The sequence below is a fragment of the Sturnus vulgaris genome, chromosome 16 (genome assembly GCF_052056855.1).
Source record: "Sturnus vulgaris isolate bStuVul1 chromosome 16, bStuVul1.hap1, whole genome shotgun sequence".
In the NCBI taxonomy this organism is placed as follows: domain Eukaryota; kingdom Metazoa; phylum Chordata; class Aves; order Passeriformes; family Sturnidae; genus Sturnus; species Sturnus vulgaris.
Genome location: NC_142258.1, coordinates 237,311 through 309,399, shown reverse-complemented (window position 1 = coordinate 309,399; position 72,089 = coordinate 237,311).

Genomic DNA, 72,089 nt, shown 5'->3' with positions numbered 1-72,089 from the left:
GTGTCAGACAATTTGTACAGCACAGGAATGTGTCTGAACACTTGTCACTGCAGACTTGTTCAGGGAGCCGTGGCCACACACCAGGCATGCCCTGACTCTGTTCCAGGGCATCCATCACCCTGCACAGGCACTGATGGAATTCCCTGGGTGCCCAAGAGCTGTGCTGCTGTCACCTGCACGGGTGGCACCTGCTCTCCGTGCCCTGGGTGCATTCCTGCCCCTGCACTGCCCTGCTCCAGATGGGCTCTGGCTGCTGGCCAGGAACAAAACCACAGCTCTGGATGCAAGGTTTCTGTCTCCAGGCAAAGCAGAGGGAGCAACTGGAAATGCAGGTGCCTGTGCAGATGGGAGGAAAGCAAAAACTGCCTGTGCTGAGCCAGGGCTCTCACAGCACACAAAATCGTGATCTGGGGTGAGTTCTGGTGGACACTTGGACACTCAGTGCTGCTTCAGGGCTGTTCTGTGCCCAGGCTGGGGGTGTGAGTGTCAGGAGAGGCAGGCACCCCTGATGTGCCAGCCAGGACTCGAGAGAGCTGCAGCCCCCCTGGGCATCTCTCCAGACGGATCCTGGAGGAGCAGCAGGTCCAGCTCCACCACGAGCAGGCTCAGGCACACACTTGGTGTTTGGGGCTGAGCCTCTCCCAAGGGCATTGTGCACTCCTGTGTCATTTCCCCCACAGCACTGAACTCCTCCTCACCAGGTGTCTGCCAGAGCCTCCAGCCATGACATCGTGGCTCCACCTTGACCTTAGATTTTCCACAGTGGCGTCTCCTGCAGCCTGGGGGCGTTTCTCTGAATCAGCCAACAAAAATCTCAGCCTCAAGACGTGGATCTCTGCTCATTCAGGAGCTCCTGCAGGGCTCCTCTCCTGCCCTCAGCACCTCAGGCTCAGGGGATGCTGCACACATCATGCTGAGCACGCCCTTGGCCCCGGAGGGCTCCAGTAAAGGCTGATCCCAGAGCTGCACTTGCTCCCAGTTCACACCAGCATCCCTCCAGCTACGTGTGTCTCTTCCTCCCCCTGTGCCTGCAGAAACAGGCACCACCTACAAGGATCCAAACACTTTTATTTCCCCAACTTCTCCCAGAGGATTTAAGAGATATTCATCTCAAAACTATAAAAATCCCTGACGTGGTGTGCTGCAGGGCAGGAGGCAGAGAGGAGCCCCAGTCCTGGGCTCAGCAGGGCTGGCACAAAGCTCCCAGCAAACTGCATCCCACAGGATGTGTGTGCCACAAAAATGACACCCTTCCACCACCCAGGGGGAGAGGAGAGCCCAGACAGACCCCTGAGACCCCACCCAGGCAGGGGAGTCTTAAAAGCAATGCCCTGCTCCCTGTTTCCCTGATTCCCTGACTCCCTTCCTTTCCCCACCACTCTCAGGTTGCTCCAGCAATCGAGAAGCATCTGATCTTCCAGAAGCCTGATCGAGTGAGAATGCCAGTGTCATTACCGAGTTAATTAGAAAAACTCAAATGGAGCTTTAAACATTTTTATAATACATTTGGGTCTTTTTGGCAAGATTATTGCAATCTTTTGGGTTTCCATTTCCCATTAAAGCACTCTCAGTAGTGCACATATAAAAGCCATGTGATCTTGGCTCCTTGCTGCTTTTTTCCCTCCCCCCCCCCCCCCCCCCCTTTTTCGGGGTAAGATTTATTAAATATTTTAATCAGTTAAATTCTGGCAGCTTAAACATTTTCTTTAATAGCCTTGTTAAATGTGGATTAGATTTAAAATCCCTGCCTCTGAACTCTGAAGCAGCAGTATTTATATGCAATGTTAAAAAAAATTAAAAGCTTTACAAAGCAGTAATTACTCCTTTGCTGCAGGAGGAGGAGAGATTGACTTTCTCAGTAATTTTTAGGCAAGTTTTCCAGCCTCACCGTTCCCAGACAATACTACACAAGCATCATTGACCCTTCCTGAAGGATTCCCTTCAAGGGATGTCAAGGTGTGGCATCCTCAGATGCAGAGTCCACAGCACCAGCCTTGGTTTGTGTGGTGGCAGCAGCAGCAGCCCTGGCAGGGCCCTGCTCCCCTGGGCACCCACAGCAGCTCTCTGCCACCTCTGGGTGCCTTAAGTTTGAAGTTTTTCTGTTCTGCTTGGATGTGCTTTTCTGTTGTGCTTGGGTGGTGAAGACAAAACAGTTCTAATCCAGCTGGGGACCCAAGGACAATCTCCTCAAACTTCAGGCCCTAAGCATGAACAATGTGAAAAGAGGAAGGTGGGTAAGCAAGCAAGAAGGATGAAACTTCATGATTTGAGGCCATTAATTGGACAGTTCTGTATGCAAATGGACTAAAACCATAAAAAGGTGACATCTCCTGACCAAGCTCTCTTTTGATTCCATCCTGGAGCCATCCAGGCAGGGCCATGACTGTGCCCCTGGCACTGCCAGGGTGTGCTCTGTGAAGGCCTCTCAATAAATATCCATTTTATTCCCCCTAACTCTCTCTGGGCATCACCTTCACCTCCCCTTTATCAGCCGAGCCCAGCAGCCCCTGCAGCCCCAGCCCAGGTGCCAGGGGCCAGAGCTGCAGCCCTGCCTGGGGCAGCCCCTGCTCCTCATCCCATTAATGATATTAATGATATTAATGACATTAATGGCAGTCCCAGTGCTGTGCCCTGACCATCACCAGGGCCCCACAGCCTCTGCTGTGCTGGCACAGCACACACAGACCTGGTTGGGCTTTATTGAAGTCCAGGCAAAGCTTCGTGTGCCATTCAGAAAAGCCACAGCAGCAGGGAGGTTCCTGTCCCCTGTTGTCCCCTGTTGTCCCCACCCCAGCAGCAATTGCCCCCGGGCTGGGAGCTCCCACAGACACAGAACTCTGCACACTCAGGTGGGCAGGCACAGCGTCCCTGTCTGTCACACACCCGTGAAGGGCTGGGAAGGGCAGGGAGGGGAAGCAGGGATGTACAGAACAGCTCAGGCAGGGGCAGCAGCCACCGGCCAGGGCACACCTGGGCACCAGGGAGGCAAAGCCACGCAGGGAGGGTGGCCTGACCACCCCTCACAGCCCCTGGAGGAGCTGCCCCGGCTCTGGGGGGGGGTTCAGGGCAGTGTGTCCTGCTGGCTCAGGGCAGGGTGAGCCCCACAGGGACACGGTGTGCCCCAGGTGTGCCCCAGGTGTGCCCCAGGTGTGCCCCAGGCAGCAAGGCTCTCTGGGGAGAAGCTGGGATTGCTCCTTGCCCCTCTGGGTGGTCTGGAAGGCAACTGGAGGGTCCAGGGGATCCGGGGAGTGCCCAGAGGAAAGTGCCAGGCTTGCAGGCAGCACCTGAACTCTGGGGCAGCCAAACCCCTGGGAGGGAGGGAGAGCTCCCCAGGCAGCCCAAACTCCCCTCAGCCACGGCTGTGGGAGCACAGGGCACCTCACACCTGCCTGGGCAGCTCTGAAACCCCTCTGCACGTGCTGCTGGAAGGATGAGCTTGGCTGAACATTTCTGAGGAACAGAAGGTACCTTTGGGAGCCTTGCCTGGGTTTTAATGAAGCTTTTTGCCATTGAATGTAAGTCAATTTTCTTGGAGTGATTACCCTATCTCTGGAGGGTATTGTAGGAATAGGTAAGAACTAGAGAGGGACAGGAGTAATATCAAGGACTTGAACAATTCTCAAATAAGAAGAGACAGAAAAACAAGGCAGAAACAGAATGAATAAATAATAAATGGTCTTCAAGAGACAGTCTGGGAGCTCCTCTTATCCCACTCTCATAAAACAGAGGAAATGTGATGTTGAATAAAAGGTGGAATGAAAAGGTAAACACTTTCCTGGTGTGAGCTGTAACGAGTGCATGGCAAGGCCCCAGACACTCCCCAGGGACTCAGCTCTGCCTCTCAAGCTTTGGCCCAGGAGGCAGAGGGAGAGCCTGGGGTGTGCTGGTGGCTGTGGCCCAGGAGGTAAACTGGCTCTCCCCTGCAGCTGAGGCATCTCCTGAGCTGCTGAGAAACCAGAGCTGGGGTTTTGGGCCCGAGGTCCCTGCAGCTGGGTGACGATGGCAGGATGCTCTGGCAATGCCTTTACCTGCTGTGTCCCACCCTGGGGTGCCAGCCCCCAGATCTGCACTGCTCCTGCAGGGACTGCCATGCAGCCACAGGTAAAACACAGCAGCAAACAGATTTAAGAAGTGCTAATGCAGGAAGAGGCCATGAGCAGACTCTTCCTGCCTCAGCCAGCCCTCTGAAGCTGGGATGGGATTCCAGGGAGCAGAAACTCCTCTCGGTTCTGCACCAGAGAATGAAGACATTCTCCTTTTAAAATTCATAAAATAACCCAGACTGTAAGTTCCAAACTGCAGAGCTCCTATTTACATATATCACTGCAAGAGCCACAGTGCTCGTTATGAATTATTTAGCATGATGCACTCTCACACCAGCCCTGCTCGCTCTGTGGCCTCCTCTCAATTAGGCCTTTGTGGCAGAGGGGTCAGCAATAACAGGTCACTTAACTGTAAATAAAAGTGACACTGGGAGATATGCTGGAGTATTTATTTGTACTGTTGTATTACTGTAAAACCGTGTTTATGGAGATCAGCTCCTCACATGTTTACTTGTCATGCAAAAAATGTGTTCAGCAAAACAGAGTTTAACCCAGCAGATGTGGCTGCTCCTCACTGCCCTGGCTGGGCACTGGGTGCTGTGTCCTGGGAATGGGGACAGTTCAGGGATGGGGACAGTTCAGGGATGGGGACAGTTCAGGGATGGGGACAGTTCAGGGGTGCTGTGCCCCTGGAGCTGCTCGCCCTTCCCAGCCCAGCCCAGCCCAGCCCAGCCCAGCCCAGCCCAGCATTTCATCCAGGCTCAGGACAGGCACCCTGCAGGCATGGGAGAGCTGCCAGGAGCAGTTCCTAACATGAAATATTTTGTGGCAAAGAAGCAAATTTGCTGACAGTGAGTTTGGTTTGACAATTTATTTGGCTTTCAAAAGGACAGTGTTTTAAGGAGAAGTTTTGGTGCTTTTCCACCTGACGCCTTTAATGTTGTTGAAAAGAACAAATTCAGTAAGGATGTTAAGTTCCTCATTCTGGACCAAATTAAGCACTTCCCCATACAAAAAGGCTTCCCTTTGTTCTGTGTTTTATGGTACTCTTTTGTAGAAGTTTTTGAGAAGTTTTTTAATGCCAAGCCAATGTTTCTGTGCTTTTTGAGCTGGAAGCAAATAGAAAAATCAGGTTTTTACCCCACTCCCCAGGAAGCTCTGTCCCAGCTGGCAGCTGCATCCATCCCATCATCACACACAGCACAGCTGCACTGCAGCTGGCTCCTGCCTCCTGAGCAGGGCCATGGGACCCTGGGGACCCTGGGGACCCTGGGGACCCTGCAGCCAGGCAAGGATCACGCTGGCCTTGATCTGCAGCAGCCACAAATTCATTTGGGATGAACCCGCACCACAAACGGAAGCGGTGCCTGGCACAGCCCCACGGCCAGCAGGAGATGCTGCTGGGACCACCCTCGGAGCAAGGGGATGGAGAGGAGCAGGGGATGAGGATCCCAGCACGGCCCTGGAGAGAGGTTCCCCTGCTCCTGTGTCCCCTGAGGATGCAGCCAGCCCAGCCTCACTTCCCTCTGTGCCTTTGCAAGAGGCTCTTAATCCCAAATCCCATGGAGGGACGGTAGCAGCCCCTCCCTCCAGAATGCCAGGGCTGGCTGCTGCCTCCTCCCTGCCTGGCAGGACAGGGCTGGGGCTGGGACCCACTGTGGGACAGGGCTGGGACCCACTGGGGGACAGGGCTGGGATCCACTGGGGGACAGGGCTGGGATCCACTGGGGGACAGGGCTGGGGGCTGGGACACACTGGGGGACAGGGCTGGGATCCACTGTGAGACAGGGCTGGGATCCACTGGGGGACAGGGCTGGGACCCACTGGGGGACAGGGCTGGGATCCCTCCCATCCAGCAGCAGCCCCTCCCCAGTGCTCAGTATGGCTCTTCCCAGGAGCTGCTATTAGCTCAGTATGGGAGGTGATAATAACAAGCCATTAATGGGAATCTGTTTGAGTGCCACTGTGTGGCAAGATCGTAAATTAATGGTCGTTTCATTTATTGTCATTTTATCCATAACAAGACGCTGATTTTCCTCCCGGGATAATGAAATTGATCTGTAAGAACCATAAATCCTCCCCCGTGGTGTGGCTGGAGCAAGGTGCTGGATTAACAGGCTAATGGCACAGATGTGAAGGCTCATGAATCTCGGGGCAGCAGAGCTGGGGGAGCCCTGCTGGCACCACACTGCTCCTGTGCCAGGGCCCTGCAGCCTGACAGCGAGGAGGGAGGTTCCAAATATCCCTCGGTGCCTTGTATTTCCTGCTAATGGAAAATAATTTTTTAAAGGCAAACCAAAATGGTCCAGGACATTTGGTCACCTCCACCCCATCAAGGGTGTCCCAGAGATGCTGCCCGGCCCAGCAGCTCAGGATCAGCCAGGAAAAGGATTGATGGCTTCTGTAGCCTTCACCTGGAGCATAAAACAAAAACGTATTGAAAATTTATAGCACATTCAGCTGGAATGCTTCCTTTGCTTCGTGTTTCCTGCTGTTCCAGGACCCCCAGCCAAGAGCCTTTACTCACTGGCCGAGTCTGGCTTCACAATAGTGAGCGCCTGGAGATAAAAATTAGGAAGAGAAAGATTCTCATAGTGAAATCTTTAAATGGGAAAAGGCATTAGAGCTCTCAGGGTGACGAGCACCCTCCTCATCCCCCCAGAAGCACAGCAGAGACACAAACCTGCCTGAGACACAGAGCTCTGCTGAGCTGGCTCACTGACCCACTGTCACTGTCCTGTCACTGTCACTGTCACTGTCACTGACCCACTGTCACTGTCACTGACCCACTGTCACTGTCACTGTCACTGTCACTGTGACTGTCCCACTGTCCCAGTGTCACTGTCCCACTGTCACTGTCACTGTCACTGACCCACTGTCACTGTCACTGTCACTGACCCACTGTCACTGTCCCACTGTCACTGTCCCATTGTCACTGTCCTGTCACTGTCACTATCACTGTCACTGTCTCTGACCCACTGTCACTGTCACTGTCACTGTCACTGTCCTGGCACTGTCACTGTCCCAGTGTCACAGTCACTGTCACTATCACTGTCACAGTCACTGTCACTGTCACTGTCACTGTCACTGTCACTATCACTGTCACTGTCACTGTCCTGTCACTGTCACTGTCACTGTCACACGGGTGGGACCCCGCTTTTTGGAGCCCTCAGTCCTTTCCCTTTCCTCTTCCCTCTCCCATCCTGCTCTCCCCCCCAGATGAGAACCTTTGCCAGGCTCAGGGCAGGATGTGCAGCAGGGCACAGGGTTCTGTTCCAGAGTTCCCTTCAGCACAGAGGGAGTGGGGAGGAGGCCCCGGGAGCCTCTGCTGCTCCAGGAGCCCTCTGCAAACCAGCCCCTCCTGAGGCAAAGTGCTCTGAAGGCCTTACAGCTGTCTGGGCTTTCTCCTTGTGTAATTCAGCTGAGATATAATTTTAAATATAGCTATTTTTCTCACTCAGATATGAGAAATATTAACTGGCCAAACTTTGCTGTGGCTGTCACCATCCTTTTAGCAGTGTGATTGCCAGCAGGGATTTATTGTCCTCCCCGCATCTGGGTTATTTGAGTTTTGCTTTGCTGCAGGGCCAGGGCAACAATAAATTTCCTTCTGCTCTGGAACATGCTCTAACCTCTCATTTTCTAATAAAGTGTTAAACCTTGGAGCAAGCACACTGGCCTGGTGCTGGAGAGGAGTTCCAGCTAAGCCAGGGAAGTGCCTGTTGTGGGCAGGAGGGCACCCCAGGGGACCAGGACATCCCTTCCCACCGTGGCTGTCGTGAAGTCTGGCTTCCTTTTCCAGGGACACCCCCACCCCACAAACGGGGTGTCCCCAGCACAGCCCCCTGCCCAGTGCAGCCCACCCTCCCTCAGCACAGCAGGACCCTGGCCAGGGCTGGAGGGACACAGGAGCTGCTGGCAGCACTGAGCTCCTCACCAGCACAGGGTTCTCCTGTTAGAAGGGTCCCAGCCAGCAGCCCCCACGCCTCAGCACTCCAGCCCTTGGTGCTCCCACAGGCCTCCAGGAGGGATGGGGGGTCCGTGTTTGGGTGGGTAGGATGGTGGGTGGCTGTTTGGCACCTTGGGTGGGTGGTCCATCTGCTGCTGGTCCATGACAGAGCCAGAGGTGGCTGCAGCACCAGGCTCCACTGCCTGAGCTGGCTGGGCAGTTGTGCCAAGGGGCCGTGTTGGGATCTGGTTTTTAGGGATATGGTTTTTGGGGATATGGTTTTTGGGGATATGGTTTTTAGGGATATGGTTTTTAGGGATATGGTTTTTGGGGATATGGTTTTTGGGGATATGGTTTTTCCAATATATTCTGTTTGGATTGGCAAGTTGGTCTCACTCTTTCTCAACTGACTGATAAAGCACTAGACAGGGGATTAGTCCTCTTGGAAGCTAAAGAAAGAGGTAATTTGGGTTGTTTATAGCCTGCAGGGGTAGAATCAAAATGTACAATACCGAGAGAGTCAAACTTTTACAGCGTATGGCAGAGCCATAACTCAGAGCAAGTATCACACATTACAGTCCTGTGAAATGCATTCCCGTGACAAAAGGCTGGAAAGGCAGAAGGAATGGGAGGAATTAATCTGTTCTTGGGACAAATATTGTAATGAAGACAGGAAATGCCAGGGAAACTCACCCCTGCCTGGTTCAGTGCTGGAATTGGAGTGTTTAGCCCAGAAGTGCCAGCTCTGAGCTTTGGGCAGCGTTGGGAGCAGCCCCAGGATCTCTGTGGTGTGGGCAGAGGGGATCCCCAGCCTGACCTTGGCTTTTCTGCACTAAAGGAGCAACAGCTTTCCCTCAACTGGGTTTTTCTGGATTTCCACAGCTATTAAATCTAATTGCTGAGATAGAGTTATAAAATTATAATTTTAACCATGCCATTTAGATGGAGTAACCGGTCGCCTATTTCTGTGATTATCCCTGATTATTAAATGAACAGCTGCCTCCAAATATGTTTGCAACAAACTAATTCAATGAGTGCATGTGCCTGAATATTCATGGCCCTTATTCGCAGCACAGACTTTTTCACTGTGACTTTAAAAGTTAATTTATCCTGGCAATTTAAATAAATCCACTTCCATCAGGCTTGGTTGAAGCTCCAGACTCTGACAGTGAGTTTGGCAGCAGGGAAGGTGTCCCAGCCTCTGCCTCAGCGCCAGTGTCACTCCCAGGCTTCTCCCATGTCTTGTTTGTGGGTTTGACAACTCTTCTCTGCACAGACCTAACACGGTGTGACACCCCACAGTCTGTTGGGTTTAGCTTTTCCACTAAAATTGGCAGCCATGCCAAGCAGTGAGGCAATCACCTGCCCTCCCCAAGCCCTGAAATACAGGTACAGCTGGCCACACAGCCAGCCACAGGCTGCCCCTCTGCTGGGGCTGAGGAAGGGCTCCCCACAGCCAGCAGTCATCCTGCAAAATTCCTGGAGTCAGGAATTGAATTTTCCTCCTTGCAAAGGAGGTGCCCTGCATTGCCAGCAGCCAGAGTGGGGCAGAGGGGCCAGGAGCATCCCCAGCAGCAGGAAATGTGTGCAGCCTGCAGAGTGCCAGGGGTGGCTGTGGAGCAGCCCCGGGGGAGGCACCTCAGCTCTGAGGGGCAGCAGAAGGCAGGGGGACACCCTGCAGTGCCCTTTGGCACCCGGCTGCTCTGGCCACCTCCTGTGGCCCAGGGCAGGGGCAGGGCACAGCCCGGGGCAGAGCTGTGCCAGGGATAAATGCTCCTGTCCCCAGCCTGGCCTGCCAGAACATTCAATGGATTTCTTGGACTTAAATCTCTGTGCACTCCTCAGAGCAAGCTGCACTGCCACTGACCACAGGAGCATTTTAATAACAGCCACAGCATGGAACAGACTGCTTAGAAACCTGAAAGTACTGCCTGGGTGAGTGCCCAGGAATAGTCCTTTCATCTGATGCTCTTTGGATCATGAAGCTCTGGAACTTCCCCTGGGCTCTTCCAGCCACAGTGGCAGCCTCTGGACCCCGCAGAAACCTCCTGACCTGGGGATGTGCTGGGCCTTAGACCGTTACTGGAGAGAAACAGCAGCTGCTCAGGAGGCAGGTTCAGCTCCCAGGACACATCTGTGAGCTGCTGTTAGCAAATGCTGGCAGCACATGCCTGGGTTCTCCAGGCAATCCATCCATCCATCATCCATCATCCATCCATCATCCATCCATCATCCATCATCCATCATCCATCCATCATCCATCATCCATCCATCCATCATCCATCATCCATCCATCCATCATCCATCCATCCATCCATCATCCATCATCCATCCATCCATCCATCCATCATCCATCATCCATCCATCATCCATCCATCCATCCATCCATCATCCATCCATCCATCATCCATCCATCCATCCATCCATCCATCCATCCATCCATCCATCATCCATCCATCCATCATCCATCATCCATCCATCATCCATCCATCATCCATCATCCATCCATCCATCATCCATCATCCATCCATCATCCATCATCCATCCATCATCCATCATCCATCATCCATCATCCATCCATCCATCATCCATCATCCATCATCCATCCATCCATCATCCATCATCCATCCATCCATCATCCATCATCCATCCATCCATCATCCATCATCCATCATCCATCATCCATCATCCATCCATCATCCATCCATCATCCATCCATCATCCATCCATCATCCATCATCCATCATCCATCATCCATCCATCATCCATCCATCATCCATCATCCATCATCCATCATCCATCCATCATCCATCATCCATCATCCATCCATCCATCATCCATCATCCATCATCCATCCATCATCCATCCATCATCCATCATCCATCATCCATCATCCATCATCCATCATCCATCATCCATCCATCATCCATCATCCATCCATCATCCATCATCCATCCATCCTGCCCCTGTGGAGGATCTGCAGCTGCTCCACTGGAACAGCCATGGACCAGCCTGGAGCACCAAGCCTAGCTGGGGCAGTGACTTGTGCAACCCCTGAGTACAACAGCTTCCTCACATCCCCACTGACATGTCCTTTGGCAAGAAACCACCATTAAAAAAATAATAATAAAAAAAAAGGTCTTTTTAAAGCTTTTATTAAAAATCCAAGGAAAAAAAAAGAAAAAAAAAAAAAAAGAAAAGAAAAATCTGTTAAAGCATTTGAAATGTAAAGTAGAGCTTTCATTTCAACAGCATCCCTGCTGCCTTTTGTCTCTTCCTGTACAGAGGTTCCACAAAAAGATCCACAGTTTGACAGATGTTCAGATAATATGAAAGAGGGCAATATCTGATTGTGGGGGAAAAGAAACAGCTCAGCTGAGCCAGGCCAGAGCTGTTGGGCTGTGACCAGCTGTTCTGCAGAACCAAAACCAAACACCAGTGGGAGGGAGGGCTCAGAGGGGCCTGGCAGCCCCTGCTGGAGTGAGGAGCCCATTCCTCAGCTTTTCCTGCCCCTGAGCCCAGCATGGCTGCCAGGGAACATTCCTCCATCCGTGTGTCCTGGCCCCAGGTGCAGGGCTCTGGCTCTGCCTGGGGGTCCATGGCTCTCTCTGGGGTCCCATGGCTCTGTCTGGGGGTCCCATGGCTCTGTCTGGGGGTCCCACGGCTCACACCAAGGCTCCCCAGCTGTTCTGTCCCTGGCTGCTGAGGCTGCAGCCTCTGGGCTCTTTGTGGTGGGTGGGCACAGGGCCAGGCACCTGCTCCAAGAGATTCCCCTGCTGCTGGGCTCTGCCTGTCCCAGGCACCACCCAAGGAAACTTCCAAGGATCCCCATGGAAACTCATCCCTGTGTACCAGTCCCTCTGGGAGAAACCAAACGTGTCCTCAGCCCCCGTGGCTGCTCTCAGCCCTGTGTCCCTGCTCTGAGGGGCTGTCCCCATGGGCAGGGCTCTGCCCTGGGACAGGGGCTTTGGCTGCCTGCCCTGGGAATGAGCTTTGGCACTCTCTTTACAGCTGGGAAAGCAGAAACAGGCACCAAGGAATGCTCCTGCTGTTCTAACAAGGAACAATAGATTAAAAAGCTAGTTAAAAATTCATCCAGGAGAGGCAGAGTTTCCCAAGCATATCAGAGTTAATATTTATAAAGGGGATTGTTGCTCAGTCTCAATTATCCTAAAAGCTTGGTACAACTGATGCATTGGAGAAACCACGAACACAGACATGTCAAGAGAAAACCATTCCCTGTGACCGCTAACAAAACGCAATCAGATCTGCAGCATGTGGAGCCAATTGATTTTCAACAACTCCTACAATGTAAACAAATGATTGATTTTCAGTGCTTTCATTTCTGAGCAAGCAGGCAGACATTTCTCCGTCTCCTGGTGCAGGTGAGGCTGGAGGTAAACACGACTGCAGTGGGGCAGCTGCAGCCCTTTCATCCCCAGACAACAGCAGAGCTTTGATTCTTGTTTCCCCAGCCCCTTAAGCAGGCACTAAATAATGAACAATTCCCCATGAAAGCAGCACCTGATCATGTGAAATCCTTCTGCTGCCAGTGGTCATGTCAGACCACATTGTGCCTTCAATGGCAGTCAGGAGTTTTTTATTTATTGCTTTTGCATTTTGCGTCCTCTGATGTTTGCAGCTTTGCTCTGATTTACCCGAGACAGATGAGACGGGAATATCTCCAGGAGCTTTATTAGTGCTTTGTCAGTGGCTGCAGCAGTGCTCTGGAGTGTGTCTGTGCCAGCACACTGCCTGCTCAGATCACTCCCCTCTCCCTGTGAAACCAATAATCCATCCTCCACTGCACCAGTGCCTGCTGGGCCGTGCCCCTGGCTGTGTCAAATTAAACCTCAGCCCAGCACGGGCACACTGCCAATCCCCGGGCCGGGGGAGGGCACCTGGGGCTGGGGGTGCAGCTGCCAGGGCAGCCCCCAGCCCCAGCCGTGGAGCCACCAGGGTGACAGCCACGGGCACATCTCGTTGTCCCCATATTCACACCCCTGTGTGCCCCGTCCAGCGCAGGCAGTCTGTGCTCCCCCCAGCCCCGCTGGAATGCTGTTAGGATTACTGATGGAGTAACGGAGGGGAAAAGTCTCATTTCCATGACCCGTGATAATTATTGCAGCAATAGGAATAAAACCGCATTTCCAGGGCTGCAGCGCCTGCCTGATGCCGCCCCTGTGCAGTGGTGAGCTGTCTGCAGGGCAGGGTCCCCAGGGACGAGCAGCCCCTGCCCCGTTCCCAGAGCCCCTGGCACCAAGGTGCTCTCCTCTCCCAAGGTGCCAGGCTCCTTACAGCGGAGCAGGGCGCTGCCCTCGGGCCGGGGCACAGCCAGGCACGTCTGGGGTGCAGCCCCTTCCCTGCACAGCAGGAACTGCGAGGGGCACAGAGCCGAGTCCTGCCCGGGAGCAGCCCCCCCCTCTCCAGAGCTGCCCTGGGCACTCGGAGGGGGGGTCCCAGAGCTGTGGGGTCCCCTGGGCACCCCGGAGATGTGTGGGGGCCGTGGGGAGGGCTGGGGGTGCCTGTGCCATGCCAGGGCCAGGCACGGTGCCCGCTGCTGGCGCCAGGGCTGGCACCATTCCCCGCGAGTGGGTGCGAACTCTTCCCCAAACACAAACAAAGGAGGAGGCTCGCGTGGGCACTGACAGATTCCTGCGCACACAGGGACTCCACCAGGGCCAGGACTGTTTCTGTTTAAAATTAAAATGGTCTTTTCAAAGCAAATTAAAACTCGTGAAAGCAACCACGAACATCTGTGATCTCCTCACAAAGGCTTTCCTGGCTATTTTAGAAATTACCCTGTGCCCATTATAGTATCAGCATAATTCTGCCTCTTTATTTCAAGCTTGCAAGATATTTGTATTTCAAATAATTTTTACACAGTTCAAATGTGAATCACAAGCTGGTTTTTCTGCTTATGTATTAATTGCATGTGTGTGTCCAGTGCTAAACCTTATTGCCATGTAATTTGTACAACGTAATTAACCATGTAGAAACCATATTACGTTGTGTTTGGAAGTGTTACATCCAGTTAATCTAATTGACTAATAACATGTTTTCATTTAGCAGCACGTACTGTATTTCCAGTGATTGAATTAATGTCATGTTAACGGCTGCTTTTTGCAACAACATTTGGCATAAATTGCATTAAAAATTGATGTTCGTACAAATGTATTTTGAATACAGCTCAGCATGTGGCCTGGGAAAACACTGGTGCTGTTTATGGAATCAGCTGCACTCGGGTGCACCGTGAGGCACAGCAGGGCTGCCCTGCCGTGTGCTGGCACCCCCGGCACGGCCCCGTCCTGCCCAGCCGGCACCCACATTCCTGCCTTCCTCCCTGGCCGCCAGTGCCCAGGGTTACAGCTCTACTGCCCGGCATTCGGGGGGGCTTTGCAAAGGGCTCTGTGCTGGGTGAGCTGCAGGTGTGTGCTGGGGGGGAGAGCCAGAGCATCCCAGAGACCCCCAGAGCATCCCAGAGACCCCCTGAGACCCCCAGAGCATCCCAGAGACCCCAGAGCACCCCACAGACAGCACAGGCAGGAGCCCCCCAGCACCTCCCTCCCTCCTGTCCGTGCCCTCGGGTGGTCCCCAGGGAGGTGGATCCATGCCCCTGTATCCAGGAGGCTCTGGCTCACCTGGATCTGCTGTGGGGAACACGGGGAAGGCAATGGCCAGAGCACAGGGCGGCACGGAACTGCAATGGGGAATTGCAGCAGGGAATTGCAATAGGGAACTGCAATGGGGAACTGCAATAGGGAATTGCAATAGGGAACTGCAATAGGGAACTGCAATAGGGAACTGCAATAGGGAACTGCAGCAGGGAATTGCAATGGGGAATTGCAATAGGGAATTGCAATAGGGAACTGCAGCAGGGAACTGCAATAGGGAACTGCAATAGGGAATTGCAGCAGGGAATTGCAGCAGGAAATTGCAGCAGGGAATTGCAATGGGGAATTGCAATAGGGAACTGCAGCAGGGAATTGCAGCAGGGAACAGCCCTCGCCTCCCTGCACGGGGCAGCTGTGGGCTGGAGCTCTGCACTCAGCCAGGGTCGCTGCTCTCAGGAACCATCCCTGTGGGTTTCAAAGCCAAAAGATGGACTCAAGCTCCACCCCAGAAAGAGCAGAAGGAGGAGTGAGAGCCCTGACTGCTGGCTGTGTACCTCACTGCACCCCAGAGTGTTATTGCATCCCACCGAAGGTCTCTGGGAAACAAAACCATAACCAGAAAAAAGCTTAAATCACAGAACCTCAGAGCAATTAAAAGTCATGTTCATACAGACCCATTAGTGCTGATTCTCACACTCTTTACATAGGAACAGAACATAATAATCATTTCCAATTAAATTATGCTTCTCCAAGGTGCATTAACCACTTTTATCCATCCGATTAATTGGATGCATCTCTGCTGCATGGAGCAGTTTCCCCACTCCAGAGGGAAAGCAGACAGTTAATAGCACCTGCTGCTGTGGTGCAGGAGCACTCTGCTGCCAAACCCAGGGACATTCACTGCAAACTGACCCCAAGCCCAGCTCTGGGGCTCTCTGGTCCTGTCCTGTGCTCTGCTCACTCTTGCAGTGGGACAAGGGGATGCACCAGCCCCTGGGTGTCACAGCAGCACGTGGATCCTGTGTTCCCTTCCTCCAGGACATGGCACCTGGCACTTCTGTGAAAGTAGTGCAGTGTTGGGGTGGCAGAGGTGTTGGGGTGGCAGAGGTTTTGAGGTGGCAGAGGTTTTGGGTCGGCAGAGGTTTTGGGGTGGCAGAGGTGTTGGGGTGGCAGAGGTGTTGGGGTGGCAGAGGTGTTGGGGTGGCAGAGGTTTTGGGGTAGCAGAGGTTTTGGGGTGGCAGAGGTTTTGAGGTGGCAGAGGGCTGTGTGTGCCTGCTCCCATGTGCCCACGCTGTAGGGAGAGCACATTCCCACTCCTTCTCTCTGCAGGCACGGATAGCACACCCTCAGGAGCATGCAGTTATCAAAATGTTATAAATTGCTGCCTTTTAAATGGGGTGGTAATTTGCTAGTCCATTAGAGGAGGAGCTGTAGGATTCAAGGAGCACGCTATGAAAAATGAAGCGTTCTGCGTCACTGCTGACCCCGGAGCTGAGGCGCTCTCGGAGCTGCTCCATCCTGTCAGCCTGCCCTGAGCAATCAGCCACCCCCAGCACCGGCAGCGTGTCACCGTGCCCGGAGAGCCCGAGCCCTTCTCTGCAGGTCCCAGCGCCGGCAGGACCCTCCCCTGCTGCTGTCATTGTCGTCTTTGTGCAGCCAGCCCTGGGAAAGCCCCGCCTCAGCTCAGCCCAGCAGTGTCATTCTCTCAGTTCCTGACTCGGGAGCAATGGTTCCTTGTGGGAATGAGCGTTCCCAGCAGTGCCCTGCAGTGTTCCCAGCAGTATTCCCTGCAGTGTTCCCAGCAATGTTCCCTGCACTGTTCCCTGCACTGTTCCCTGCAGTGTTCCCAGCAATGTTCCCTGCACTGTTCCCAGCAATGTTCCCTGCAATGTTCCCTGCACTGTTCCCTGCACTGTTCCCAGCGCTGCTGCTGCCTGCTCTCGGTGCCAAAGGCAGCCTGCATTTCCCTCCAGCCCTGGGACAGCTCTGCTCCCCACTCAGTGTCTGGCTGCAAATCCAGCTGGACATTCAGCTCACGCCAGGAGAATGATGATCATTATCCCAACTTTGTGCAAGGCAAAGGGATATTTCTCCTAACCCATGTTTAATTTCTCAGCATAAATCCCTCTGAAGCTAAACTTCCTCTTCATTTTATGTGCTTAGATATTTTCTCAGAGGTTGCAGGTGAAATCCATGTCCTGGCACACACATAAAAGCAAATGCAGGAGGGAGATAAATATTTTCTTGCTAGGGAGGAAATGCACAAACACCAGCTACTATTTTTTCTCTCTCTCTATATATATATACACCTTCCAGGACAAAAATAAACATGTGAACACAGGACATGCTACTCCCAGGCTTTCTGCCCAGAGCCAAAGTGACAACCAGCAGTTCAGAGGAAACTTGCACATAAGTTACGCTCAGCCAGCTCATTAAAAACACATCAGGGAACCTCCAGTATCCTGGGAACCCCAGAAGCAATTTCTGATCCTATCACACACACGGAACACAAGGGCTGCTGCCATTCTGCTCTAGCAAAACCCCTTAGAACGGGAAATGCAGGAATGGGTGGCAACAGCACGGGGACAGAGGATGGCACAGCCTGGCAGGGACCCCTCAGCCCCCACCCCCTGGCTGGGCACAGCCTGGCACTCTGCTCTGCTCCCCAGGACGAGCCAACGCCTCCTCCCTGCGTGGCTGTCCCGGCCCCTGCCGGTGCAGGACAGCTGAGAGCCAGGGCAGGATCCTCCACATCACATTCCTCACAGGAACGCCATCAGGGAGCTTTGTGGGATGGTGAATATGAATTGCTTTGACCTCACTTAGTCTGATATGGTAGAGTATTAAATCTCTATTTTTCAAGCATTAAGCCTGTGTAATAGAAGGATGCTGTGAGCAATTTGCAGTAAGATGAAGGGATATTACTGTCCTGGGAGACAGACAATCCAACCACATCCACAAATTGATAACAGAGATAGTGGCTTAGGTTCATGCTAGCTATTAATTAAGGGCATGTTTTATGTGGAAGACAATAGCAGCTTACACTGGCAAGTGCTCGCAGCCTCCTCCTCCCTGCGGTGAGCGGCGCTCCCGGAGCTGGAGCGCAGCCAGGGGGGCTCGTACCTTGCTGAACGGAGCTTCACACGCGGGCACTGCGAGCCCTGACAGGCGAAATTCATTCCTGCAGCCCGCAGCACTCACAGCTCCACCCGCGGCTGCTGCAGCTGTGCCACCAGGGGTGGTGTGCTAGCCCTCCCTCCAGCTGTGCTAGCCCTCCCTCCAGCTGTGCCAGCCCTCCCTCCAGCTGTGCCAGCCCTCCTTCTATGTGTGCCAGCCCTCCTTCTATGTGTGCTAGCCCTCCTTCCAGGTCACGCACACCTCTCTGTGCTGTCACACACACCTGTACAGGTCACACACACCTGTGCAGGTCACACACCCCTTTCTGTGCAGGTCACACACACCTGTACAGGTCACACACATCTGTGCAGGTCACACACACCTGTACAGGTCACACACACCTGTGCAGGTCACACACACCTGTACAGGTCACACACATCTGTGCAGGTCACACACACCTGTACAGGTCACACACACCTGTGCAGGTCACACACACCTTGCTGGAAAACCGTTCAGAGATGGGGGAGCTCTTGGCAGGGAGCCACCCCTACAAACCATGGCAGCTCCCTTCAGCCCCTCTGCTGAGGTGTCCCCTGGTCCCCAGGGACATCTGCCAGAGCCGGGGTGTGTCCAGACCTGCCCACACATCCCCAGCTGAGCCGAGCAGGGACAGGCAGGCAGGGACACCTGGGCAGGGGCTGACGGAGAGGGATGTGCTGGTCAGCGGTGAGAGATGGAAAAATGGAGAAAGCAAAGGGAAAGAAGGAGAAGCTGGAAGTCAGGCGGCTGGGGATGGAAGGGACAGTCCCCGCAGTGGGCAGCTCACAGCTGCAGTGGCCACAGGTCCACCCTGTCTGCAGGGTCTCCTTTAAAGCTCTCTGCAAATGTCCTTATGGATCCCAAACCTGTCCTGGCTGTTGTGACCCCGTGCCTTCCACACCTGGCACCTGCAGCCACACCCCAGCACTCTGCAGCCAGGGCCGGCCCCATCCCAGCAGCTGCAAGTCTGATCTTGGGTGAGAAATTTCTCTTTATACCAGGCTGTCTATTCAAGCCATAAAAATAGGGTTTTTTTCCTTCTGTAAGTGCAACACTTTTCATATTTTTACTTCCAGCTGTCTAGATAGTATTTCACTTTTTTCATTTCTAGTACTCGCTCTCAGTTATTTAATGTGAATTTCTAGGGCATGGTGCCCTTAGCAGACATCAGAGCAATATAACACAAGAAATCAGATATACACTGTTCTAGGAGAAGGCAGGAACAAAAAGACAAACTAGGCTCTTAATACATATGGTGCTTTTGATTCATGGAATATAGAAAATTGTATTTGATTATATCTGTAATGGATCCTCATAACTTTAGATTAGGGTTATGCTGATGGCCCAACTAATGGACAGTTTATTGCAGGAATAGATTTCATCCTATCATATTTTTTCCTGGTATCAATTACTCGGAATGTTTAAATGTCTCATTTCTGGGGATGTTTATTGCTTAATTTTCCTTTCTAAGAAAAGCCCACATGCACACAATGTCCTGGTGCTCCTCTTCTAAGGGGCAAGGAGCTCCAGGGCAGTGCTGCTGGAGCCAGGAACTCCTGAGGCCAGAAATTCCTGGAGCCAGAAATTCCTGGAGACAGAAACTCCTGGAGCCAGAAATTCCTGGAGCCAGAAATTCCTGGAGCCAGAAATTCCTGGAGACAGAAACTCCTGGAGCCAGAAATTCCTGGAGACAGAAACTCCTGGAGCCAGAAATTCCTGGAGACAGAAATTCCTGGAGCCAGGAACTCCCAGCACCTCTGGCTGCACAGCCCAGAGATCCACAGCTGGCACCACTGGGACACAGCTGTGAGGGAACACAGGCAAAGTTCCCTTAGCTGACGTGATTCTGGTGGGAAAAAAATTTAAAAATTAAAAAACTTATTAAATTAACCTGTCTCAAATGCCAAAGGACTGTGTGGGATTGCTGCCACAAAGTCAACAGCAGAGCTGATGAGAAGAGAGGTTGGAAGTAAAGGTGGTCTGGTGGAGAGAATCTCATTTATAGTCAACTGAAATGGTAATATTATTAATAACAACTGTAATAATAATAATAATGTTAATAATGTTAATCTTTATTTTTATTATTATTACAACAGTTATTAAATAATAATATTATGAAACCAAGAAGAGACATGCTTGTTTCCCAATAAAGAGTTTAGGAGGCTGTTGAGGCACCAGAGATGTTACCTATTGATCCCAGAGCCAGAAGGCAAAGATACTAGTGGATTTTTAATTTTATTTTTTTACTTTGCCTAGCTGTAACCACACCTGAAATCCTACCAAAAAAACCAAAAAAACCCCAAAACCCCCAAACCAACAAACAAGAAAACCCACAAAAAACCAAAGAAGCCTCAAACAAAAAACACCAAAGACATACAACCCCCCCCAAAACATAAAAAACTTCTAAGCAAAGAGCAGCAGAAAGATTCCAAACTACAAAAAACCCCCCCAACGAACTAAATAACAACAATGAAAATACAAACAAATAAACAATCTTCCCCCCAGAAAACCCAAACTCCAACAAACCAAACTTGCAGAGAAACAAACCACCCTTGTCCCACTTTAAATGCAGCTGTTTGACACCGGGATTTCAGGATTATTTCTGCTATTTCCTTTACACGAGCCTGCCCTGCTTCACTCCAGCCTTGACAGCCAAAGGGGGCCTGGGGCTGATTTCCCTGGGGAGCAGCAATCCCGGGATATCCCTGGGGAGCAGCAATCCCGGGATATCCCCGAGGAGCAGCAATCCCGGGATATCCCCGAGGAGCAGCAATCCCGGGATATCCCCGGGGAGCAGCAATCCCGGGATATCCCCGAGGAGCAGCAATCCCGGGATATCCCCGGGGAGCAGCAATCCCGGGATATCCCCGGGGAGCAGCAATCCCGGGATATCCCCGAGGAGCAGCAATCCCGGGATATCCCTGAGGAGCAGCAATCCCGGGATATCCCTGAGGAGCAGCAATCCCGGGATATCCCTGGGGAGCAGCAATCCCGGGATATCCCCGAGGAGCAGCAATCCCGGGATATCCCCGAGGAGCAGCAATCCCGGGATATCCCCGGGGAGCAGCAATCCCGGGATATCCCCGAGGAGCAGCAATCCCGGGATATCCCTGAGGAGCAGCAATCCCGGGATATCCCCGAGGAGCAGCAATCCCAGGTCAGGAACAGCCTCTGAGCATCGCGGGCACTGCCAGGACCATTGGCAGGGACTCGAGTGCACATCCCAAAGGTGCCCAGCAATGGGATTTTTACTTTTGTGACCTTTAGCTGAACACCTCCGTTTGCCCTGCACGCTGAGGGGACGCTGCTGGGGCTGTCCTGTCCCCTGCATTGCGCTGTCACAGCCCCGTTTCTTGGGGAAATGCTGTCCCTGGCAGCAGGGACACACGGTGGCCACAGCAAGAGGCATCTCCTGTGGGGAGCTGGGATCACTGCTCCTGCTCCTGCCTTTTCCTGCGGCCCCCACACAGAGCCAGCCTGGGCTGCTCCAGGACACGGGGACATTCGTGGGGACAGTCCCCCCCAGGGCTGGCAGCCAGGGAGTGCTGAGCCACCTCAGCACACTCATCCTCACTCAGGTGCCACGTTATCCCCACTTCAGGAGGAGAGCCGGCTCCACTTATTTTTTTTCATTAAAATGCAAATTAATTTAATAAAAAGTGGAATTGTAAATTAATGAAGCGCTTTAAAATTCTACATAATACAAGGCTAATACTTACTCTGTAGTATTTCCTCCAGTTAATACCAATGCTACCTCCCCCGAGCAGCACCAGCCCCACCAATCTCACTGACCACGATGGGGTCAGGGCTTGCAGAAATGGTCTCGGTGCCTTCAGACACGGGCCCAGCTTCTGAATTCACCCTGCAGTGCCCGAATCTCACCCTGCAGTGCCCAAATCTCACCCTGCAGTGCCCAAATCTCACCCTGCAGTGCCCCAATCTCACCCTGCAGTGCCCCAATTCACCCTGCAATGTCCGAATCTCACCCTGCAGTGCCCAAATCTCACCCTGCAGTGCCTAAATCTCACCCTGCAGTGCCCGAATTCACCCTGCAGTGCCCAAATCTCACCCTGCAGTGCCCGAATCTCACCCTGCAGTGCCTGAATCTCACCCTGCAGTGCTGCTCCTGTGAGCGCACAGGGACCCAGGGGCTCCGTGCCGCTCTTCATCCCCCACCACGCTCCCTCAGTGCCCTGTGCACGCCACACATTATCCCTTAACTAAAGCTCGCCCACCCTATTATTGCAATGTCAGCCCCGAAGCTGAGATAAGCCCTACAGACAATTTATAATTCCGCAGCCACGGCTCCGGGCGGCGCACGGAGGGGCCATGGAGGAGGCTCCGGTGTGTCCCGGAGCAGCGTCTGAGCGCTCTGTGCTCTTACTGCACCCGGGCACTCCGCGGCTCCCGGCACGCTCGGGCTCCGGTGCGCGGTCGCAGGTGGAGAGAGCGATTATTCTTTACTCGGTAACTCCGCTTGGCAGGGCAGTGATGGACACCGGGACTGGAATATTCCCTTTCATCGCCCGTAGCACCCAGAGTGAACTGGTGCTTAATTCAAAGGCTGAAATGTATAAAAAAAAAATAAGACGAAACCCATCATTAAATTTCTCTTAGTGGCTATGTGCATAATTCATCCAAACACCATCAAATATGAATGGCCTCGTGTCAGGCTGAGCAGCGCAGGCACAGCACATCCCCCTGCTGCAGCAGACAGACCGACCGACAGACAGACCGACAGACCGACAGACCGACAGACCGACAGACAGCTCTGCCAGGCAGCCGCGCCTGGATGGGCACGGGGGAAACTGGGAGAACTGGGGGAACTTCAGTGAACGCTTGCAACAAGTTTTCCAGAAAGTTTTTTTTCCGATTATTTGAAAAACACCAAGTTATTTAATAAATCACAGAAAGTTGTTTTGCAAAAGTATCCTTTGAACCATTAGATATTATTTTGAATACCAATTTTTCTTCCCACCTTATGGCAGGATAAAGATACCCCACTCAATTTTCATCAAAAGCACATGAAAGCAATTAAGGCTCCTGTAGTTTCTATGGAAATAAGGGATGCAAATTGGGATTGTGTGGTGCCTTTTTTCTTGAATTTATCCATAAAAATGCAAATATTCTTCAAGAGATACTGAAATATTTGCCTTGTTTTAAGGGAGCAGAATACACAGACGAGGCTCTTTTTCCACAGGCTGTCCTGGCAGAGGTTTGCCAGCCTGTGCAGCACAAGCCTGCAAAAGCCAAACGAGCCCTGCAGAGCAGGGATGGCTCCAGAAGTGTGCCCAGCCCAGAGCACCGGGCTCCCCTCGCAGCTCCTTCCATCCCCAGCATTAACAAATGGCTTCCCCTGCCCCTTCCCACGAGGGGACCCTCCTCACCCTCAGTGCCAGGTCCCCAGCCCTGTGGCACTGTCAGGACAGTCATGTCACCTCCTTGGTGTGGGAAGCATAGGCTGAGGGACCAGCACAAACAAATCACATTTGATTTGATTTGATTTGATTTGATGCATCTGCTTTACTTTCCTGCCAGACATTTCAGAGCAGAGCATTCAGCACAGAGCATCCTACTCTGTTGCTGGGACTCGTCCTGCAGCACAAGGTTTCATTAATTCCCTTTCAGACTGAAGGGTACACAAGAGTTAACACTAGCGAAAGTCTGTGGATTGTTCCCCGTCCAGCTCTCCTGTCTCTCAGGCTGGGTGCAGTGAACACCACCCAGCATTCAGCAGTAAATAACCCAGCAGGCAGAGCAGCTGCCAGGCTGCAGGTGCTCAGTGCTCCCATGCAGGAGCCTGGGGCACTCTGCCCGTGGGCTTACCAGCCCTGAAAAGGTCAACAAATGCTATTTCAGATCACTCTTATTTGCCAGAATTGATGACAAACCCTGGCAACTCAACTAGTAAAACTCAAAGCATGAACTAGAGCATGCTGCAGCTGCACAATTATCAGCCTGCAATTAATTAATTGTGCTGTCACTATATGCACCTGAGAACAACAGTAAGATCAAAGAACTGAACAGAGATCAAAATGATTTGTAGATCACCTTACTTACAGCTGAAAGTGCCAATTAGATACAGCAAAGACAGAGTCTGGCTTAGCTGCTTAACAGCTCTGCAAAAGGAAAGTCACTCAATTGCCTGTAGGAAAAACGCCATGAAAGCTGGATTGGCAGAGGGGAGCTGTGCTGGACTGTCCATTGTCCTCTCCAAGGTGCAGGACATCCCTCTGTGCCTTTACACCCTCCAGCACTCCCCCCTGGGCTGGGACTCCCAGCTCCCACCGACTGCAGCTCTGGCACCCAAAGGCTCTTCCAGCAGGTCCAGGAGCCCCAGCAGAGCCTGGAGCAGAGCCCAGCTCTGGGCACACCCTGGGGGTGGCTGCCTGTGACCCCTCCCCTGCCCACCAGGACCCTCAGTGAGGCTGAGCCGTGCAGGCAGGTTCTGGAAGTGACTCTGGTGACAATGCCCGAGGTCTCAGGGTGCCAGTGACATCTCCCAAGGGCTGACCCACAGCACCATTCTCTGCCACCTCCGTGAGCTGCTCCACACTGACTGACAGGCATGGCTGTAGTTATGGTGTTGAGTTCCCATTTTCTGTAAAGTGATTTGGAAAACACATTTCCTGGTCTCCAGGAGGGACTTGTCCTGCCCGTAGACATCCTCTGCCCTCTGCCAGCACAGCGAGGGCAGCAGGGAGGAACCCTGTAAATTCTGTCTTTCATCGAGCAACACTAGCTCACCCAAACATACAAACTGCCTGGAGGAACTCAGAATTCATTTCTGGCACGTGTTAAGCTGGATGCCACGTTTGTGACCACAGAGAGCAGCTCTGAATATGGGGCTGGTCTGGCTCATCTCTGAGCTCCAGGCTGAGAGGATGCACTGGGCTGAGCTCAGGGGTGCTGCCCCTCCAGAGCTGGCTCTGGGAATCCTTGCAAGTCCCAATGCTCCCCAGGCACCCTGGGGCCAGAAAACATCTGCCCAAATGCCCAGAGGAAAGGGATTTGCTGGACTCTGCTGCTAGAACAGGAGAGAAAGTGCCAGGAGGAGAGGGCAGAGCCAGGAGATATCCCCTAAGAGCAGCCTCAGGTGGCAGCCCCCCAGTTCAGGTGGCAGCCCCCAGTTCAGGTGGCAGCCCTGGGAAGGCTCTGCTGCACTCACACACTGCTGGACATGTGGCTGCTGTACTGGGTGTCCTTCCTTACATGTGCCAGCTTTGTCTCCACTGTCTCCTGTTTATCACATTGTTTAATTTCTCTTTTTAATTGACTCAGGCATTTTTTAATTTCTCTGTTTAATTGGTGCAGACTGAGAGGCTGCAGGCAATGTCATCTTCACATCATCTCTCAGAACCCTCTCCAGTGTGAGGGTGACATCACTGGCCACACACAGCAAGTTGTGCAGAGCCCACAGAGCTTCCCAGCCAGGGCCAAGGAGCAGGAGCAGGGAGCAGATTTCAGTCACGGGTGTGTGCAGGAAAAGGTGATTAGCACGGAGCTGACCTGGGCTGTAGAGGAGCTGCTTTCATTTAACACACGGGTGGGATGGCAGGCAGACAACTCAGCCTCGAACAGAGATGACACAAGGATTTACATCATTCAAATCCAGAAGTTCCTGGAGAGAGCTTCTGAGGCATCTCACAATGAGGTGAGACCAGGTAAAGACAGTGAGCAACAAAATCCTGCCAAGACTGCAAGGTCTATTTAAGCCACATTTTTCTTAAGCAATACAGATTCAACAGATACCTGAAAACCTATTGAACAAATGTTCCTTTATATTTTAAAATGCCTTGCATCTCAGGTCTTGTATTTTTCCAGTCACATGAATTACTTGAACAGATGTGTTTATCTCCCTGGGTTCAACAGGGAGGGGCCAATGGCTGCTTCACCTGCCTGGTTTGACAAACCCAGGGCCTTCAGGAGGTGATTTTCCACACAGGTTTCTTTCAGTGGGTGCTGGACAGGACTAGAAGAGCTGGAGGTGAAAAATGCAAGTTCAGACTTTCCCTGGAGAGCTGTGAGTGTTTGGAGATATGCAGCACTGCTCACTGAAAAGATTTTTAATAGCTTTGACCTTTGTGGGGTCTGTACAGTCTCCTTTTGTCAAAAAGTGTATGTGGAAGAATTGTGGGAAAGAGCTGAAGATAATACACATGTTCTGCAGCCTGCCAGGGGATTACAGAGCACTCCTTACTTGCTTGGATTATTGTTCCCAAGCTGAGACCATCAGCATCAGCTGCTGCAGGTGTATGGGGATTTATCATCAGAAAGGGCAAACCACTGCTGGTCGTGAAGGAATATAAATATTAGTTATTGCAGATGACTTATAAATAAATCATTTGAAATTACAAAATTAATCAGACAATTCATCTGACAAGTAAGTATTTGATCAGCTCTGAGCCACTGTGGCCAGCACTCTGTAGAGAATCCCTGGGATTTATGGGAAGCAATATCCCTGCAGCTCAGGAGGCTCAGGCACAGAGAGCAATGGCCTGAACATAAACTGTGGGACTTGGGCACTCCAGACAAGGCAGGTTCCAGAAGGTTCCTGGGGGCAGGGGCCAGGGCAGCCACAGGGCACAGCCCTGGACTCCAACACCTGCCAGGCTGGTGGGGACAGTGACCCTGCATGGGGACACTGACCCTGTATGGGGACACCAACCCTGTATGGGGACACTGACCCTGCATGGGGACACCGACCCTGCATGGGGACACTGATCCTGTATGGGGACACTGACCCTGCATGGGGACACTGACCCTGTATGGGGACACCGACCCTGCATGGGGACACTGATCCTGTATGGGGACACTGACCCTGCATGGGGACACTGACCCTGTATGGGGACACTGACCCTGCATGGGGACACTGACCCTGTATGGGGACACCAACCCTGCATGGGGACACTGACCCTGTATGGGGACACTGACCCTGCATGGGGACACTGATCCTGTATGGGGACACTGACCCTGTATGGGGACACTGATCCTGTATGGGGACACTGACCCTGTATGGGGACACCGACCATCCTGGGGACACTGATCCTGTATGGGGACACTGACCCTGCTGGGGACACTGACCATCCTGGGGACACCAGCCCTGTATGGGGCCACTGACCATCCTGGGGACACTGACCCTGCAGGGGGGTCCCTCCTGGGGACACTGACCGTGCTGGGGCACAGGGCACTCACGAGTGGCCCTGAGCTTTGGGCAGTGAGGGCACTGTTGGCTGTTGCCAGCCGGGCACTCTCATCATTTTCTAACTGTGCCAAGCTAGCTGGAGCAGGAGTTTATTTTTTTCCCCAAACCTACAAAATGAGTGTGTGTCAGTCTAATAGCTCTGTGTATTCTGAGTCTCATCTGTATTCAGCACATCACCAAAATGAGAGGAAGAAAATAGCCCCTGAAAACAAAAGTGTGAGATAGAGAAGGAGACACAAGCCATTAAAAAAAAGCAAGCAGCTCCCTGCATGTGCTCTGCCAAAGGGCTGCTGGACACGAGTCCTTCCTGCTCACATTCCACATCTCCAGTGCCTTTATCAGAACCACAGGCACCAACCTTCCCTTGGGCTGCCACATTCTGAGGAGTGAGGATCCCTGAAACAGGAGAGGTTTCATGTCCCATCTGCGTATTCCAGGAGGAAGCTTCCTATAAAATCACATACATGTCATTTTCCTACAGTCTCTGAATCCCCAGCTGCTTTCAGCTGATATAAAGAAAACCTGTTATCCATCTTACAACTCTTGCACCTCCCCAGGAGGGGGGGATTATCTGAAGCCACGAGGAGGAATTGGCAGGTCAAACTTCTCCTGATACCCAGCAATTTCATGGTTGATTTCTGTAAGGGAGTTTTAGTGTCACAAACAAAAGAGCAGCAAGCCTGGCAATAGCAGTGCCAGCACAGTGCCCATGGCCCCTGTGACAGGGACAATGACTGTGCTGGCCAGACCCTGCCAGCCCAGAGCCACCCTCACCCCGGGGCTGCTCAGCCCAGCACTCATTTGGCCCTGCAGCACACTCCTCTCCCTGGAATGCCAGGACTGATCCAGCTTGGATGTGGCAGAATTTTCAGGACTGATGTGGATATTTTCTACTCTGTCAACCTTTTATTTAAATGACATTTGGCTGCAGTGCTAGAAGTGTGATATTGAAAATCAATAGCTGGAAAGTGTTTGAAAGCCAATCTAAATCAAATATTACAATATGGTGAAGTTAATCATCTGAAATTAACCTTATAACTGCTTGAATCACTCTAATCTATAAAGAAAATCAATATAAGCATATCAAACCCTGCTGCGAGCTGCTGTCTGTTTGAGCTGACCATGCAAATGGAAAATAATAGCCAGAGGATGTTTATTGCTTCCTGTATGTTAACACTCCTATAGGGCTGAGAAGGGAAATGGATTCCCCAGGGAGATGTGCTTGTGAGGGGCAGGCAAAGGCTCCAGAGAGCCCCAGCAGCAGCGAAACCCCCCCGAGTCCCCTCCCAGCAGGGATTTCAGAGAGCTGTGAGTGACCAACAGGCTGCTTGAGCAGCACAATTCATTCTCCCTGCATGAAAAGCAATTGCCCGTGCACAGCACCTTGCACCCCCAGCCCCAGGTCACAGCCACGGTGGCACTGCCATCCCACTGGTGATGGCACCTGGGTCCCAGTCTGACCAGCAGCCCCCAGCCGTGCACTGTGCCCACCACGATGCCCTGCTGGGTGTCCTGGGCCGGGGCACAGCGGGTCCCAAAGGTGACAGTCTGGGGACACTGTGACAGGGATGTCTGGGGGAATTCGCCCCTGTTGGAGGCACTGCTGGCTGTGCCAGTCCCCCAGTGATCCATGCCCACCCTGGTGGGGCTGCAGCCCCGTGCTGGGGGGCTCGGGTGGCAGTCCCCCCCTTGTCCAGCTGCATCTCCAGAGTGGCCATCAAGAGGCATTTACTGGAGGCTCTGGGGTATGACAGTGATAAGTGCTCTGATAGCAGACAGAAATCTATAAATAACAACAGTTCCTCTCAAACCCCTCATTTTAAAATAATGAAGACATTTCATGAAGTGACAAGTGTCTCAAACATTGAGAGTAAAAGCTCAGAGAGGCTGGTTTTGAAGTTTTGGGAGCAGATGGGAGGAGTGAGATTCCAGCAGCAACTTGCATGGGCTCAAGAGCCTGGGACCAGTCAGAGCCAAGGAGATCAATCACAGCCTTTTTCCAATGCTCTTCACGGGCACCAGATTTGAGGAAGGATGAAGGTTCCTGAGCAGATGTCCAGGGAGTGCAGCTGCTTCACAGCACTCCTGCCTGGCCAGGGTGAAGAGCAGTGTTTGCCTCCAAGGTCCACTTGCTGTGGGACTTCCTGATCTGCCACAGAGCCCAAGGTGAAATCATTTTCTGCATTACAATAAAGAACAAACGTAGTGCCCATCTTTCAGCTGTCAGTCTGACATGTGCTGGCTCCTATGTCAGTCTTGGGCCAGTGGTGTGGGCAGACAGACAGACAGACAGACAGACAGAAGTGTGTCCCATGCAGAGGGGTGACAGTGGACAGAGGTGCTGTGACACCAGTGACACTCGTGCAGTCCATGGTGCCCGGGCAGCTCAGGGCAGCAGCTCCTTGTTCAGCTTCCCTTTGCTCAGAGTCCACTCCTGAGGCATTTCCTGCATTCCAAAGGGAGCCGGGGATGGTGGGGATGGTGGGGATGGTGGGGATGGTGGGGATGGTGGGGATGGTGGGGATGATGGGGATGGTGGGGATGATGGGGATGGTGGGGATGATGGGGATGGTGGGGATGATGGGGATGGTGGGGATGATGGGGATGATGGGGATGGTGGGAATGATGGGGATGATGGGGATGATGGGGATGGGGATGATGATGATGATGATGTGGATGACTGAATGATGTGCTGCCCTAGGGAGGGGCAGGAGAGCAAACACAGAATGGGCAGCAGCTGTCCCAGAAGGGAGCACACTCTGGGAGTCTGAAGCTGCTGTTTGCAGCAGCAGATTCCCATGGATTAGGAATGGTCCTCTGATACTAGAAATATATTTTAATGAGTTTCCTGCAATATATGCATCATTTGGGTTCCTGTGGAAAGGTGTTGAACAAGTCCCCCTTTTCCTCACCCAAAGGGACATCAAAACATATTAAAAAATGCTTCATTTTTTCATACTTTAAGCTGAATAGGTTTTAAAGAATTGGGAGCTTTCTCAGTGCCTAAAAATTTCTTGCTTTCTTTAAATTACAAGACAAGCTGCATTTTCAGAATCAATACTCGGAATGTACAAAGAGCTCTCCGGGTGAGGAGGCTCAGCAGCAGAGCTGGGCTCTCAGAGCTTGCTCAGTGGTGAAGTTTCTGTCCAAGCTGTGGAACAGGGCAGGGAACAGGGCCCTGACCCCAGCAAAGCCAGGCTGTGACCCTGGCAGAGGTCACGACTCCAGCAGAACTGGGCTCTCCACAGCACAGGAGCCCCTTATTTTGCGTTATAATTTATTTCAGAGTTTGAGCTTTCTGAGGAAGGGACTGTATCTAGTTTATTATGGAGAGAGCACACACTGGCCAGGACAGAAAATCTGTGTCTGCTGAAGCCATGAGCTCCTGCACAGAGCAGAGAGTGAAGTGATGGCAAACATCGACATCGACATTAACATCAACATCAACATCAACATCAACATTCATCCGGGGGTCTCGCAGCAAGAGCTCAGGGCAGGGTGGCACGGTGCCAGCGAGGAGAGGTGCCACCTCGGGGAGAAGGGCTTTGCTGCCCTCGTCCCGGTCGGAGCCTTCACAGAGCGTCCAAAGAGGAGCTGGGACAGGAGCCCCTGGAGCTGTGTGAGCCCCCCCGCATCAGCTGCAGCGAGCCACGGCAGGGGCCAGGCTCAGCAGTGCCTCCCACACCCCGGGCAAGTTCACGGGCATGAGGGGCCAGCAAGCGTGCAGATGTAACGCAGAAGGGAAGGCTTTGCCCAATGTCACTGACACCATTCACAGCCTATTGGAGGGGACAATTGTCCCATTAAGAAACCCAAAGACATTCTGGATTTCTTCAGCCTCAGGGCTTGGAAGCAGAAAGCATTTACTGCCTAATTAAATTTTCATATACTGGCAGAGTACAGCTCTTCTAGTGAATCTGTATCGGACAGTGTGCCAGATTTTGCAGAAAAAGAGCAGCTCGAGTTGCCTGGGGCTGCCGGCGTCAGCTCCCGGCTGGTGTGGGGAGCCCCGGGCACAGCGGGCACAGCGGGCACAGAGGGCACAGAGGGCACAGAGGGCACAGCGGGCACAGAGAGCACAGAGGGCACAGAGGGCACAGCGGGCACAGAGGGCACAGAGGGCACAGAGGGCACAGAGGGCACAGCGGGCACAGCGGGTACAGAGAGCACAGCATCACCTCCCGGAGCTGCCCCCAGGGATGCTCAGTCCCCAGTGATGCCCTGTCCCCAGGGATGCTCTGTCCCCAGGGATGCTCAGTCCCCAGGGATGCTCTGTCCCCAGGGATGTTCTGTCCCCAGGGACGCTCTGCCAACCCGCGGCATCTCCAGCCCAGTGCCTTTCTCCTTGCAGCAGAAGGACTCCTCTGGTGGCTTCTCTGCTCGTTTTTAAGGGGCAGAGAGCAGCCAGAAGGGCTGACCCTGCTCCAGGCAGAGGGGAACACGGGCTGGCAGTGCCAGGGCATGGGCCAGGGCTCCCTGCACCTGCGACTCTCAGAGCCAGGCTGGTTCCCTGCCTGTCCCCTGGAGTCAGAGCTCCACACTGGGCTCAGCCTTCCTAAAGCCCTGCTCCTGACTCTGCTGGCTCTGCTCTGCACAGCAGGACACCCACGGAGAGCCCAGCACACAAGATCACTGCTCCTGGGTGTCCCCTGCCACTTCTGCCATGGCCCAGCCCTTATCTGAATGCCCTTGGTCCCTTGTGACACGTGGGGACAAGGGGCCCAGTGCCATCCCCCCCTGGATACAGCCCACGACACAGGTGTGCCACGGCCAGCAGGGCCAGCAGGGCCAGCAGGGGCTGCACCATTGCCACACTGCTGAAGGTGCCCAAGGGCCATGGTCCCCAGCCCCTGTTTCCTGGGTAAATAAATGCCTGAAAAGCACCCCCTGGAGACCAGGGAAGGCTCTTGGCACTAAACCTGTCCTGATCGTTCACAGGGTGACATTCTCCTGTGCCTCAGCTCTGCCACCATCAGCTGCTGCAGGAAACATTCCCACCAGACTTCCAGAGCACAGGGCTGAAATAAGGTGCTGTCAAAACAACCCGGATTTGTGCAGCTGCTGCCAGGAGCTGTTGCTGTTGTACTGTTCTTTAACAGAGGCAGACAAGCACTGGAGCTCAGACCTCGACAGGCGATTGTGGTGGTGCTGGGGCACTGTGAGGGAGCTGGGAGAGTCTCCAAAACAACCCAGGGCTGCCACAGGCACCAGGCAGGTGCCAAGGGCTGAGTTTAGCTCTCAAGCAGACGAAGGCAGAGCATTCCCACTGGCCAGGTCACATCCAAACAGACTCTGTGGGCGTGTAGTGCCAAGTTACAGACCCCAGGCTCTCTGCTCCCACACAGGGACAGCATTTCCTATCCACACACATCCATCCATCATCCATCATGAATCCATCCATCCATCCATCCATCCATCCATCCATCCATCCATCCATCCATCCCTCTCTCCTCCACGGGGTCCAGCCCTGCTGCCAGCAGCCTTCAGCTGGGGCTGAATGCAGCAGAAAACCTGCACTGTGCACGGTGTCTGCCACACTTATCCAGCTCCAGAAAAGCCACTGCTGGAAATGCTGGAGAGTGAAACAGAGACAGCAGCAGCCACTGAGCACTGCCCCACCACAAAACACGTGCACACACAGCCATGCAAACACTCTCCAGAGCTGCTGCAAACAACACCAAATCCTGAGCCACTGAATAGTTGAAATGCTCTGTTTCAGACCAGCCAGGGAAAAGCCAGTGTTTGATCAATATTTTCCACAACAGCCACTTCCATGTGATAAATGCAGTTACAGGGAAGAGGTACAAATTAACTTTCTGGTGCAGATGGCAGCTACTGCCTGGGAAAAAAAGATGGCTCAATTCTGCAGGGAAGCAAGGAAGGGCCACGCCAGAATTCCTGCAAAACTGACCAGTCGAGGAAGCATCTGGAAGGCATTAATGAAAATCAGCCCCAGGAGCACACACACACCTACCTGTACAGGGGGAAGGCAAAAGCAGTCACTGAAAGTGGTACCTGCATGAGTCAGGAGAAGCTGAACCAGGAGAAAATATATGAACTTGGGGCAGCTGATAGATGAAGACAATTGAGGAACTGTGCTGCAGCACTGTGAATGTGGGAAGATAAAAGGAATCTCAGAAAGTGCTTCCCAACATCAATCCTTCCACCAGTGACAAATTGTCTGAAGCCAGGGTAGTTCAGCAGCTGTCTGGATCACAGATTCCATCACAGATTTCTCAGCCACAGGCAGCTGGATGCAAATGGCAGCGAGATGTGCAAAGGGTGCTCTGTGTGAGGCACAATGCACAGGAGCAGTGCAGCCCTGGGAAAACCAGGAGCCTGAAGAGTGGAGACATGAAAAGGCAATTTCCCATGCCAGGAGAGGAATGGCACAACCAGCTCATGGTGAGGCCCATCTTCGGGCTGGCCATCTATAACCTGCTCCTTAGGCCTGGAGAAGGCAAGGCAGACTTCCCAAACAGAAAAAGGCAAAAAAAAAAGCTAGAGAAAAAGATCAGAAACCTCATGGGGACGAAGACAACAGTTTCTCTCTGACTACATATCTCTGACCATTCAGGTTACATTTACTCTTCTCCCAGCTGCAAATGTGGGTGAAAATACGGTTCACTGCTCTGCAATCCATCTTGAACTTGATTTTGTCTGTGTCTGAAAGTAACCTTGTGCTGTGTCAGCCTCACATCAGCGTACAGCAAGCAGGATTCTGCCTTGGAGCCTGGTCCATGAGCTCTGCAGGAGCTCTGGTTTCCTAGTCCTGTATTTCTGAACCCATCCTGCTCCTGTGTCACTGCCAGGCTGCCTGGCTTTGTCCTGCTGTCACTCTTGTTGTGGGGACAGCACCACGGGATGCTCAGGAGCTGGTCCTGTGCTGGGCTGGGGTTTTCCTGACAGATCTCAGCAGATTTTTCCTCCTGGAATGAGTGACAAATGCACTTGCACACTCACATCCTGTAAAAGCCTCTCTGCCCTCAGCAGTGAGCAGCCCCAGGTGCTCCACAGAAAACCCAGAACTGTTGCTGCAAAGCTGGGAGGGGGCCCAGAGCACCTGCTCTGACTCCTGCCTCACCTGAGCCTGCCCTCCAGGCAGGGGATCCTCACCTGCCAGCTCTGAATGCTGCTCTGGAAAAGGTGGTGGAGGCAAAAAAGGATCACGTGTGACCTGGTAATGGTGAGCAGCAACGCAGAGGGGTCATAAAATTCTGCTGAAAGAAGATGAAAGCCTGCTCGTGTTCTGGCTTCCCACTGAAACAAATACACAAGGCATGAATTGGCTGGAAATTCATTAATGTTCCGCATATTTCTGGGAATTTAATTTATCAACTGGTAGCTGCATAAATAGAACAGGCAAAAATGCTGAAAGTAGATTAAACATTGATGTAAGTATATATTGATTTGAACATTCCTGTGCCTTTGCTTGTGACACATCAATAAAATTAAATAATATCTTAATAAAATGTCTTGGTAATTATGTCTTTTCCCATGCGTAAGTGTGCCCTCCAGCAATGTAATTAAAATCAAAATTGCATTAACCCTCCAGTGACCATTTGACAAAAAAAATTAAGAGTCTAGAGATTTCTGTGAGCTCTCCCACGGAGCCAGATCACTCTTGGTCACACACCCTGCACACTCCACTCCCCTTCCGCTGCTGCTGCTGTGAGCAGAGGTCGCGCTCACTCACAACTTGTGTTGAGTGATATTCAGGGAGGTCAGAGCTCTGCACGGGAGAACAAAGATGGTTCAAAGGTTTCCTGGGGCTCTGGGAGGACGTGGCTCTCCGAGCCCTGGCACCAGGAGCATTCCATGGTGCTCAGGCAGAGTCAAAGGCTCGTGGCCACGGTGCCTCCGTGGCACAGACGGGATCCCCGCGGGCTGTGCCGCTGCCTGCCTCCAGTCCTGCACCCAGAGAGCCTCGGCAAGGCTGCAGCTGCCTGCTCTGCTGACAAGCCATGCCTGGGCGAGCAGAAGCCCCGTCCCACCCAGCACAGGGACGCTGCCGCAGCTCTCAAGCAGCTCTTCAGAAATGTCACCAGCGAGTTTTACCATTCCCACGAGCGGCTGGGGCACCGACCAGTGAAACCCCTTGTCATTCCCATCTAGCAGGGGGGAATGGCCGCTGTCCCCCTGGCAGGGCCTCTGACAAGGTGGCCTTTCAGGAGCCACCTGTGTCTGCTTGCTGCAGCTCTGCCGTGTCCCACTGTCAGCCTGTCACCTGAACTTGCCATTCACATAACCTATTAGTTGTCCAATTTGTCTTTCTGTCATGGACCATGTGATGCTCAGCACAGTGACTCTCTGCATTTTTATTGCTCTCCTTAGTTAATAAAGCACCACTTTGGAATTTGGGGGAATTGAGAAGACATCTCTGTCACAGCACATCCCTGTCCTTGGCACCCAGCCTGTCCCACCATGCTGTGACATCTCACCAGAGCAACCCATCAGGACAGGAACAAAACTGCTAGAGCCTTGGTAGGGCTGCCACACACACACACACCCACACACACACACACCCACACCTCCCAGCCTGCTCAGGACACCTGCTGAGGCTGCCTCAGGCATCTGCTCCTGCCTCACACAGGGCTGGGCATGGCTTCCACCACCTCCAGGGCAGGGCAAAAGGTCCAGAGTGAGACCCCAGCCTGGCTTTCATACCTGTGCCTCAGTTCTGGGCTTTAGAGAGAGAGGGGATTACAGGTGAGTCCTCAGGAGCAGGAGCTGCTGCTGTGTGGGTGGAGGGAGGCCAGGGGACCCTGGCCCAGATGTGCTCTGCAGACAGGGACTCAGAGCCGTGTCAGATCAGAGGCTTCTCCTCCTGCACTGGTGGCGCCTGTGCCAAGGAAAGGCATCCGTGTCCCAGGGACTGTGTCCAGGACACCCACAGCTTCCAGGACTGAAGGCAAAATCCTCCCCCCATCCCCAGGAGATGATCACAGCTCTGTGTCTGAGCTGAATCCAGCACAGCAAAGCCTTCAGGTCCTGGCTGGCAGCACACAGCATCCTCTGAGAGGTGACTGCACCCTCCTCTGAGCTCCTGTGGGTATTTCATCTGAAGGACTTGCAGAGAACTTGCTGGCACCATCAGCTAATGAGAGAAAAGAGACAGATGAAAAAGCTGATCCTAAAAACCAATATCAATCCTGAATTCACAGCAAAGCCCTTTTTTATTTTTTGCACATTAGGTTTGGAATTAAAACAATTTGGCCAACTAGTCTACTACTCTGCATGTCAAATAAGCAGACATTTTTCTGCTTAGATACAATTACAAAATAAACCTTAAGTTGTACAGTGAAGAGATTGGCATTTCTGCCCACTCACCTTTTCACTGAAATCCTTGTACCACTGTGCTGTACCTCCCCCAGTCAAACACCACAGTCAAAGCCCCAGGATGGCATTTTGCCATTTCACACCTGACTTAACCAGCACTAGAGTATCAGCTCTTGGCACCAGAGTGCATTTATTACAACTTGCATTGAAGGGCCCTGGAAACCTGGTGGGGCTGAGCAGTGATGTGACTTCTGCTCACACACACCATTAGCTGCAGATGTCCTTCTGAAGATCAAGAGCACTTCAAAGTCTTCTAAATTCCTTCCTAAGCTCAAGAGGCCTGAACATTTGCACAGCTTACACCAGCTGACCTCGATTCACGAGGCAGCACTCAGATCCAGACTAAGGCTTCTCCTAAAAGTAGTTTAAATGTCTCCTGTTCTCTGCAATGAAATAATCAGGAACCTCTCACACTGCCCACATTTGAAAAGTTACATTTTCAGTAGTCTGCCTCGTCTGCTTCTTGCAGACAATAAACTCGAGGGAGATTCCCCATTCACTCTCTCCAGGACAGCAGTGGAGACTTTCCTGTTGCTCCTGGCACTCTTGGGACCAGGCAGCAGCTGGCATTACTATTTGCAGGTTCATAAGAAACACTGAAAATAGTTACTGATTTCTGAGGACTGTTGTTAGCTAATCTGCAAATATTCTAGAGAGTGACAAGTGCTTTGGAATTTGAGGATCGCTGATGACTCCTTTTGTCTGTGCTTACTGTTGTAACATCAGCAGCAAAATAATTCAAATTCAAATAATGTAAATGCTTCATGAAACAAAAAGCATTTCCAGTCAAAGACACGGGGTAATGGACATTACCCAGGGAGGCAGACACTGAAGCTGTGCCTGGGAATTTGGAAGGACAGGAATCCCGGGCACACCAAGCTCATGCTCCCTCTTTCCACTGAGGATCTCCTGATTTACTGGCGAGACAAGGAGAATTCATTTCGATGTTTTTAAGAAAATGAACCCGGCATAGCCCGAGCAGGACAGTCCACAGCCCGGGAAGCAAACAGCACAGTATCAACAGGGACCAGATGGCCAACTCATGGCAATGGCACAGCAGCATCTGCTGCAAAGGAGGAAAAGCAGCACAAACAGCAGCAAATTTCCAAGCCCTGGCAGCTCCTGCCAGGGACGAGCTCAGTGGAATCCATCAGGGAAGAGCTCACTCAGCATCATCAGGGGCAGTGCTGAATGGGACATTGCTCTCTCCCTTGGCACCCTCTCCTCCAGTGGGTGCTGGATCTCTCCACACTGATGGGATGTGCTGATGGCTCAGCAAGCTGCCAGTGGGATTATGCAGAATAATTTTGTCGGGTTCAGGAGCTGTGTGAAATGGCACAACCCTAACTGCAAAGACAATGAGATCTGAGCCCAAAGCCTTGTGATAAAGAAGAAAAGACACTCTGAACATCTTCAATATTTCAGAGCAGCAAAGTCCAATCCCTGTGGGTGGTGGGCATCCAGGAGCTGCTGGGTTTTCTAGGACAGGCAGGGATTTCTGCAGCATGCATAACAGCAAGTGGGAGCAATGAACCTCAGCAATGAACATCTGCAGCAAGAGCTCTGCAAGGCTGGCCAGCCCAGCAGTGCTCCCTCCCACAGCAGGGACACACCAGGAACAGCCAAGGATGGTCCCTCCATCACCTCTGCTACTGTCAGGACCCCATAACAAGAGCTCAGACCCTCCCAGTGAAAGGTGAACAGCTTACCTAACTTCATTAAAAACCAGCAACATTCATTATTTCAGCCTTCCAGGGCAGGCACAAAGATAGATGAAAGGAATAAAGGCAAGCTGGAAACATCAATAAATTACTGCATCCTCTTATTGGCTGCAGTATTCAATAGCTTCAAATGTTTTCTGGTGCCTTTGGCAAGCAGAAGGTTTGCAGAAGTGCTGAGCCTGTCACCTGTAACTTGTCACCATCACTTACCCCTGCTAAGCTGGGTTTCCTGTCCCTTGCCAGGAGTGCAGGGCTCTGAGTGGCAGCAGGACAGTCCCAAGGGATGAAAGCAGCAGAGCCGAGTGAGTGCAAGGTTAAAGATCTACAGTCACCAATTGCCCCAGAAGAGCTGGACATCGTGCCAGGTGAGGGGACCTGCGTGCCCACACAGCCCTGCCTGCTCCCCAGGGAGGCTCCTGTGTCCCCAGGCACTGCTGTGCCCTGCCAGGGCCAAAGCTGATCATGAATCACAGATCCCATTCCTGGGACATTCCTGCCCAGCTCAGCAGCTCCCGAGGAAGTTCAGGAGGGCCCAGCCAGGGGCAGCAGGGCCACACTGGGCTGGGGAATGTCCTCTGTCCCCAGCAGCACCGAGCCTTGCCTGGGACACAGCTCTGCCTCCCACGGCATGTGAGAGCCATGGAGAGCCCACACACACGGGATGGGATAATGGGATAATGGGATGGGATAATGGGATGGGATAATGGGATGGGATGGGATGGGATAATGGATGGGATGGGATGGGATAATGGAATGGGATGGGATGGGATGGGATAATGGATGGGATGGGATGGGATAATGGGATGGGAGGCACACAGGAATCCTCACAGCAGCCCATGGGGACCCAGTGCAGCTAAAACCAATCCTGGATGACCCTGACAGGCCACGTACCTGCACCAAGGATTCTCACAAGTGTAGTAGACCACACCACATGGCTTTGACTGCTGTTGAAAATATTTAATAAACTCTGGAATATGAATCACTATCAAGGACCCTGAACATTAATTTCAGTCACAGCTGGCCACACTCTATCACCCTATAAACACCTCTCCAGTTTCAATTAACATTTTGCTATCTCCTGTCTCACGGAATATTATATTTAACTAATTTAAGAGGATTGGTAAAGATAGTTTTCACACTTCACATGAAAGCATAATGAAATAATGATACCTGTACCCACAAAAAGCATGAGGATACTGCATAAAGAGCTTTAAAGTCATCTGAAGCAAAAACTTCTCCAGCAGCCCTTCATTCTAGCTTTGGCTGCCAGGGCTCCCCTGCAGGTGTGTGCCACCCCTGGCACAGTGCCCAGCTCTGCACCCCAGCCCTGAGCAGCCACAGAGTCCCTGCATTTGGGTTCCCCCGTGCTGTAACAACTGCCTTTGGAAGGAGCAGGCAGAGTCAGAGGAACTGATTAATGTTTGTCCTCATCTATAACCTCATCTGCAAAAATCCAGTGTGCAGATCTTTAAAATCATGGACATTCAGCCTAAGAAGGACAGAAGACAACTGAATGCTGTCCTCTGTGCAAGAACCTTTCCTCTGTTTGAAGATTGTCACCTCCCCCCCTTATCTTCCCATTTCAGGTCAACAACACTCAATTCTTTCAGCCTTTCCTCATGACTCATGTATTTTGGATCTCAGCATCTCTTTCAAAATTTTCCAGTACTTCGCCAACTTCTCTGTATTTTTTTCCTAGAAGAAATATATATTTCATTATTTTTAAGAGATAAAATATTTTTATTCTCTGATATTACATGCTGGGGGAATGTTTATACCAGGGCCCATACAGGCAACACTCATGTTAATGTATCCTAAAATAAGGCTCTGCTTTTTGGCATCGTCACACCCACGTCCTTTCCTGCAAAAATGTTGCCTTGCCAGATATTTCATATATCAAAAGCAGAATATATAAATACATAAGTATGTATTCCTGCTTTTTAGTTCTCCCTTCTGTGCATAGCCTGGACTTTCTGTATCAGTGCAGGCTACTTTCCAATCCTAATTGTTCCCCAGGGACTGCTCAGACTCTCATCTACATGACTCAGGCCAGAGTTACAAGGTTTAGAAGATGTAGGCTCTGCCCTCATCCCCAGCTAGGGTTTAGCAGACCTCCCAATTTCCTATATTAAACGAAACAATTTTCCAATAATGTGCTTTCCTCATCTCCCTGCTGAGCAGAGCAGAAGCAGCTCCCTGAGGAGCACAGCCCCACCTGGCTGCTCGGGGACCCCAGGGGCTGGGAAGGGCCTGGAGCCACTCACATGGGCTGGGGTAATGCCCCCACTCTGGGCAGTCACACCACGACTTTTGCCCCACCAGAAACCAGACTTCTGAGCACTTCTGTACAGCAGAGGCACCAAGATGACTCCAAAATTGTTACCACGTTCTTTGTTTTCACCAGCACTGGTGATATTTCCCTTTGCAACGGTGGCAGTGTACAGGCATCACCAATGCAGCTATTTTTATTGCCCAGAAATTAGCCTAGCAGGAATTCCATTAAATTCCATTATTCTGGGAGGGGAAACTCATTGCTGATGTCAGAGAACAGCAGCCACAAAACCTGCAGAAAGGCTCAGAAAGGCTGGAAAAGGAAATGCTGCAGGGGAGGGGTGGAGGGAGGTAGGAAGAGGGTGATGAGCCACCCCAGCACCCCGACCCCTCTGCCCAGGGAGCAGCTCCCTTTTGGCTGCATCATTCCTGCTGCCAGCCCCTCACTGGTAGTGCCGCAGCATTTCTGGGACACACAGCTTTGCTGGACTCATGCTGCACTCAGAACTTGCCCCCACAAACTCCTCAAAGCAGTGAAAGTTGCCATTTGCTGTGTTTACATTTCCTCACCCAGCACTGTGTGAGTTTCCCACTGAAATGCATCCCCACTCTGCACTGCTCTGCAGACTTTACTGCTGCCCTTACAAACAGTTTCGGAGTGCCTGATAATGAGGACTAATTAGATGTGGTCACCTAGGAGACAAGGAGGATTCCCAAAAAATCAGTGCCAGAAAATGTGGTAATCCACTGCTAATGAAGAAAGAATTAATTAGATTAGCCACGTGCGTTTGCAGTTGCGCAGTTCTGTGGGAACACACAGGGTGGAGAGCAGGGATTCCAAGAGCACAAACAGCCCCGTGGCCAGGCTGCAGGGTCACATCCACACATCACCCTTGGTGATCGCTCTGAACTTCAGTTACACCCACCTACAGCTTTGGTTTCACTAACAAAGCATCATTCACTGAGAAGCTCCTGGAGCTGATGGAGATCTTTAAAAGAGAGAAAGATTGCCCCACGCTACCAGGGGCAGCTCCATCCTCACACGGCCCATGGGAGGGCAAAGCCCTGGAGCCAGGCTGGTGCCCAGGTCCCTCCCAGTGGCCCTGCTCTGCTGTGGGGATGTTGCTCTGCCCCCTCACAGCAGCCAGGGCAGACACTGCAGGCCTTGGGGAACATCCCTGCCTCGGAGCACTGCATCAAAGACATGAAAAACTATTTTCCTGGTTAGCTCCAACACTTCTGTGAATGAAGTTTAAAATCCTCACCCTGAGTCAATCCATCTGTTCAGGTCTCATTCCATTTCCTCATTTTGAGTTTGGAGAGAAAGAAAATGTAGGGTGAGCAGATATAGGAGTTGTCTGATTTGAATTTCACTTCTACCCCATACCTCTTTACAGAGGTCAAGGAGAAAATGGCATGTGGAAAAATGTTTCTTGGAATCACCAGCTGGAGGTTTAAGATTGCTTCCCCAGCGTGTCTCTGCAGACAGCAAGAGAAGAGGAGCAGGGCTGGTGAGTGAAGAGGCAGCGTGGGAGGTGAGAAGGGAGCCCAGTCTGGCAGGGCCAGGACGGTGCAGGGGCACAGTCCTGACACAGTCTGGAAACATTTCCTTCCAAACCTCATTTACCGTTTGGAGAAAGTTCCATCTTGCCTGCCAAACACACCACCCCAGCCAGCAGTGCCCAAGGCAAAGCTCAGCCCTGCAGCAGCCCAGGGCTCATCCTGCCCCTACAAACATTCCAGGAGCTCTCCCAGGACTGCCAGGCTCTCAGCTGACAGCTGACTCAGCTCTTTGCTGTGCGAGCAGAGAACCATTTTGCAGCTTCTGGGAACTGTAAAAGAACTTAATTCACTTGTCATCCATCCCAGAGATCTACCAAACTGAAAAGTTTAGTAATTAGATAAATTTCCTCTCTGCACAGGGCCCTCTATATTAATAGAGAACTTCCTCAAAACAATTGAGGAGTGACTGGAAGTATGAGAAAAGGAGGACAGCAGCAACCAATAACTCCCCTACACCAGCAGGACTTGGGATTGACCTATGCAAACATATTGCCAGGCTTTGTAAGCACAGCCTCCCAGTCAGACACCTGTGAGGGTGCTGGGCTGGCTCAGGGAAGCACTCAGCAGCCCCTGGGAGCTGTTTCCAGCAGCAGCCCCCTCGGCTGGCTGCAAAGCCAATATTCCAACAAGCTCTGACAGGTCCCAGGGCTGCCAGCACCCTCACCCTGTACTTGGTGTAGGACAGAGCTCCCTGCACACCTCCCAGTGCTGCCTGACACCTGCCCAGCCCATGTCCCAGAGCCTCCCCAGGAGCCATCACAGGCCCTGTCCTTTCTCCTCCTTTTGTGAGCACCTTCTCCAGGCTGTGCAGGCACAGACACACCTTGCTGGGGCAATGCTGTGCCCAGGATGCTTTGCATCCACTCCTAAGCACAGCTGTGACTCTGGGCCCTCTCCCCAGCTCTGACCCCTCTCCCCCAGCTCTGACCCCTCTCCCCCAGCTCTGACCCCTCTCCCCAGCTCTGGCCCCTCTCTCTGTGCCCCTTTCTGCCCACTGCCCCTGTCCCTCTGTGCACACCCTCCTGCAGCCCCCCTGCAGCCCCCGAGCCTCCCTGGGGCTGCCTCGCTGTGTGACCCCTGCTGACAAAGCCCCCACGCCCCATTCCCGGCAGCTGCAACAATGGCACAGTTGGTCTTTGCACTTTGCAGTCTCCCACAGCACAGCTCAGCCTGTGGGGGTTTCCTCTATCCTTCCCCGAGCCCTGACTGTAGAATCCAACAGTTTAATGTTGTCATTTCCTTTAGACTGCAATGCTCTCATTTTAGCACAGTAACTTATTTTTAATGGAGTTTGGAAAGACTTTTTTTAATGTCCTCACTTCTACTCCAAGCATGTTTGCTCTCAATTTATTTCTGCTCTTCTTATCTTCTCAACAACTGCATCTCTTGTTCCTAGTCCTGCTCATTTTCTGCTCCGTATTGTGATTTTTCTTTAATTTCATCTTGTTCCCACACTTCCCAATCACACATTTCATCACTCCTGCTTCCCTATTGCCAACAATATGTGATTTCTTTATCTTAATTGTATCACCCAGTCATCTGGTTCCAGGATGGCATCTCTTTACCTCACAGTGCAGTCCCTTTAATCATTACTGCTTCTGGCATGTATAATAATAGTTGAGACCAGCTGTTAGCTTTCACCTTCCAGTTACAGGCACAAGGGTTTTTTTTTTTCTTCCATATAAGTCCTAATGACAACACAAACTGAAACCATCCCGACATGACTTCACACAGGCTGCAGAAATAAAACCAGTGCTCCATGGGCTCCTCTTCCCTGCTCCCAGCTAAGCAGCAGGGAGTTCCCCCAGAGCAGCCCTTGAGGAAACCAAGTCCTTGTGAAGGATCAGACCGAAGCCCTTGCAGGGAGCCCGTGAGCAGGAGGGAGCTGGAGCTGCCAGGCCGGGAGGACTCACCTGTGCAGGGCTGTCACAGCCACAGTGGAGCCACCACAGGGGTCAGGAATGTCCATGCCAGATGAAAATTCTGCTGTCTGCATCCAACGTCCAGCTCCAGGAAAAGGCAGAGAGCTCTGAATGCATCACAAGGTACCAGCAATAAGAAGTTTTACACGGGGGTATAGGGAATAAAAACTGACAGTACAAACTGCTTAAATGCCACTGCAAAAGGCAGCACAGCCCAGGAGTCCCTGCATGGGTCTAACTCAGCTCCTCTGCCCTGTCCTGATCCACACGTGCTGCCTGAAGGCTGCTGAGAGCTGGGCTTCTGCACAGAGAAACATTTTACACCTGAGGTGTGCCGTGGTGCCAGCCATGAATCAGCCCAGGACAGAGCTGCTCACCTGATTTACACAAAGGTGGAACTGAACCACAGCCCGAATAATACAGGTCAAACAAAGAGCTGAGTGGGGGATTATACAGCAGGAACATCTGACAAAAGGACTGATTTGGTCTGGGAAAAAGCCATTTAAACAGGGCACCATGCTTTGTAAATGTAAAGCAATCCTTGCTGATCTGTCTCTAGACAGGCCCGTGCTCTAAGTCAGGAACCTTCCATCAGACCAGGCTGCTCCAAGCCCCATCCAAGCTGACCTTGAACACTGAGTGGGACATCCCCAGCTGCTCTGGGCAACAGCTGCAGCTTTTCTTCCCAATATCTAATCTAAACCTACTCTCTGACACTTTGAAGCCTCTCCTTCTCATCCTGTTACTACATGCTCTTGTAAAAAAAGTCTCCATCTTTTTTGTCAGCTCCCTTCAGGTCCTGGCAGGTCCTGGCAGGCCACAATTAAGTCACCCCAAGGCCTTCTCTTTTCCATGCTGAACAACCCCAATGGCCTCAGCCTTTCCTTATAGGAGAGGTGTTGTATCCCTTGTCCTGTTGGCTCCTTTGGACTTGCTCCAACAGCTCCAGTCCTTCCTGTGCTGGCTCCCAGAGCTGCAGGTGGGGTCTCACCTGAGCAGGACAGAGAGGTGATGATCACCCAGGATGACCTTGTGCCCAGCATAAGCCTTTAGACTACCCTGGATTAACTCCAGTTTGAGCAACCACAAATTCTTTTTAGAAAGAAAACATTTGATCTTCACAGCCAGCATTTCTAATGAGGAAGAGACCTGAGGTCCATTGTTCCGGTGCTTAATTACATTCAGTTCCCACCGTGTAGCTTCCCTCTAATCTAAACTTGTCTGTCTCCAGCAGTATCTGGTGAGAGAGACCTTTGTCTTCCAGACACAGCGTCTGCTACCTGAGCTCTGTCCCTAAGCAGGGCTGGAGGGAGCTGCTTCCACACCTGTCTGACAGGGAAGAAGAGATTCTTTCCTGCGGGCTCCCAGCCCCCAGCATGATTTCCTTCTCCACAATCTCTGCTCTTCTCTTAGGCATCAGCTTCCACCTTAGCACGGCTGGCAGGGCCAGGCACTGCTCCAGCCCCAGGTAAACTCCAGTTTCAGCCTATTCTATCCTGTGTCCCTGAGGGGATGACCACGGAGATTTTATTGTGGTCACACAAAAGAAACGAGTTGAGTCCTAAGACCCGCAGCTCTCCCTTCAAAGCTACCTGGAAGGTCTGGTTCAGAGACCAAACCCTCACTGCAGAAGGGTTCACAAGTTTAACAAAGGGTTAACAGCTGCTCTCCCTTGGGAACAACAAGGGCTAGCACAGAACTCCTGACCTGGGAAGTTGTCATGTACGGGTTTGGAAACATGGGGTCATTTTAGCTCTGGCAGCATGGGACCTCCAGCCACGTGGCTCCAAGCAAAATACCCTGTGTAACAGCTGTGTAAGCCTGTAAAATACCTGTAAGCCATACCACCACCTTTGCCTCCCCGTCCCTTCCAGCAGCTTTCTGGATAGAGCTTTTCCAATGTAATTTCTCACTTAACTTTCCCAGCAGGTCTCAGCCACAACAAACAGTTGAAATGGACTCTCATGAAGGAGCAATTGTAAATCTTGTCTATTAGCCAAGCTCCTGGCATTGATACACAGCAATTAAACAACCTTGTTAATGTATCTTTTCAAACTTCTTAACTTCTTAAACTGCACAGACAGGAATGCCTTGAGATCTTATCACTCTTGCCCAGAGACAGGGATTTATAAGCACCAGCAGGAAGTCAGATGAAGACAGACCAACTGGTGCATGAAATCACAGCAAAGCTCTCCCCAGTCCGCTCTCAACAGGCAGTGCAGCCTTGGGGTAAAAGCTGCAGCTTCAGAGAGAACCTCTGCCCCTGGCTACGTCTCTTTGGGAACCAAAGTTCCTTTCTAATCAAATTGTCATGCCAATGCCTGTCTTTACCATCAGTGCAATTAACCCCCTCACACATAAAACAGAAATGATTGAAATTCCCTTCTCGAGGCTCTGTGAGGCTCACACACCAGGGAGGATGGTGCTGGTGCCTCCCTGTCCCTGGGAGCTTCTGTGGCTGCTGGTGGCTCCGGCAGCGCAGTCCCCTGCACTCCCCTCCTGTCAGTGCGCACCGAGCACCCGCCCCACTGCCCGCACTCCCCGTGTCTCACGGAAGGAAGAACAGAAAAAAAACCCCGAAGCCCACAAGACCCCAGAAACAACGGGGCCCCTGCTCCTGTAAGCAAGGCAGGTCCCACACATTGGTGCCACTGGTGCCGCGGTGTGAAGCCAGTCAGACCTGCCCAGCGAGAGCTGTTTGTGTCCAGGTGACACCTGCCCGCAGGTCAGCCACATCGTCAGCAGTGCTGGCATCTGGAAAAGACGACACACCAAGTACTGGAGCTTTCCCCTGCACCCAGTGCCCAGGGCCGAGGGAACCAGCCCCCAGCTCTGCAAGAAGCACCGGGAGGGACGAGCCCTGGGGCTAATTTACATGGAATGTGAAACACTCCACATGGAATGAAAAAACACTTTATACATTGAATTCCTGACACTGTGGCAGCCATTTCCTACACACAAAACAAATGCAATATTGGTTGTTCTTTCAGCCAGTCTTTCCCTGCCTTAGAAAGAGCTCTGAAGTGCTCTTCAGCATCCACAGTGCTGCTAAGCTATTGCTGGCTGCTGGAGCATCCCCTCCACAGGGACACCCCAGAGCAGAGCCCTGTCAGGCTGTGCAGCACAGGTTTGTGTCCTGAGCCTCCACAGCTGCTCCTGGCCCAGCCAGCAGAGCCCTGGCACATCGGGGCAGTGAACAGGAAGGGTCACAGCCAGGTGGGCACAGGGCACTGCTGGCTCTGTGGACAGGAGGCCACATCTGCAGGAGGCAGCTGCCTTTGTAAAGCCCTAAGAGCTGCTGGAGTGTCCGTCTGTAGTCAGCCCTGGTGATGTATTAAGAGAGGATTAAAAGCCTTTTCCTCACACACACACTGGCAGCAGTCACAGTCCCTGCAGCAGCCTCAGCCCTGCAGCACAGCTCTCCCAACAATCCAGCCCCAGCACCTCCTCCAGGCTCCCCCGGTCATCCCCAGGGAGCAGGGATTCTGTACCTCAGCAATTCCCACACAGGGATATCAGAGGTCCCCAAGGAGCAGGGACTCTGCACCTCAGCAATTCCCACACAGGGATATCAGAGGCTGCAGCCCAGTGCAGCGAGCTGACATCATGTGTCTGATGTTGCCAAACACGGATGAGCTGTTGCTAGAACAATCAATTTTTAAATATCTCTGTGCTTGTTACCCCGAGCCCGCAGTAGCCATGGTAACCTGCTCGGGCTCCCCTCTCCAAAGGCTTGCCTGGGGCTCGGGGTCTCTGGGGGCTGGCGAGGCTGCTGCCCCCTGCGCTGGTCCCAGGCTGCTCCGTGGCTCACATGCCACCGCTCCTGCCCCAGCAGCCCCTGCCCAGGGACTCTGCAGCCGCCAGGCAGCTCCGGCCTCTCTGCCCATTCCTGTCAGCACCGCCAGGGTCTGCCCCAATACCTTGGGAACAGGAATCCTCTGGAAGGGGCCACAACTCCCACCCACAAGGCTTTTGCACGGTCCTGCAGAGCGGATTTCCTCTGGCACAAGTGGCTTTTGGCAACCGGCAGAGCCCTGACACCGGCAGGTGCTGTATGAGTGCCCCCCACCCTAAACAGCACTGGGTGCTCACAGGGACACCAGACATGCCATGGGAAATAATGAAGAGGAAACCAGACTTAGACTGTTTGCTGAGCTGAATGAAAGGATCAAGCAATAAATACCAGGCTCACAAGCAGGGAAAAGCAGAGCAGTGGTGTGCACTGCCAGTATTGGAGAGGCTGCTGGCTGCCAGCTGACCTTTGGGCTCCCTCGGCGTGCAGAGTGATGCCATGCCCAGAGCCCCAGAGCAGCTCTCGGGGTGTGCCTTGTCCCGTGTCAGCGCAGCCCAGGGTGCTCCCATCCTCACCTCTCTGCATGCAAGCCTGCCTCCAGCTGCAGCAGGATGGCATCTCCTGGGCTCTGAGACACCCAGCCCGTGTAGGGAACGCCTCACGCTGTGCTCTGGGCTGGCCGGGATGTTCACCTTATTTTTCTCTTTACCTTTTTTCTGCTCAGTAATAATGCAAATGAAGTGTTGTCACTCTGCTCACTCTTTCTTCGATGCAAATGCCGTGAGTTCCCTCTGTACCTGCTGCTTCCCAGATTGAGGGGGTGGAGAACAGGGAGGGAGCTGGGGTGGCTGATTGCACCTTAATTAGGCTCCTCCCCAGTCAACCCGCGCTGTGAATTTTTCAAAATCCTATAAATCGTGTAATATCAATTATTAAATCATTCTGCTAATCTAAAGGCTTCCAGAAGACTTCTAGCTTTGTAGGAAAGCTAAACATGAAGTATCAATAATTGACAGCCTTCCCATGAGAGGATTAACTCCCAGAACATATCCCTTTGGAGCACAAGTGGAGCATGCAGTGCTCCCTGGGGAAGTATTACCTCCACTAGTCAGAGTGCTCTTGGAGAGGTGTCATCACACCAAATTCCATCACTGCATTTTATAAACCTTATCCTATTGGATGCATTTATCCTGCAAACAACTTGGCAATGTAATTCCTACGTTTTTTGCCTGACATTACTGAGGTCCCCATAACCAAGGTGCACAAGGGATTAACACAGTGAGCAGGTTTGCCAGTCACGTTTGCAGGTGATTCCTGGGGTGTCCCAGGGCTCTGGGCTGTGCATGCACACAGGGTCACTCTGGGTCACTGGGGGTCACTCTGGGTCACTGGGGGTCACTCTGGGTCACCGTGGGTCACTGTGGGTCACCGTGGGTCATTTCTGCATAACCCAGCCTGGCCCTGCTCGCTGCTGCTGCAGTCGCTGTTTTATTGTTATTATTAATTTTATTTTATTATTATCTATCAGTTTCATTGAGCAAACACCAGCCCAGGCTGGGGCTGCACAGCCAGCCCTGCTGAGCAGCAATGCCTTGGCTTTCTTCCCCCAGATCCAGGGGAAGTGACCATGGTGCACCCAGGCGTGCCCATCCTCTGCTGCTGCCCTTGGCATCGAGCCCGTGTCCGGGTGCCAAGGCAGCACCTGGCCCAGGGCTCTGAGCATCCCCATCTGCACGTGGCTGGCACAGGACAGGGCACAGCTCCTGCTGGACCACCCAAGGTCAGGGTCCCACTGCAGAGCATTTCCCAGGAAAATACCTCCAAAAGTCTTGCTGGTTCCCTGGCTGACACCCAGCTCAGCCTGCAGTGTTTGCAGTATGAATATATTGTACATGTGAACTGCAGATTTGTTCCACATATTTTCCTCGAAGATTGTATGTCTTTTCCTTTTTTTAATAATGCCAGTCATAAATGTCACATGTTGGAGCCCAGATCTCATTATTGTGAGCAGAGAAATGTATGCCAGGCAATAAATTCTTTTGTTGGAAATAACCCTGGTGACTAGAGAAATTTATGAATTTATTACTCTTTGTAGGAGCCTTTCCTCCTATGACTTAAAGAGAGATCTATCATCCTACAGGAGACCTTGCTGGTTCTCTGGAAACCTTTGTACAGTTTTATGTTGCATTCCAGCCTTCCTGTCCCAAGGATTCATTCACATGCATGGCTCATTATAAACAAGGTTCTGAAACTGGGCACCAGCACAGCAGCACTGCTGGCACCAGACACCACGGCCTTGGTGCAGCCACCAGCACCCTGTGAGCACCCACAGCCACAGCTGGGCAGGGGACAGCCACCAGAGCACCCTGAGCACCCACAGCCACAGCTGGGCACGGGGCAGCCACCAGAGCACCCTGAGCACCCACAGCCACAGCTGGGCACGGGGACAGCCACCAGAGCCCTGTGGGCACCCACAGCTGGGCACAGTGGCCATGCTGGCCCTGCAGGCTGGGGCTCCTGGGGAGCAGCCCTGCCAGCCAAGCCACGGGCCCCTTGCCCAGCCCAGCATCCCACCCTGTGCCAGCTGCGTGGGCAATGGCTGAGGGGGGAGATGGGGCTGGCAATGGACAAGATCAGAGCAGGAAATGGCACCAGTCCAGCTGCAGACCCTGCTGCCAGCTGCAGAACATCCAGGGATGGGTGTACCATCACCTACTGACAGAGCCACTACAAAATTACACCTTGTTATCTCAATGTCAATTATATCTTCATATAGGTCTGAAATACTTTGAATACAAACCTTTTCTGTAAGATTACAAATTGCTCAAGTACTTCTGCAGTTTGGAAGGCAGAGGGGTCAATTATTTGGGCATGGGTTTGCATATAATGGCCTGGAACAGACTGTAAAGTTTCTGTGTTAGAGAAGCAATTGTGAGCACTGAATCCAAAGCACGGCTGCAGGGTGCTGCAATGTGGCCACTGGACACAGCACAGCTGTCAGGGGACTCCCTTGGCCACGGGCTCAGCTACTGGGGTGGGGGTATGGTCTCCACAGAGCCTGCTGGGGCAGAGAGCACGTGGTGTGAGAGACAGTCCAGTAACAAAAATAAATACAAATGTAAAAATAAAAAACAGAAGTGTCAGAATTTTTTTTTTCCAAGAAAGAAGTTCAAACTTCACTTCCATGTGATTACTGTTTATTCCAGAAGACCAGATCACTTCATTCATTTAGTGATTCAAAACATGTTATTTTCAAAAATCCTTAAAAGCTTTCACAAACAGACTCTCATCCAGCCAAAATCCAGCTGGCAAAGCTCCTGGGTGTGAGGATAGATTAATTTATCACTTCTCAGCAATGAATATTAGAGTTTATTTTGTTGAAAAGGAAAACCAGTCAGGGTTTTGACCATCCAAAGTGGCAATCACTGCCATTAAACACAGGACCCAGGGTGGCTGCCATGAAAGACTCCATAACAGCACATTCCCAGCACCAGGCTCTGCTCCTGGCATGACATTTGCAGCATTTCTGGGCTGTTTCCACAGCTAATTTATCCGTTCCAGGCTCCTGTCCTGCTGTCCCCCACCATGCCCAGGGCATCCTGTCCCCTGCTCTCCTCTGGTGGCACAGGGACCCACCTGCAGTGGCACACCTGCCTGTCCCCCACCCAGCCACACACCTCAGAGCTCCAGCCCTGATTCCTGCCTCTTCCCATCCCTTCACAAAAAATGGATGTGGAATGAAAGGTTTTACACAGCAAACAGAACTGAGATTTAGGGTTACACACGTCAGATTTCACACAACACTCTGCCCAGAAAACTGAAAGTCACATCACCAGTAGCACGAACCAGGGGATGGGCTCACAGATTTCCTAAAAGTAAATGAAAATGGCACCTGAAGTTATTTTTCTCCTAATCTTAAAAATCAGCCTAACAGGAACATCAAAGTAATCCATGAGCCTGGTCATTCCTGTAACACGTTGGCATAAATCAAATACAAAACCATGGTTGAGTCGGGTAGAAAATCATCTTCCAGAGACATCCAACTGAGCTCAGCAAAGGAGAACAGGCTGACACAACATCTTTAAACATTTTTAATTACCCTGTCAAAGTGACAATTACGGAGCTAATTATTAGGAAGACAATACCAGATATACTGAATAGCACATCAACAGTGTTTTTATGTAATTATGCAATTTAATGAATTGAAGGCTACAGTAATGGACTATATCTGGTTAATTAGGGACTCCCTTTCTGCTAATAATGCCATTTATTTTCAATTCACTTTTTTTTTTCTCTGTAAAACCAAGTGCATTTCCACAGACAATGAAGGCTTTTTCGGAGCAGCTCATACTGCTTATCCCTTCCAGTATGGGTGGGACACAGAGTTTTTCATGGGTGGGCAATGAACTCCAGCTGTCACTCTTTCATTTCCAGCTTTGCCATGTTCCCTAGGGGTCAGTTCCATCCCAGGGCTGGGCTCCTGGTGCTGGCACTCAGCCTGCCCAAAGCCACCCAAGCCACAGGGCAACGTGTGCAGGCCTGGGGCTGGCTGCTGGTGCTGCTCCTCCAACACCAGTCACAGGAAGGAGAAGAAATAATTTATACATTTTCCCCAGCAGATAAAATTTTGGAGAGCTTCAAGCCTCCTAATTTCTCATTGTTGAATAAAAATTCTCTGAAAAATTATTGATTGCATTTTAAATGTATACCCACAAAAGCCATTTTAATTATTTTTTTTCTCTTTTTGGAAATAATTAACCTGTTTAAATTTTTTAACCACTTGAAGGTATTTCCCAATTGTTACTTAGTGGGGAGGAGCCCTGGTGCACAAACCCACTGGCTTTGGGAGTCCTGAGAGGGAGGAATGGGCTTTGGGAGTCCTGAGAGGGAGGAATGGGCTTTGGGAGACCTGAGAGGCAGGAATGGGCTTTGGGAGACCTGAGAGGCAGGAATGGGCTTTGGGAGACCTGAGAGGGAAGAATGGGCTTTGGGAGACCTGAGAGGCAGGAATGGGCTTTGGGAGTCCTGAGAGGCAGGAATGGGCTTTGGGAAGCCTCACGGCCACACTCCACTGCTGGAGCAGATCCCACATCCCAGATTCCCACAGCATTCCAGGGTGGCATCTGCCTCATCAGCTGTCCCCGAGGAGAAGACATTCTACAGGACAGGTGTCAGGTTGTGCCCACGTGTCTTCCTCCTTCGTGGTCCATCTCACAAAGACAAAAAGATCCATCTGGGACTGCAGCTCTTAGGGACAGGAAAGGGCTGAAGAGCCATCCTTGGCCCCTGGGCTGTGCACACAGAGCTGTGGAGCTGCACTGCTGCCCCAGGCTCTCCTGCAGATGTGCAACAAAACCACAGCTGGCACAGCACCCGTGGCCAAGGGGCACGTGGGCTGCAGGGAAGAGACCCTGTCAGGGCAGAGGGGGCCCAGAAGGTAACACAGGACCAGCTCAGCTGGATGCCCACTTGGCCCAGGGGCCAGAGGAAGCAGCTATGGGCCAGCTGAGCCCAAAGCTGCCAGTGAAGGGCATGCTTGGACCATTGCCTGCACAGGGCACAGCAACCTGCCAAGGTGAGCATGGAAACGTGGCTGGGGAAGCTCCTGCCCAGTCAGGTGGAGCCCCTGTCACACAGACCCTGCTCTGTGTGTGGCCAGCACCCAGGTCCAGCTCAGATCCTGGCCCTTCTCCACAGGGATTCCTGCCCAGGCTGCAGCTCCATCCTGCCAGCATCCCCCACACCACCTGCCAGCCAAAAAACCCCTGCCCTGCTGCTTTGATCTCTGCAGCTCCTTTCACTGTTGTTATGGGAGGGGTTGACAGGTCTCAAAACATTGATAAAAATAGAGGTATTTCACTGCAGAAGCAGTGAGAAGTATCATAGTAATAGACCAGCTTTTTCAGGTTCTGATGCCAACTGGGTCCTTTCAAAGAAGGTGCCAGGATGTGTTTATGCCAGAAATACTGAGAACCTAAAGAAGATGTGATGGAGGAAGAGCCTGTGTTTGCACCAAGTGCTGGTGGAGCTGCAGGCTGTGTGAGAACCTCCTGCCCCACCAGCCAGGTGACACAGCCAGGGCTGGTGACCCTTTGCAGAGTTTTACTGGCCTGGCCACCCAAATACACTGAAGGACTTCCCACCTAAGTGGAAACTGCTGCTAGGAAGGAAGAAATGCAATAATGTACTTGTAAATTAATAAGATCCTGGCAATTGTGGGAACATCCTGGGCTTTTGTTGGCCTGGAGATTTATTCAGTCCTGCTGGCTTCCCAGCTGAGGCAGAAAAGATCATAAACCTGCTAAGAGAAATGGCACTGCAAAATGTTCCAGGCTCAGCTATAACATTCCTCCTCCTCCTGGCACAGCAGCCAAGGTGTCCCAGAAAGGCCAAGAGCTGAACTTGCAAACCCTGTCCCGTCTGTCCTTGCCAGCAGCTGCTCAGGAGCACCAATGCTGCCAAGAGCCAACTGTTCTGCAGTTGGAGTCTGGTTTGGGGGATCTTTCAAAGCTTCCTTATTTCTGTAGTGAGCCTTGACCTGTGTTATGTGCCCATCAGAATTCCACGAGGGAGTGCTGGGAGGGGGCTGTGGGTGTCTGGGCTCTTCATAATCCCTGCCGTGAGCTCAGGCTGAGGAGGAGCCTCTGCTGAGCTGCGATGGGAATGTCAGGGAGCAGCAGGACACGAGTCCCGTGCCGAGCACAGCAGCCGGGCCAGCGAGCCCAGGCTGAGCAGCTGACCGGCACAGAGGGGCACAGCAGCAGCCTGGAGGGACAGGCACGTCCCTGCTCCTGCCTGTTAGACAGACACGGCTCCTCCTCTCTCCCCAGCCATGCTCTGAGCCAGTCAAACATTCTGCTCCTGCTGTACAAGTCAAACACATTAACTCCAGCCCTCGGGGGAGTCTCTGAGCACTGCACCGAGCCCTGCCACTTCCCCGGGGTCAGCAGCTGATCCAACCATCCCGAATATCTGTCAAGGCAGCAGAATTCACCACGCATTCCTTGGATTCATAAAGACTCCGGTCCCCGAGCCCAGGGGCAGGAGATAAACTGTCCGTGAGGAGCATCATCACAGGGCAGACCCAAGGACACACGGGCACTGATGGGAGCTCTGCCCTGCAGACCTGCAGCCCGAGTCCCAGTGACAGTGAGAACCTGCCTGCATGGGATGCTTTGACTTCATAAGTTCAGGAACAGGATGACATCCAGGGTGTGGAAAGAGCTGAGGACACCAGGGCTTCAGTGAGACTTCACCAAATATTTAACAGAGAAATGATTCAGAACCAGCACCTCATTTTCATCAGGGAATCCTCAGCTAGCTGGTTTTATGACAGTATGTCTTTTTTATGTATATAAAATCCCTGAATTAATTTAGTGCTCATGAAACCAAAGGAGCAATCACACTGGCATGGACCATGGATGACCCAGCAACCAGAGTCATGAGCTAGCTCAGCAGTATGTGCCACAGCACTTGTACCACAGCAGCAAGGCAGCTGCCCTCCTAGTCCAAGCACTCCAGATCAGACACTGGCCACTTTCTGGGACTCAGGTACTCAGTACTTGAGGAGGAAAATCTCCACCAGCTTCGGTGCAATACTCATGGAAACAGAAGCTGCTTGCAGCAGTCCTTGTGTGGTGTAAGTGATGCCAAGGGAGCTTCATGCAGCTCTGCTGGATGGAGATTCACACGAGCTATCTCCAGAGTGGTCACCCAAAATGTCCCAAGAGGCAGCAAAAGAGAAAGGCAAGACTTGTGGAATGTGCTTCCATACTGGGGGTTTCAGGAGAACAGCCCTGAACTGAGGAGCAGCCCAGAGTCCCCCAGGGCCAGAGCAGAGGAAGCAGCAGTGGCCACAGGGCTGCTCTGCTGGCACAGCCCAGCCCAGCCTGGCCAGTGCCATCGACATTGGCATTGCCAATTCCACATCCAGTGCCATTGCCAGTTCCAGTTCCATTGTCAGTGCCAGTTCCAGTGCCAGTTCCAGTTTCAGTGCCATTGCTAGTGCCAGTTCCAGTTCCAGTGTCAATTCCACATCCAGTGCCAGTGCCAGTTCCATTGTCATTGCCAGTTCCAGTGCCAGTTCCAGTGTCAATTCCAGTTCCAGTGCCAGTTCCAGTGTCAATTCCAGTTCCAGTGCCATTGTCAGTTCCAGTTCCAGTGCCAGTGCCAGGCTCTGTGCTGAAGCTCAGCCATCCCCCCTGGTGTGGTCACTCCAGAGCACTCACCTGCTCTCCCCTCACCGAGGGTGCCCCATCCCTGCAGACCATGGCATTGGCTCCTGCTCACCCCAGCACAAAGATCAAGACTTTCCTAATGACCAGCCCACGGGGACTGCAGGGACACCGCAGAGTTCTGGTTCCTGGCTTCCAAATGCTTTTGCAGAGCTCCATCTAGGGGGGATGATGCTGGGCCAGGCTGCAGAGCAAGACAGGTACAAGTAAAAAACACAATGGCTCCTTCCCCTGGCCTGAGGCCTCTCATCACACACTTACAGTGCTAATTATAAAGGAAGGAAACAGCCTAGAAATTTTACAGGTTATTCTAATTTCAGTTGCAGCTGATTTCAAAAGAGCTGATGGAAGTAAGTGCACCTGTGCAGATCAGTGATGCATCACAGACAGAGAGCCAGAGCACTTAATTAAATGTTATTCTAGGAATAGCCCTCATTGCACAAGACTGAGTATTAAAGTTTCACTTTTCTGAAGGAGACTGAGTGTTATCAGAGTCTCTTGCTATAGAAAATCAAAACCAACCCCAGCTGCTGACACCAGCGTCCCTCAGAGAGTGGCAGAGGGAAGCAGCAGGGCCCTGGAAGCACCTAGCATTTCCAAGGACAGAGTGGCTGCAGAGACAAAGCCCCTGGGAGCTCTCAGGAGTCTGCTCTGCTCACAGAGAGCACAGAGAGCTCCGTCCCCAACCACCCTGACCAGCAACAGCACCACGGATCTGAAAACAAATGGGCAGAGCTGATGGGTGCTGTGCTGGGGAAGCCAGCTGTGACAGCAAACAGCAGCTTGGGTCACTGACAATCCCCTCCGAGGGGACAGAACAGATGTAGCCTCATGCCCTACACGTTTTTATTTTCAGGTGAATCATGGTGTCTTATTTTCTGGCCTCAGCCCCGAGATGAAAGAATAGTGTTAAACTTCACAAATCCTCTTATATTGCTGTGCCTAGAGTTGGAGGCCTCACATATGCAGCTATTACTTCTCTGTTGCTCTGAGGTCTCTTTCTAATTTAATACTTTAACAATATTGCAAAATTCATAATGTGGGCTTCTCCAGAGGAAAACATCTCCCAGTAAAGGGAGCCTGTCACTGCAGTGGATTCTGTGCTGCTCCAGCCTGTCCCCATGTCTGGGTGGTGAGGTGATGGTCAGGATGCCTGTGCATCACCTCTGCATCCAGCTGGGCATTTGGTGCCCATGCCAGCCTCGATGAAGCTGAGCAGGCACGTGGCACAGGCTGGGTCTGTGGGCCCCTTCCATCCTCCATGGATGGATCCGTGCCTGGATCCCTGACAGGAGGACAGGGAAGGAGGGAGGGGGATGGAGGGGCTGGCAGCCAGATCTGCCCTTTGCTGTTCCTGTCAGATCAAATAGCTGCTAATTGACCAATGTGTCTCCTTTAGCTGAGCTATTAGCCACTGGCCATGGCAGCTTCCTGACATTAATTATCTGGAGTTAGCAGGGTCTGAAAGCATAAATAAGGATTTGCCGTGATGGCAGGGTGAGCTCAGTGCTGCAGGCACTGATGTGGCCACTGTGCCCTGGTGTGCTGGGTGCCATCACTGGGCCCATGGCCAGCAGGGTGCCAGGCACACACAGAGCAGCCAGTTCTTCCCAAAAGCACTCCGAGTTTGGTCGGACCCCATGGTCCAGGGATGCTCTGCTTCATCAGTGCCAGCAGTACCAGAGAGCTCAGCACCAGACAGTGGCAGCCCCAGGACCAGAGCACGCTGGAGCCAGCACTGGCTGGGCTTTGGAAACGCTGTCTTACAGCCAACACAAACATGAAATGCAGCATGAGGCTCATTCCTCCAGCAGACCATCACCACAGAGAGGAAACCATCAAATACAGCCAACCCTGGCACGTTCCCTGTCCTGGCAGCTCTCAGAAGTTCCCATTAGTCCCCTTGGTCAGAGGGGCTCCGAGTGTCCCCCCAGCAGCACCTCTGGGACCAGCAGGGCCCAGCAGCCAGCAGAGCAAACAGCCAGCCCATGGCACACAGCATCCCCCTGGCGTTCCTGCAGCTTCCAGAGGGGCACGGTGGGCAGCAGGCTCAGGCAGCTCCTGGGGACGGGGGCTGCTCCCAGAGAATCCAGACCTTCAGCCAAGGGGAGATGGATGTGACCTGGAGTGTTATTGCAACAATCTAAAAATGCCATTTTTATTTGCTAGTAGTTAAAATATTTCAAAAAGTGAATGACCCAAGGTCATTAAACTTTCTAAAGAGATTAGTGCAGGTATTTCCAGATGTCTATCAGAAACCAAGGCACCATGACTGCCAATGACTAGAGGAGAGCACAGGCTGGCAAACTGTAAATTGTCCTGGTTTATAACCCTTCAGAATTTTTTGCTGAGGTCTCCTAGTTCTTCATGTCTAATTTGATAGCCATATTACTTAAAATTAGAGTTGAATAAGAGGTACCTTTACCCTTTTATCACTCTACCTGATATGAAGAATGACTTTTGAGAAATATCATGAAGATAGATAACTGTATAACTTGGGTTCTTTAAACCGGTTTCTGATTTAAGGATTGTAACTTTTGGGGACTACTTTTGCTTGCCTGTAATATTCAATAGACATGCAAAGATTATTTAAAAGCTGCAGGTTGCAGAAGTACAACATCAGCCATAACTCTGTGAAAGGGGCCCTGGAGCATCCTCGCCCCTCCCCTGTTGTGCCCCAAGGGATGGACACGGTGCAGGCAATGACGCCCTGGCCGGCAGGGCCCCCACAGGCTGGTCCAGGTCAGCAGCCCCAAAGCTGTGCAGGACAGGGATGGCACATCCACTTCCAGAATGAGCACCTGTTCCCAGGAAGAGCCTGTCTTTAGAGGCCACAGAGCAGCACCAGGCACTGCTGCTCGTGGCAAAAGTATGACACAAACTGATACAGCAGGATTAGGTTGGAATTTTTTTTTCATTCTTTTGGCTTTGTTTCAGTGTGGGAGAAAAAAACATGAAGCCAGAGCTAACATGATCAAGGTGTGAATGTGAGCAGCCCAGAATGCTGTGAATCACATGAAAGATTTGATCATAGTCAATATCAGCTGCTGAGCTATAATAGCTTTTGTGACTCTCCTAACAGGATTTTAATTTTATGTTTATTATTTGGGGACCAGCAAAGCACAAGAAATGCCCTTGTGGTGGTGCAGGCCCCCTTCCCTCTGTTCTCTGGAAGGCTGGGAAGACACAAGTGCAAAGCGAGCTGACTTTCAGCATTTTCAATTTTTGCTTGTGTTCCCCAGGCTTGGCAGGAGAGAGTGAACTTAATTAAAATCAATGGAGAAACAGAACGGAATAAATCGCAATATGAATATTCTCAGTGCCTTCATTGAAGCGCAGCACGTGGCTCTGCCAGCACTCAGTGACTCCTGCAAGGCTGGAGGAGCCTCCTCTGCTGTCTCCAGCAGCTCCTGCAGCAGAACAGCTCCTCTGCAGAGGCTGTGCCCCATCCCTCACCCACTCTGCAGGACGGGCATGGGAAGCTGGCAGGAGGTGATGCTGTGACCAGGCTGTGTGTGCTGTCCCTGCACTCACCCAGACCCTGTGTGTGCTGTCCCTGCACCCAGACCCTGTGTGTGCTGTCCCTGCACCCAGACCCTGTGTGTGCTGTCCCTGCACTCACACAGACCCTGTGTGTGCTGTCCCTGCACCCAGACCCTGTGTGTGCTGTCCCTGCACTCAGACCCTGTGTGTGCTGTCCCTGCACTCAGACCCTGTGTGTGCTGTCCCTGCACTCACACAGACCCTGTGTGTGCTGTCCCTGCACCCAGACCCTGTGTGTGCTGTCCCTGCACTCACACAGATCCTGTTTTCCACAGCCACACACATCATCATCCTCCCCGTGCTGGCAGTACCTGGGACACTGGAGCCCGAGCTGGGGACACGCCTGGACACAGCTGGAGGGGGCAAGAGGGGGACTGGTCCTCATGGTGGTTCAGCTTCTGAGCCCCACCACAGACCATGAACAGGAAATGAGAGCAAAAAAAGAGGGGAAAGATGAAGAAGATACTGGGGGAATACTGGGAGGGGAGTACTGGGGGAGCCCACAGCCCCAGCTCACACTTATTCCCAAACAGGCTGTTTAAGGGCAATCTTGGATTGCTTTTCTGAAGCAAATAACAGCTTTTTAGAGTCACCTGCCAGCAGGTGACTGTACTTTAAAGCTTTTCCACATCAGAATAGAATTGCCATGTATATTGTGCTGAGGGCTTAGCACCAGCAGGTTCCAGTGCCAGGAGTGCCTCGCTCCAGGCTGGTCCCAGCCGAGGTGCCAGCGCTGCCACCCACCACTTTAATTACCATGTGCCCACAGGGGCTGTGCCCACAGGGGCTGTGCCTGGGCTATCCAGGTGTGTGCCCCGGACAAGAGCAGATCCTCCACCCTCCCCTGCAGCCTCAGTGGCCATTTCCCCTCTCTGGTCTTACAAGCACTGTGTAAATCCACAGCTTGTGCCCCTGCTGCAGGGGAGAGCCCGTGGCTCAGCGAGGACCAGGAGAAAGCCCAGAGCCTCAGGCAGGCCCAGACTGTCCTGAGCTGCCTCTTCCTCGCCCTAGGGACCAGCAGCACGCCAGGGCTCAGCCCTCCTGCCACACATAGCTGCTGCCTGAGCTTCCTGCAAGGGCTTCCTCTCTCCCTGCAGCCAGGGCTTCAGATCTCATTAAAAATTCATTATCCCATTGTTTAACACCACATGCCAACCCCTTCCAGATAACTTAATTTTTTAATCACACTTTTAATGGTGGAGACTGTTAGAGCCCATGAGGGAGAGGTTGATATTAGCACCATTTAACTGTCAAAAGCTTTCCATGCCATAAACCAGGCACACTGAACCCACAGTGGCACTGGTGAGTGACAGCTCCTGGCACTGACAGCAGCCACCCTGTGCCACACCAGGATGGCCAGAGACTGACAGGGTTCTGCCACATCCCCCAGCCCAGAGCCCCCAGCCCAGCCCGGTGTGGCAGGGTGACCAAGGGTGACCACAGGGTGACCAAGGGTGACCACAGGCAATCAGCCACCTCCAGGCTGGATTGCTGCCAGTGGCTGCATGGCATGAGAGAGCATTCAGCAACTATGTGGGCTGTTCCTGACTGCATTTTTCTTCCAGTCAATCTTTCACAGATTTATGCTGGAGAAATGGGAACATTAAATATCCCCTTGCTGTAATTCAGCATGCCTCAAGAGATACAGATTTAAATATTTAGTAGCACATAACTGGCTAAAAGCCTCAGCAACATTTTAAAAAATCACTTTTTAATAAAACTGGACTGAAATATTCCCCACAGTTAGAATTTATGGTTTGTAATCGGTGTTCTTGTGATAAATAGGAGTGAATATACATTTATGAACAACAAATATTAATGAAGAAATAATATGGGAGCCCACCTTCAGGTCGTGCAGCTGCTAGTGCTCTGCAATATTCCCTGAGGAATGCTGACATTAAGCAAACACAAAGGCCAGATCAACTGGGCTGTTAGACTGGAAAATGCAGGAGGAAAGGAGCATGGGCAGGGCACAGAGCAGGGCAGGGCACAGGGCAGGGCTGGCACAGGGCAGGGCACAGGGCAGGGCTGGGCTGGGCACAGGGCAGGGCACAGGGCAGGGCTGGGCACAGGGCAGGGCTGGGCACAGAGCAGGGCAGGGCTGGGCACAGGGCAGGGCTGGCACAGGGCAGGGCACAGGGCAGGGCTGGGCACAGGGCAGGGCTGGGCACAGGGCAGGGCTGGGCACAGGGCAGGGCTGGCACAGGGCAGGGCACAGGGCAGGGCTGGGCAGGGCACAGGGCAGGGCACAGGGCAGGGCTGGGCACAGGGCAGGGCTGGGCACAGAGCAGGGCAGGGCTGGGCACAGGGCAGGGCTGGCACAGGGCAGGGCACAGGGCAGGGCTGGGCACAGGGCAGGGCTGGGCACAGGGCAGGGCTGGGCACAGGGCAGGGCTGGCACAGGGCAGGGCAGGGCAGGGCTGGGCACAGGGCAGGGCAGGGCTGGCACAGAGCCGGGCTGGGCACAGAGCAGGGCACAGGGCAGGGCAGGGCAGGGCTGGGCTGGGCACAGATGCCAGCTCACAGGGGCTGCTCTCAGCCCCAGCAGAGGCTGAGTGTCGGGTCAGGCTCCAGCGCTGTGATTTCTATGGGCTGAGCCGTTCATCTCCATGGGTTCCCCCTGCTAACAAACCTGGAGCCGCTTTTCTCTTCTGATGGCACGAGCAGATTTCTCGGGGTGCTGATCTCCATCAGTGCTGGGCACAGAGGAGCAGCATGCTGATTTCTCTGCACTTCACAGCCAGCAGGAGCAGCTTGGGTTTTAATGCTGGCCATCTTCTGCCCCCAAACGTTTAATTAACATAAATTAATTAACACAAGCCAGCCTGAGGAATGGCAGGGGGAGGGGGGGATCCCTGCCCTCACCTGCAGCCCAGCCTGGTCCGAGCACTGGGAGCCCCTGGGCTCCCCAGGTCTGTGGGCACCACAGCTCATGGACGGTGCCCGCAGAAAAGCAGCTCAAACCCCATCCCAGGGACCAGCTGCAGGGAGTCCCATCCACAGCCATCACATCTCCCTGCCCCACGGGGAGGCTGGCACTCGCCCCCACACTGGCAGTGCTGGAGAGCTCCAGCAGCCAAAGGAAACATTTCCAACATGAAACAAACCAGACGTGTTTATTGTACAATAGAAGCGCTGCGATCTTGGAACACAATTTGCATAAACAGACAATTTGGCTATAAACAATTTCAACATTAACTGGTATTTACATATAGAACAACTCACTCAAAATACAATTAAAAGCCTTGATGAATTGTAAAATGTCAAAATATTTAAAAGGCTACAATACGTGCTTGGTTTATGTCTCCTTGGTCAGACGTAAAACTGGAGTTTGTTTACATTTTCTCAGCCAGAGCCCAGAGCACAAGGGGCTTTTGGCTCCCTGAGTCAAGACATGCAGGGATCAGTTTGTTGGTTATTCCTCCACACAGAGAATCATCTCTGTTTCCTCTAAGTACACATTTAAAATAGGGAGGCTATGGTTCACCTCACCACTCCACTTGCTCAGTACCCCTAAGAGAACGTGCAGGGCCATTGTTGTCCACATTGCCAAACAGAGGCTGGTCGGATGGCATTCATTCAAGACTGAGCTATTGCAGCAGAAGACAAGACCTGGATCTCACCCCAGGCTGCCTGAAAGCAGAAGAATCCCAAATCAGCAGCAGCCTTTTCCAGCTTGGGCCAGAACCTGTAGCTGTCCAGAGAAAGCACTGGACCATTGGACTCCTCAGCATGTAGCAGAACAAAAGGCAGAGCCCGGCTCTCCCCCCCAGCCTCCTGCTCACGGGAGGGGAGCAGCTCCAGTACAGGCAGAAAGTCCTGCCCAGCTCCGAGGGGCTGCTGCACTGCTGTGGGCGTGGGAGACACATATCCAGCAGCCTTGGAGAAGAGGAACAGCTCAGCTCAGGCTCCCACATGCCAAAGGATGCTCTGGCAGGAGGAGGGTGCAGGCAGCAGCTCTGCTGGCACAGCTCAGCTCAGCAGGCAGGAGCTGTGCAGCACATGGCAGCCAGGAGAGGTGGTGAGAACCAGGCTGTGCACTTGTGTCTGCTTCAGCTTCACAGCCTCGGAGCTTGGCTCAGAAGCAGCACACAAATCACCCAGCCAGGACTGCCAGGAGTGACGCATCCCCCGAAATCTCACCAGACATGTGCTAACCTTACCCTCGAGTTCTCTGCCTCTGACTGCACGCTGAGGTTACCTGAGAGGAAGAGGAGGCTGGAGCTCAAGTTTCTTCCCAAACCACACCAAGCAAACACACCACCTACTGCTGAAATAATGAGCAAGAGCGATTGGCCTGTCTGATCATTCTGAGAACATTTTGAAAGCTGCTCACACCATTTCTTCTTTTCAAGGTCAGATTCTTCAGGGACTGCACAATTCTGCATTCATCCTAAAACCACGGAGCTTATTTATAAACTGCCTAATATATTTTAAAGGGCAGACACTCCACATTTTACTTTTTATTGCCACTTATCTTCCACCTCTGCGTAGTTTTTATCCTCTGCTATGCCAAGGCACATCTCCACAGCCCTGCTGCTGTGTGGCTGACAAGGTGGAACGCTGTGAACTCAGTTAAGTGCAGCCTTTGTAATCTGTCAGAGCTCATGGAGGGGATCTGAATGCTTTCCCAAATACCACTGAGCTTATAAGGCAAAGCAAAAACCCATAAGCAGTCATTGACTGTGGAGCTCAAAGAAAGACTGAGAGCTATACTCAAACCCACAACATCAGCCTGGGAAAGTGGTGGAGGAGCAGCTCCACAAGCAAACAGGCTCTGCTCCTGGCAGAGCAGCCTCCTTGCTGGGAGTCTCAACTCACAAGGAGCCGTTTCCTTCCCTATACCTTTATACACTTTCCTTCCAGGCTGCAGCCACTGCCCGACCCTGTGCCAGCCTGTGGGACAAGGCTGCAGGTGAGGCCAGGCTCTGCCAGCACGCTGAGAACCTCTGCAGCCTGCTGCAGGGGCACACACAGCTTGGGCAGGTGGTGCAGAACCTCTGGGACGTGGCTGCAGCTGGAGAGAGCAGAGGTGCTGTCCCCGGCCTGTGTGGGGCCACCCACCCCTCTCCTGCTTGCCACCAGCCCTGCTGGCCAAGGCTGCCCCTCTGCCCACAGACCCTGCCAGCCCCTGGCAGCAGCAGCAGCAGAGCAAAGAGCTCCTTCTGCTCCACCAGCCCTGCATGAATTGGGCTTGTGGAGGGCTCTCATCCCTCCTTAGCCTGTCCCTCCACACCATGGGCACCCAGCAGGGCGCTCCTGAGGTGACTCCTCAGCTGGACCCTCCTTCTCTAGCTGTGGTAGAGCCCTTTGTTCATGCTGCTGCTGCTGCTGCTACTGCCCAGCGAGTTGCAAGTATTATTTATTACAACACAGCATATGGATGCTCTCTTTTCTATTTGTCTGCATTAAATAATTATTTAAGCTAGATAAGGTATTTATCAAATAAACTATCAGCATCTGAAGTTTCCTTATTGTAGTTGGAGATACAGAACAGGGCAATTCGTATGGATCCCAGCTCTTGTATGGAAAGGGCTTTCTGCAGGCTGAAATTATGATATGACCATGTTTTATGAGATACTAGAATTTAACTTCAACATCTGGGGAGAAGGGAGAAAGGAGTGAGGGGAGGAAGCTCTCCAGGATGCCTGGCCCAGCACATTGTGCTTCTCCTGGAGGCTCAGGGGCAGCAGCAGACAAAGCTACAGGCTCTGCTCAGGGCACAGCACTGTGACTGCAGTGCTCCTCTGCTCCTCGTTCCTCAGCAAGACAGGGACTGTGCCAGGCTCCGGGGCTGACAGGGACTGAGCCCAGCACCCTGGGGCTCTGTGTGCTCCTGGGGCCCTCCAGCACTCCTGCCTTGGGAGCTGCACTGGGGAGCTGTAGGCTCCAAGCAAACCACCAAAGCCCCAGCACTACTGCTGAGGAATGCTGGGCTGGAAAAAGTGTTATTAACAGCTCCTCTTCCTCCCCCCTTCCTCGTCCTGTTGCTCTGCATGCGGCCCAAGCCTGGCATCAGCAGCAGGACAGGATCTGTGTTTGGGTGCCTGGTGTCCTTTTGCCAGGGCAGACCCCACACACACGAGGGTCACTGGCAGGTGCTGTGCTCTGTGTGCTTCACCTGGTTGGTGCTGAAGCATCCCCGAGAGTCATCACCCCAGCAGCAGCCTCAGGCATGTCATTACAGAAATGGGGAGTCTGAGAGGTTCTCGTGACACACGTGACAGGGACACCAGCACATCTGGATGGATCTACATCGTGGCATCATCAGCACAGGGATGGAAACCCACACAGTTTTCAATTCCTGAAAGAAAGCACATTTTTTTCCTTTATAGATTCTTGATAATTAACCTACTCAATGCTTTTTATTTGCATTGATCACATTTTATAGTATGATTAAATTTGTATGGAAGCAAACCAATTAGTTTTGTTTTACACTTATTGAATCCACTTTATGGTCAAACAAATTAACTCTCAGTTAGTTAGTATGATTTATCTAGCAGCATAAAGCTTGACAATCTGGACTCTCAGATAAACAGTTTTAAAAGAATTATCTTTTTTGTTATTTTTCCTGCTTTGGAAAAAACATTAAACATGGAGGCAGGTATGAAGAAGAAGCAAACACTCGTCACAGACTGGCCCTTCCCAGAGATTCCAAAACTCAACCTGGCTGCTTGCCTCCTGCCAAAGCCTCTGTTGAAAGGCACCACCGTATTCTGCCCAGAGACTCTCCTGGCAGAGAGTGCCAGCACAGTGACTGTCCCGAGGGGCGAGTGCCAGGCTGTTTCAGGAAGCTTTGGGAGCTGCATGTAGGCACAGGACTGCCGTGGGTGCTCAGGATGCTCCCAGGGAGCAACTGGAGATGCTGAGCCCAGAGGGTGCAGCCAGGGAAAATGGGAGAGCTGGAGGGAGAGCTCAGGAGAGCGAGCAGCCTGGAGCAGCCCCTGGAGCCCTGCAGGATGGAAACTGCTCCTGGCTCTGCCTGTCCCGGGGACAGCAGCTGCCCCTTGTCAGAAGGGTGGGGATGGGGCAAGCCTCGCTGCACCCCCAGCTCTCCGAGCATCGCCCTTTCCAGAGCAGTGGCACTGCAGACGTGTGTGAGGATGGGCACAGGCTCGTGGCTGCCCTTTGCAAGTGGCCTGCTCCAAGGACAAATGGGCCAATGAAGCTTCCTGGCACCTGGGCAGCTCCGGAGCCCAACCTCATTTGTATTCAGCAGCTACAAGAAAAAAGAATTTGTTCCCAGTTAGTAAATGAGATTTAGTTAATAAATTGGCACACGTGAGCAAGCTGCCGGTTGTTCCCATGAAATGCAATAAATGAAGAGATGAAAGCTTATTATTTTACGAGAAGGAGCTGTTTTGTTACAGGATGAGGTTCAGGAGAAATGTTATTTTTTGGCAGGCAGTGGCCACGTTTGATGATCATTCATTTCACGGATCTTCAGGCAGCAGTCAGAATCCTGCCAGGTCTGCTGAGCTGTGCAGGGGAGCCCCTTCCTGACAGCTCCATCACCACCAGACCCTCCCACTTCCTTGGCTCCTGTCACTGATGCAAGCCCCAATACAACATCTACACAAGAAGCCACGTGAGGTTACCCTGCACAGCAGCTAGATAGGAAAACCTGTTATGTTAGATTGGAAAACTGTCCCAGGAAGAAGGAGACCTGGAAATCCTGGGGGCAAATCCATGATAAGGCCTATCATATAGGGCCCTGTTCCTTTGCTCCTTATTGATCCTGTAACATAAAATTCAAAATAGCATCTCTTACTGGATAAAACACTAGCTGCCCTCTAAAATATCAAAGCCTAAATGTGATACTGAAAGTAGATCAGCAACAGACTTCTAAGCTGGGGAACAGAAGTGTAGTTTGGAGGACTGCATCCAACAAACAAGAGCATGCCAGCACTCCTGTGAGGTGGGGGTAACTTTGCAGGGTCCTTGGAGGGCACAGTCCTCCTCTCCCTTGCAAGGGTCCCTGGAGAGGCTTGGTGTGCTCAGACTGCACAGCTGCCACTCGGCCCAGGCACGGAGCACTGTGAAAGTCAAGCCTTGGACTGGGAGCAGCACACCATCTGCTCAGGCCTGCAAGACAGGAAATCACAACCACAGCCTAATCCTGAGCAGTTGGCTGGCAGCTGACAACAGCACACGCTGCCTGGTGAAGAGCAAGAATGCCTATCAGCTGAGCCCTGCAAGAGAGAAATGAAGTGTCTGAGGGACTGGGGGACAAGTACAAGAGTGGGTAGTTAAAACAAGGCTAATGAAAGAGGAGAGTGGTGTGGTCCTGTGATTACCAGGCAGCATCTGCACAAGGTTCCTCCACTTGCACCTGTACATTGGCACCTTGGACCTCTAAGCTGAGCCCGTTTTGCCCTTGAAGAGTTTTCTCATGGTCCCTATCTTGACTCATGAACCCTTTGTCAATTTTTTTCTCTCTGTGCCCAGCTCAGGGGAGGGTGAGTGAGTGGCTTTTGGGGGTGCCTGGCACTTGGCCAGTGTCAAACCACGACAACACCTCTGGCTGAATTCACATCCTCCATGAAACAGTGGCCAGGAAGTATCAAGTCTGTCTGCAGGAACAAAACTGAAGCCTACAGCAGATGGGAACACTACATGTGAACCCTGGAGCACAGGAACTAAAACATGCACTGGATAGAGAAACTTCATCTCTGGGAAAGTATGGAAGATGTTCTGTGAAAAGAAAACTGACAGCAGACCCCTGAAGAGACCAAAGTCTGCTCTACTCAACTCCAGGGTAGAACTAGCAATAGGTTATTTTAATTCTTGAACTGTTCTTATCTCAATCTATAGAAAAACACCCTTTTCTCTGATTCTCCTGCCATTCCCTCTGAGGGGGGAGGGTGAGCAAACAGTTGTGTGAGACTGAGTTGTTGGCTGGGGTGAGGCCATGACAGCATCTCCTGTTCAAATACATTTGCTGCATTTATCTCTTTCCAGAACCTCGTTATCCCAGGAGCATCTGCTCATCCACAGCCATTGTGACCCCAGGACACTTCTCTGTGAAAAGACTTAAATCCATAAGGAATTTGTCACTTCCTTAGTGGGCTAAGTAGTGAATGCCAAGGAACTGTACACTAGTGCTAGTTACTGTGACATCCTCTTGGGTCACAGTCACGGAATAACTGAGGTTGGAAAAGCCCTCTAAGACCATCAGGTCCAACCATTCCCCTGGCACTGTCAATACCATCATTAACCCTTGTGCCCAAGTGTCACATCCACACATCTTTTGAATCCCTCCAGGGATGTTTCACCACTGTCAGGAGGTGAATATCCCTCTCTAGAAAGAAATTTTTCCTAATTTTCTATTCCCATCTAAACCTCCCCTAGCACAACTTGAGGCTTTTTTCTCTTGTCCTGTCACTTGTTCCCTGGGAGAAGAACCCAAACCCTGCCTGGCTCTGCCCTCCTGCCAGGGACTTGTGCAGAGCAGGAAGGGACCCCTGAGCCTCCTTTTCTCCAGGCTGAGCTCCCCCAGCTCCCTGAGCTGCTCCTCAGACTCCAGCCCCTTCACCAGCTCCATTCTGTTCCCTGGACTGGCCTGCTGCAAACTGTCTTCTTTCGATGCCTTTCTGAAATAACATGAAATTTAATTTTGGGCAAACTGGAAGATAAAACATGTGAAAAACTTAGCAGAGACACTATTTCCTGTACTGGTATAACAGCTACTCCTTGAGCAGCACAGAGCACAGCCTTGCCTGTGCTCAGCTCTGCACAGGAAATGTAGAATCTGCTCATCATTGTTGTTTCCTTATTGATGACATCTGGGATCTGTAACAGACATAGATTGTCCTGAAACGTCTCTTCCACTTTTCATTTCAAGCTTGCAGTTTGAATCAAAGGACTCACTTAAAAGGTATTTTGAGGATTTTTCTGCATTTCTGTTGTGTATGTAAGAAGCTTTAATTGTTTCCCAAACAGCCTAGTTTCAGATGGCTTCAGCATTCAGGGTGGTGCAGCAACACAGGTGCCATAAAGCACACGGTGTGGGATCACCCCTGCAGCCTTCCAGCAGCAAACAGGAATCCTGGCTGCTGCTCTTGGCCAAGTCACAGTCAATACCGCCAGCACTCAGGGAAACAAACATTTGAGAAAGAGGAATGGCTAAGGGCAGGAACACAGAGCACCCCCGTGGATCACAGCAAAAGGGAAAGGGCACCAGGGAGGACAGGAAGGAAAAGTCCCTCTTTCCCCAGCTCAGCCCCACGGCCCTTTAGAGCTGCTGAGGGACAATGTGACACTGAGGACAAGGCTGAGCAGCCTGCCACTTGTTACAGACACATCATAGAGCCCAGAAAAACAGAGGATCTTTCTTCAAGAGCTGTGGCTACAAAATCATTTCTCAGTGGTTGAAGTGATGGAGGACGAGCATCTCTAATGGTAAAGGAGTGCAGCTCACAGCCCTGAGCTGAGGAGGCTCCTGCAGGCACCAAGGGGCAGCACAGTTGGGAACAGTGCATCCAGAGAACCTATTTTACTGAAGAAAATGAACTGGACGTTTTTTTTAGGCTGTTATGATACATCCAGTTTTGCTTCTTAGCAGTTGCTTTTCTTTTTCTCCTGTCTTTGGTCTTCCATTTCTTTCTGGAGCAACAACAAGAGCAGATAGGCATTCTTTAATCTGTTCCCAGGGAAAGGTGGGATGCTGATTGCTTGCTCTGCCTCTTTTGGTCAAGCATTTTTATTCTGAATTGCTATGGAGAAAGGTCTTGGCTCTTCAGGCACCAGCTTTTGTCTTTTTGTGAGCTGAAGGGTTTTTCCCAAAGTGAGTACTGAAATGCTTCAGTGATCTTTAAAAAAATGTTGTGCAGATTTTGTGAGATTTCAGGCTGCAGTAAAAGCAAAATTTAACGTGCTGAATGTCATTTTTTTAAGGAGTTAAGCAAAAGGCTACTAGAGCTGTCAGAGTTTAAGCTTCAACCTTTATGTTTACAAAGCAAAAAGGGCAATTAGATGTGAAAAAATAAAATTTTCCAGGACTCTGTCAGCAGCTGTGGTTTGTACTCAGACTGCTGAATGACAGGCTAGCTTAGTGCTGCAGGCAGAGAGGCACTGTAGAGCAGTCCTGACATTTCTTTGATGCTAAGCAGTGTACCCTAATAAAGACGTTCTTTGAAGTCACTCCCTCCAGCCTGGCGTGCAGGCACCAGAGAGCATTCCCAGGGCAGCAGGGCTGGCACTGCCTGCATGCTCCAGGCCTGGCATTCTGCTTCCCTCCCTGCTGCAGGCTTCCTCCACACCTCCATCCACTGAGCCTGAGCAAGAAAGTTTTGGAATAAATCAAAGATACAGCTAATAGGCAAGTTCTGTGCTTTCACCTCCCAGCTAGTTCACAAAGCCTGTTTTCCCCAAGGAGCTGATGACAGAAAACCCCACGTTCCTGTGAGCAGAGCCCATGGAGGAGCCCGGCAAGGACGGCTGCCCCGAGTCCTGCAGCACCTGCGGGAGCAGCTCAAGGCACACCTGCCCTCCCAGCGAGCTCCCCTTGGCTCTGTGCACCTGCGGCCAGGCCAGCAGGGCTGCACACAGGAGATCCCAGTGCTGGCCCTGAGCTCCTGGCTGCCATTCAGGGAAGGGCTGCGCTGCCTCCCATTCCCTCCCCAGCAGCCTCCCGCTCTTCATGCACCTCTCCCTCTGCAAAAGCGCCCGAAGGGAGATGAACACAAGTGGGGGAAGGCACTGGAAGCACAACCCCGGGTGTGAAGTGACAGCAGGTGGCAGAGGCGCTGCTCTGGCAGAGGAAAACGTGTCAGAGGCAGTCACTGCTGCCTCAGCTGCCAGCACCCCTGGACAGATCTGCCAGGGACACAGCCCACTCCTGACCACAGCCCACTCCTGACCACAGCCCACTCCTGACCACAGCCCATTCCTGACCACATCCCACTCCCGACCACAGCCCATTCCTGACCACATCCCACTCCTGACCACATCCCATTCCTGACCACAGCCCACTCCTGACCACATCCCATTCCCGACCACATCCCACTCCTGACCACATCCCATTCCCGACCACATCCCACTCCTGGCCACATCCCACTCCTGACCACAGCCCATTCCTGACCACAGCCCATTCCTGACCACATCCCACTCCTGGCCACATCCCACTCCTGACCACAGCCCACTCCTGACCACAGCCCACTCCTGGCCACATCCCACTCCTGGCCACATCCCACTCCTGACCACAGCCCATTCCTGACCACAGCCCATTCCTGGCCACAGCCCACTCCTGAGCTGCCTGCCATCACACCAAGCTGCAGACACAGGCACTGGAACAGCTCCTGGGGAAGGATGCAGCACTGCAGGCTCACACCATGGCCCTGCTGCACAAATCTGCTCAGCACTGCCTGGGTAGGAAATGCTCACCAAAGTAACCTAATTCCCTGTGCCACTGACCACCCAGAGCATCAGTGCCAGGCCTGGGCACACGGGGCTGGCAGGGAGCAGGGCCAGAGCAGCAGCAGCACACAGCTGCCAGTGGACAGAAGAGCATGGTCCTGCCTCAGAACTGCAGCAGGGCATCCCAGAGTGAAAACTTAATTAATTATAACACTAAGCACTGCCGTGATGCCTTTATATTTACAAAGTACTGGGTAAACATTAACTAATTAATCTACTATACTTAGCAATTATATAGTTCTTTGTAATTTCCAGGTCCTGTGCAAACATTAGCTAATTAATATACTTAATTATTTCCATGTTTTATATTCCAGAGCAC